General features: G+C 44.4%; 1 protein-coding gene across 1 annotated transcript; it reads right to left on the bottom strand.

Moving 5' to 3' along the window:
* Window positions 1-40,237: 40,237 nt before the first annotated feature.
* Golga5 (golgin A5) lies at window positions 40,238-71,422 on the bottom strand. The gene is made up of 13 exons (XM_059279344.1): window positions 71,193-71,422; window positions 67,978-68,545; window positions 63,803-64,027; window positions 62,157-62,376; window positions 61,292-61,415; window positions 58,738-58,941; window positions 54,030-54,200; window positions 52,243-52,371; window positions 49,370-49,468; window positions 46,397-46,622; window positions 44,661-44,766; window positions 41,824-41,887; window positions 40,238-40,616 (listed from the first exon to the last, which is right to left on the bottom strand). Exons 2-13 carry the CDS (start codon window positions 68,513-68,515, stop codon window positions 40,536-40,538), a joined length of 2,187 nt encoding a protein of 728 aa, XP_059135327.1. The 5' UTR covers window positions 68,516-68,545; window positions 71,193-71,422; the 3' UTR covers window positions 40,238-40,535.
* Window positions 71,423-72,089: the final 667 nt, after the last annotated feature.

Below are 72,089 nucleotides of genomic sequence, written 5' to 3'. Positions count from 1 at the left end.
CACACACACACCTATGCATATACATCACACATGCAGACATATACACACAAACAAATAAATAAAAGATTCATTTTTAGTTGTGTGTGTATATGTGTGTCTGTGTGGGTTTGTGCACCTGAATACATGTGCCCTTGGAGTTCAGAGAAAGATGTCAGGTCCCCTGGAGCACAGTTGCTGGTAACTGTAAACTGTCCAGTGTAGGTGCTGGGAGCAGAACTCAGCTAGTTCCTTAGCAAGGGCAGCAAGTACTAATACTTCTAGTCCATCCAAAACCAAATCTTTTTTAAAAAAGTACATGTATGTGTGTGTGTTTATGTATGTGAATATGACCAAAATACACTGTGTGAAATTCTCCAATAGTTAAAAGTATTGTTTAATGGTCTAGAGAGATCACTCAGCACTTAAGAGTGCTGTCTGCTCTTGCAAAGGACCCAAATTCAATTCCCAGGCACCACATGGTGGCTCACAACTGTCTGTAACTCCGATTCCAGGGGATCTGACACCTCTTCCGGCCCCATGGGCACTGCATGCATGTGGTGCACACACATACATTCAGGCAAAACATTCACACAAAAAATAAGTAAATCTTCTCTTTAAAAAAATGTAAAAAAGCAAACAGTTATCTAACTGTGCTCTTACGGGTACACTTCCCTCCACAGTGTTCTAACTAAACACTGTGCATTTTTAAACATTATAAAATATGAGATTTGTTTTTCTTCTATTCCAAAAAAGACAGTATTTGAAAAAGAAACTGGTATTGCTTCAGCTGAATCCTGCCCTGTGCTGGATCCTTGCACAAAGGCAGAATGTTGTTTTTCTTCACTGTTGTGACTCAGCACCTGACAAGAAGCTTGGGAGGAAGGCTTTCTTCAGGCTCTCAGTTTGAGGGCACTGTCAATCACGGTGGGGAAGCCATGGCAGTAGCAGCAGGAGCCTGCCTGCCATAGATTAGGAAAGAGACGAAACAGGAAGTGGAGTCGGGCTATAAACGTCAACGCACCCAGCAGCACACTTCCTCAGTGAGGCTCCAAATTCCTAAAGGGTTCACAGCCTCCCAGTACTGCACCCCTAGCTGGGGACCACATATTCAAAAACATGAGCATGGGGACGGGGGTGAGGTTCACAATCAAACCCTAGTACAGAGCCTGCAGGGTTGGGCTGGACCGTGCTGGCCTGGAGCAGAGGACAGGGATGCCAGGAAATAGGGTGTAAGCGTGATTAGTAACCCAGGAAAGGTCATGATCAGACACCTGTTTCAACAGATCCGTTGAATCTTGCAGGATGTTGGAGTGAGGCAGGGAGAGGGGGTGAGTTGGATAGCAGGATACCAGCTAGCAAGTTGGTTATGTAATGCAGGGGTGATAGACAGCTTGGAACAGGGTGGAGGCAGTGAACACTGAGGGCCAAGTGGAAGTGATTGAAGGTGAGAAAGGAAGGAAATCAGGATGTGGGGGCAGGGAATGAGTATGGATTTGGGATGAAGGGAGTGTCCTAGTTAGGGTTACTATTGCTGTGATGAAACACCATGACCAAAACCAACTTGAGGAGAGGTTTTATTTGCCTTACACTTCCACATCACTGTTCATCATTGAAGGAAGTCAAGATAGGAACTCAAACAAGGCAGGATCCTGGAGGCAGGAGCTGATGTAGAGACCATGGAACTGATGCAGAGGCCATGGAGGGGAGCTGCTTACTGGCTTGTTCTTCATGGCTTGCTCAGCCTGCTTTCTTATAGAACCCAGCACCACCAGCCCAGGGATAGCATCCCCCACAATGCACTGGGCCCTGCCCCATCAATCACTAATTAAGAAAATGCCATACAGGCTTGTCTACAGCCTTATGGATGTATTTCTCAATTGAGATACCCTCCTCTCTATAGCTTGTGTCAAGCTGACATAAAGACTAGCCAGCACAGGAGATCAAAGTAATGTTCAAGGGTGGGCTTGGGGTAGCTGAGGGCAGTGTTGGTGCTGGTGAGTAGCCGAGGTGGACAGAAATGGCCGCAAGTGTTCAAGAAGCATGCCAGAGGAGGGAGGGTGAATGGGGGGGGGGGGAGGCAGAGGGAATGGAGGGTGTAGAATGCAAGCTTGCGGAATGGGGACTTGAGGTCAGGTGGAGGCCTAGCCCTGCAGCCCAGAGATAAACTTCAGACACTCTCTACAGAGATGTCAGAGGCTCAACCTTTGCTGGCACCAGTCCCTGACTGCCCACCCCTCCCTCTGCCCTTTGTAAACCCGAATTCCACCTTGACTAAGCTGGCGACAGCTGCCTGACCCAGGCACACGGTCTGCGGAACTCATCCCTCTCCCATTTCTTAACTCCTTTGAGCCACGCAAAGTTCCATCTTTCCTACCTGAGGAGATGCCCATAGACACAAGTCCCAAAGCTGGTGTGTGTTGGGTGTCATTCTTGAGTCTTCAAGAAAAGCTCGTTTCTTTTAGAGATTTTTCCAGAGTTTCCACCCAAGCCCTTAACATTGCTCAGGCTCACCGGTTGATGAGCAAGTGGGTCCCGTCTGTGTTCTTGACTGCTGTGTGACTGTCCTCAGGAACAGCACTGATCAGCTCTGCTCAGTTCAGCTTAGGAGAGACAGGAGTCCAGAGTAGCTGAGTAGGGTACTGGCTAGGGGCCTCCTCCTGTGGATCTTCTTGGGGAGCTAACCTGGACTGTGATCATCTGAAGGCTTGATTGGAACTGCAGGGTCCCCTAGCACATAGCTCGTCCTGTGATGGACTCCATGCTGACTGTTGGCAGGAGGCCTCAGCTCCTAATCGCGTGGACAGTTCCTTAGGCTCCTCATGACGGTTGCTGGATTCTTCCAGAAAGAATGAGAGTGAAGCCAGGCAGTGGTGGCACACGCCTTTAGTCCCAGCACTTGGGAAGCAGAGCCAGGCGGATCTCTGTGAGTTCGAGGCTAGCCTGGTCTACAGAGTGAGATCCAAGACAGGCACCAAAACTACACAGAGAAACCCTATCTCAAAAAGACAAACAAACAAACAAACAAACAAACAAAAGAATGAAAGTGATCCAACAGAGTATCCCTTTAATGACCTGGCCTCATAGGTCTGTTAATAGTCATTCCTGCCACACCCTCCTGAGCACACAGGACAGCTATGTCCAGCAAATGCACAGGACAACTGGGCCTGTTAAAAAATCCCATTTAGGACCAGTAAGACAGCTCAGTGGCTAAAGGAAAGAAAGTGTTGCTGAGTCTGACTACCTGAGTCTGAGCCCCGGGATGCACAGTGTGGAAGCGGAGAACCAACGCCTACCATGGCATGCAACATACACACACACACACACACACACACACACACACACACACACACGAATGTAATAACAATTTTAATCTCATTTTAGAAAAAGCAATGTGGGAGTTGGACATGGTGATGAATACTTACAATCCTACTATTTGGAAAGCAGAAACAGGACGATCAGGAGTTCAGGGTCATTCTTGGCTACATGGTGAGTTTGAGGCCAGCCTGGAGCACAGGAGGCTGTGTCTCAAAAACAAAACAAAACAAAACAAAAAACGAAACAAAACAAAAACGGAAAAAAAAAAACCAAAGGAAGTGAAAGTGGACTGGGGGAAAGGGGAAGCTGGGGATGGGGGGAGACTGGGACACAGAAACTAAAAGGAGACTGGAAGGGAGGGGAGGAAGAAGTAGAGGAAGGTCATAGTGCTGGGGACCGGGAAGGAGTGTGGACCAAGGAGTAAAGAGGGTCAGATCTCAGCTTTTACTCTTTGGCAAAGAATATTCTGCTTGTCGGCATCTAAATCTGGGAATGGGGACAGCGATTACGCTGTCAAAAGACAACAAGTTTAGGGGTGCATCTCACTGGCTTTTTTTTAGTGCCAATGAGACAGCCTCCGGTCTACAACGCAGAGTGAGCATTCCTACTTAGTAAAATGGCGGTATAATGGGATCGGCAAGGTGGGGACTAGGAAATATAAGAACAGAATTAGACTACAGTGAGTTACTTTCCTGTTGTGTGTGAAGCAGAGGGGACTTCCTTATTTTGCTGGCTCAGGTGGCCTGGTGCCTCCTGTCTTCAAGCTGGGTGATTCTGGGGTGGATCTGATTCATTAATGCCTTGTGCTACGGTGTTAGCGTGAGTGACTCCATTTTGGCCAGGTGTGCCAAGACCCGGTGTTCAGCTGTGACCAAACGCCTCCTATCATTACAACGGCAGCAAGTGAGTGCTGTGTCAAGATTCCAGCACACATCTGACTCTGAGGTCCATTCCTGTGGTGTTCACTTTCCTGTTCCCATCCTCAAGAGGAAGAGCAGGGAGGAAACGAGTGGCTGAAGCAAGTCTGGGTTTGACTCTGTTGACCTCTTCCTCCCCCTGGGCCTTCAGAAGCCACTGTCCCCTCCCTGGGCACCTTGTGGCTCGTCATGGCATCCTCAACCCACTCTCATGAAGGCCCTAGGGGTTCTTGTCTTTTTTGTTGTTGTTGTTTTTGTTTTTGTTTTTGTTTGTTTGTTTGTTTGTTTGGAGACAGGGTTTCTCTGTGTAGCTTTGCGCCTTTCCTGGAACTCGCTCTGTAGACCAGGCTGGCCTCGAACTCACAGAGATCCACCTGCCTCTGCCTCCCAAGTGCTGGGATTAAAGGCGTGCGCCACCACCGCCCGGCGTGGGGTGGGGGGGGTTCTTGTCCAGATGTGACCAAGTGCTACTGTCCCATGGAGCAATCCTTGAAGAGGAAGAGATGTCAAATTAGGTTGCCCATCTGGGTACAGACTCACACCCAGTGCTGCAGCCCACTTCCCACAGTCCCACACTCTTTGGGGCCTCAGCAGGGGCGGCTGGGCTCCTGGCATCCCTTGGGAAGGATGACTTAAACAGCCGAGTCCTCCAATGAAGTCTCTTTCTGGATTGGTGGTGCAGGACCCAGGGCTGGAGGAGGCCAAAGCTGAGGTGGCCCTGTGAGCTGGAACAGGCAGGGGTGACGGTCTGAGGGATAGATTCGTTCCCTAGAAGCACCATGCCCCACAAGAGATGCTCTGGGTACCTGGGTGCAGGTGGAGGCCAGAGTCCAGTTTCCAGGTTGCTTGGCAACCATTGTTCATTTAATCACCGTGGACTCTGAAAATAAAAATCAATTTCCTTTATGACGTGAGCCAGGGGACCAGATGATCCCCCTAAGTTTAAGCAGGCCATGTTACTGCCCAGGCTTCTGAATGAGGACACAGTCTGGTTACAGTAGGAAAGATTACTGGGGAAGAACTGGAAAACCTGCCCAGAGGGTGTGATTTAATTAAAGCCCTTCCTTACAATAAAACATTCTACAGAGGAATGACAGTGACCTGACAGGGTCACGTTCTCACAACATACATGAAAAATAGCAAGCAGCTTGCAAGCGGTATGTATCACATGCAGCCGTTTTAATTCTGGAACAACAAAATGTGTGTGCCCACCTGTGCCAACGAATGGGAACATTCTGGAAGGACACATGGCAAAACAGGATGTTCACCAGGGATCAAGACTGCAAGCCATTTTAATTTTCTATTTTAGAGTCTGGAGAGATGGCTCAGTGTCTTGTTCTTGCTCACTTGTTCTTGCAGAGGACACAAGTTCGGTTCCTATCTCCCGAAAAGAACCTCATTACCGCATGTGACTCCGGTTCTAGGAGGTCTGACACGCTCTTCTGGCCTATGCAGGCACCAGGCATGCATGTGGTATACAGATACACATGCAGGCAAAACACTCATATGCATAAAATAAAAATAAATACACCTAAAATTGTTTTTAAAATTTTCCTATTTTTTTTATTGAATTAAAAAAAAACCAGTTCTGTGCTCTTTCTTTTTTAACTATGCTGCCATTTCCCCTTTAAAATAGAGAAGTTCAGCATTAAGGACTCAGGTCCAGAGGCTGTGTAGACCACATCTCAGTCTATTCAACTGCTGTGACAAAATGTCACACGTCAGGTGGCTTAGGAACAAGCTGCTCACAGTCCTGGAGTCTGGGATACCCAAGACCAAGGTGCTGGCCGACTTGACGCCTGGCAAGGGCCTCTTTCCTGACTTGTAGATGGTGCTTTGTCTTTTGTTTTTGTTTTTTAATTAGAAACTGTATTCTAGCTGGGCGTTGGTGGTGCACGCCTTTAAACCCAGACTCGGGAGGCAGAGACAGGTGGATCTCTGTGAGTTCGAGGCCAGCCTGGTCTATAGAACGAGTTCCAGGATAGGCTCCCAAGCGACACAGAAAAAAACCCGTTTTGAAAACAAACAAACAAACAAACAAATTGTATTCTATTTATTTATTTTGTTTATATGTGTGTGTGTGTGTGTGCGTGTGTGCACATGTGCACGCATGTATGTGGGTATATGGGCACACACATGCCAAGGCATGTGTGGAGGTCAGAGAACAAGTTTTATAAGTTGGTTCTCTCTTTCTGCCATGTGGGTGCAGGGGATTGAACTCAGGTCCTCAGGCTTGGGGGCATGTGCCTTTACCTGCTAAACCATCTCACTGGCCCTTAGCCGATGCTTTCTCTCCTTGTGTGTTAGAATGGATAAGGCAGCTCTGGAGTCTCTTCTGCCCTGATGACCTAATCACCTCCTAAGGCCTTGAATATAAACACCACTCTGATGATCAGGGCTCAACATAGGGCTTTCAGGAGACCTTAGCAAGCTGAGAGAACCAGTCTGGACTGAACAGGGAGCAGATGGAAGAAGGGAACTAAGACTTCCTCTGGGGCTAACCTGTGCTACTGCACACTGTGATGATGGGTTGGCACCTTCTAGAATCACCTGAGAAGAGAATCCCAACAAAGAATTGCCTGCAGACATGTCTGTGGGTGATTATCTTGATTATGATAATTGAGACGGGGACACTTGCCCACTCTCGGTGGCACCATTCCCTAGGCAGTGGACCTTGAGCTGTGTAATTTGGAAGAAATGAGGTGAACACCAGCATGCATATTAACTCCCTAAGGGTAAGGTTCTGAAATTTTATTCCCTCCAGAAAACTTGCTGGCTTGAATGCAAAGTGCCCAGAATACCAAGGAGTAGACATCAGGGTTACAGTGTCCCAGAGTGAGAGGACTATGCTGACCATCCTCATATTATCATGATTTCCATGGTGTTGGTGTGGTGCCTTCTTTACGTGGAACAGTCAGGAGAGGGACCAGGCAAGTGGTCTGGGTACCAGCTGTCAGTAGGCTGCGTCAGAGATGGAGCAGCTAATTCATTAGTCACACAGGCCAGCTAAACCTCTGTCATTATCTCTCTCATCTCCCCGCCACGCTGCCTGAGATGCCACTCAGAAAGGTGACCTTGCTTGCAGGGGCTCACGTGTAGGAACTTTCTTCCTGAGTCTTCATGTTCATATCCTTTCATCTCTACGCACGGCTCTTGTCACCCGCGATCTGTCCTTGGGCAGCCTGGTCTTTCCACGGCATCCAAATCTCTCTCAGCCATCTCTTCCTCTGGCCACGATGGGGTCACCAAGTTCAGGCCCACATAACTTCATGCTAGAATTGGTGCCCCGCCCCCGACCCCCATGTCCCTAATCTTGATGTCCTCGGCTTTCTGCTGTGTCACGGAGGGACCTTTCTACAGAGCTGATCTAGCCAGATCTCCCCATTTGCTGAAAACCTCCAGCGGCCCCTATCACCTGCTGTTGCTTGGAAGTACTTTCTGGAAGCCTCCAGGGGAGGTGTGTAAGATGATCGGATAGGCACAAGGACTGGAGCACAGCCATTGGCAGTACTGTGGTCTGCCTGCCTGCTGCTCATAGTCCTTCCATGTTTCTTTACCACGTGCATGATAAACTCAAAGCACATTGTGTAGGATCCAAAGCCCTCCACTCTTCACTCTGGGCTGCCTCCCTTCCACACAATGCCCACCCACTATTTGCCGTGCAAAACACACTTTCGTGCCTCAGTGCTAACAAGCCTCTTCTACCCACAGTCCCTTTGCACATGGAAGGCCCTCTGCCTGAATCCCGCTTTTTCACACTCTTCCCAGACTCCAGCGCATCCCATCCCCCAGACTTTATTGATAGGAGTGCTTTCCTGTTCTGCATCCTAAAGACACGATTGCACTTCATGTTGTAAAAAAGAACCTGCACACACATGTTACTAATAGCTTAGCACGCACACACTGTTGATGGTTTGTTTGTTCTAAGTTAACCCCTCCCAACCCTGGCGCCCCGGAGGAGCACAAGGTTGACACAGAAAAACACTAACTAGACTCAGTATTTCAATAAGTCTGCGCCCAGACGGCCACAGAATACAGGAAGAGTACAAGAGAGAGGTACAGACATCACAAGTCTCACCTGACCAGAAACAAAGGATTGAGCTCTAGAATGATTGACAGCCTTTGGGTCTCTCCTTCCCACCAACCCCACCCCCCTTGTATAATCTACTGGCTGGAGATGAGAAGGGAAGGCAGATTTTTTTTTTTAAGTTAATTCATTGTCTCCTCTCCGAATGAAGCCCAGGATATATTTTTAAAATTTTTTTATTTATGTATATGTGTATATGCCCATATATACGTGTGTGTGTGTGTGTGTGTGTGTGTGTGTGTGTGTGTGTGTGTGTGTGTAGATATGTCAGAAGGGGCTGTCAGACTCCCTGGTGAGCTGAAGTTACAGGCAGTTGTGAGCCCCCTTACATGAGTGCTGGGAACTGAACTCCGGTCCTCTGGAAGAGCAGCAAGCCCTCTTAAGCACTGAGCCAGCCCTCCTTCCATCAAGAGATACTTTTACTCAATAAAATTTGTCTTTAATGGCCCTAAAAAATTAAAAATGTAAGGAAATTGTTTAACACAGTAAAGAGCAAGTACCTTGGGTTTTATGTTCCTACTGCTTTTTAGGTGAACAGCAGTGGGATTCTCATCAAATCCAGGTTAAGAGGAAACAGTCCCTATCGTCCAATCAGGCATTAGCTTGTGAATTACCAAATACCCCAGTAGCAACAGGTTACACTAAAAGAAAGGACATTTTCTCTTAGGTAAAGGAATTTCAAAAGTAGAAAAGCCCAGGACAATTCATTGGTACTAGGAAAGACAAGCTTTCTGTGTCCCCCACTGTCCCCCATCCCACCCCCAGGTCTGTGTTAGTAACAAGCTTTCCCTGTGTCTCCCACTGTCCCCCATCCCACCCTCAGGTCTGTGTTAGTGACAAGCTTTCCCTGTGTCCCCCACTATTCCTGTGTCCCACTCTTAGATCTGTGTTAGTGACAAGTTTTCCCACTGTCCCCCATCCCACCCTCTCTTGTATAATATTAGCAGGACCAGCCTTAATATTATATATCCCAGGGGCTCAGGAGAGAGAACTACTAATGGCAAGGACTATTTTCAGGAAATAGAATCTCAGCACACCGAGCTCTGTAGTCCACTTGCTTTAATTCCTCTGGCATAACATCCACATATACACAGCTTCAGTTCTGTTCTTGTGCCTAGCTCCTTTCTTGCCTGATTTCTCTCTGTTTATCTACTGTTCCCTCTAAGTTCTATCTTAATTCTCTCGTCTTAATTCTGCCTCATCTAGGTCCTTTTCACCTTGTTCTTACCCAGCTAGTACTTCCCCATCTGACTCTTCCTCATCTTCCATCTCGTTCCTCTAGTACTCTCTTTTTAGCCCTTCAATCTAGTTCTTTCCCATCTCAGTTTGTTCCTCTCAAGTTCTTACCCATCTAGTTCTTCCATTCTCTTTTCTCTTCTCTGTCCCCCACATGCCCTGGAAGTCCTGGTATATATACACTTACAAGCAGTATTCCCTTAGCAGTGCAAGCCAGGCTTCCAGGGTCAAACGGAGGGGTGATAAGAATCACACTAAGAGGCAATAACTGTTAATTATCATTTGCAACCCCAAAGGGAAGTGACCAATGGGGAAATGAATTAACTAAAGGCTAAATTCAGGTAATACTAAGAAGAGGGATCTTATGTGCTCAACTATAGTCTTAAACGTGATTAGTAGAAAATGTTAAGAATCTATGAGTGGCTAGGTCAATGGGAGAAAATAAAACTGTCTTCTTTTTTCCTGTGGCTCCTATCTGTGCAAACCTATCTGCCGTTTTTTTCTGCAGGGTGGGGGAAAGTGTGCTCGGTTGCTAGGCAACCTGTGTACAGCTAGATGCCTCTGGTGATAGTTAAAGGGAGATCTGGAACCAGAGGCAAGGTTTGGGAAAGGAGGAAGTAAACTTTAATTGGCACATCCGCCAGGCCTTCTCAAACAGGTAGCCTGGATGGATAAGTCTGTTCTTAGAGAATACAGAAGTATCTCTGATAAGGTACTTTCCTCCATCTGGGGATGGACCTGGCCGGATGCTGCCAATGATGATAATTACAGGGAGGCTTGAACTGGGGTTCTGGCTGAGCATAGCTGTCAGCACAGAAAGTTATCTAAATATTCCTAGAAGTGGTTAGGTAAGGAGTTAGCAGTCTATAAAGTTAGTAAGGCTGTAAGAAAGGAGGGTCCGAGCTGAATTGTGTAAAGCTATTACTTAACGTCCACCTGACCTAGGTGGTATCTCCTTGTGGAATTTATCTTAAATCAGGAGACTTTCATGTGGATTGTTATTACTGCTAGTCCTTGAAAGTGGCCAAGGGAGATATCTGATTCCAGAGAAAGCCTTTCCTGAGGCTGTTCTCCAAATACCTGGAATGTGTACGTCCAGAGAGTGATCAGTCCACACTGTTAGCCCTTCTTAGGGAAAAATCAATTGGGAAAACTATGAAGGCACACATGATTTTCATAACAGAAGACAGCTGATATATGACAAGCCAAGTAACACCAAAAGCTCCTTGGAATTTGGCTTCCTCTGGAGGAAATCCTTGAGCCCTCCAGGTAGTGACTTTGCCATAACCAGCTGAGTTCTTATTATATATTCTTGTGGCCTGCAGCAACCCTCAGGTCTGTATTAGTGACAAGCTTTCCCTGTGTCTCCCACTATTCCCGTGTCCCACCCTCAGATCTGTGTTAGTGACAAGCTTTCCCTGTGTCTCTTACTGTCCCCCATCCCACCCTCAGGTCTGTATTAGTGACAAGCTTTCCTTGTGTCTCCCACTGTCCCCCATCCCACCCTCAGGTCTGTGTTAGTGACAAGCTTTCCCTGTGTCTCCTACTATTCCCATGTCCCACCCTGAGGTCTATATTAGTTTACTTTTAGCTGCTCTAAGTACAATAGACTTGATCATTCAAATTCACACAAATTTATCATCTTGCAGTTCTGGAGGTCAGAGTTCAAAATGGATCTCCTTGAGCTAACCCCAGGGTTGCGTTCCTTTGGGAAGTTCTTGGTGAAGACTCATCGCCTTGCCTTCCCCAGCTTCTGGAACTTTCTGAATTCCTCAGCTTATGACTTCATTCTTCCAACCTCCCACACATTTTTTATCCCTCTTCCCTCTGACTCTCCTGAGGCTAACCTGGGCTAACCTAGGCTGACCTGTCCCATCTAGACAAAATTAAACACAAAGCAGTTAGCCTTCCCTCCTGGCCTGTGCTTCTTTTCAGCCTCTCTCTACTATGGGTCAGTGACAGCTCTCTTGGACCTCATTCCTCAACCTTGTATTTGAGATTTGCACTTGCTGAGGACTAGACCTTTAGCACCTCAAACTATCGTGGAAGATTACATTTATGAGATTATAAAATGCTGCTCCGGTGTGTATCGCTGGAAGTCTGGTTTCCTTTGTATATACGTTGTCTTTTCTTTCTGTCCTTTGAAGAGCTCTCCTAATTCCAGCTGAGCAAGTTTCCTTCCAGTGTGCTGAATGTGGTCTTGTCTCTCCTGCTCAAGGCTCTGGATATCGTCACCTTAAAGGTTTACTTTTTTCCCCTACACTAGAAGTTTCTCAGCCTCTTTTTCTCCAGCGTTACCTTTCCGACATTTTGTCGTTTCTTTCTGTTCTGTCTCAAAGGTCCCTGAGGCTTTTCTCCATCGTCTCCATCTCTAACTCATTCCTGTCTTTGACCTTGTCAATGACAGACTCACTTTCCTCTCTGGAGGCCAGCACCCTGTGGTCCCAAGTCATCCAGCCAAGCAGGGTGATGGTCTCCCAGGCCCAGCTACAGAAAAGTCAGTAGCTTTGGGAGATCCTGTGTCCCGCTGACAAACTGTTCAGGGCTCAAGGAAGGATCTCAGAAGCCGGAAACCAGGGCTTCCTTCTCCCTCAGTACTTCAGGAACTGTGGGGATGATACAGGACTTAAATTCCATCCATGATAGAGACAAGAAGGAGGAAATGTCCACAGAGGACCCGACTAGGGCCAGTGTGGAGCAGCCAGATATCCTAAGAAGTTGTCATGGTTACATGATGAACAGAGCATCCAAGCCACCTTGCAGGGGCCAACCAGCAAGGTCTGTGTCACCTGGAGGGAGTGGAGGTTACTTTATTACAGAAATTATAATGTCCCCCTATACAGAAAGCCATTCTCAAGCCATGCCCTGGTCTTAGAAGGGAAACGGTGATCTGTACCCAGCTTATCTCACCAGCGGCAATACTGCTGAGACCATCCAGTGCTTGCCTTCTCCAGGCTCTGTGCCTAGAGCAACGCAGGTACTCCATCTTGGTGCCCTTCTGAGGGAAGCTCAGAGAGATCTAGTAACCCGCCTGTGATCACACAGCTGATCAGGGTCAGGATTGACAGCTACAAGTCCCAGGCCAAACCTCTCCTAACCCAGCAGGGATGAAAGGAGGTCTTGCAGGCTAGGATGGCAGATGTGGGTTTGAACCCAGGTCTCCCGAGCCCCTCCTCTGTGTCTTGTGAGTAATAAGGTCAATGGGTAGTGATAGGCTCTGCTGTATGCAACCCTGCAGTAGGAAACAGGACTTTCTGCAGGTCACAGAGAGAGGGCCACTCTTGCAGAGGCCTTGGCCAAGGCCCTGTGGGTTTTGTTACGAAGTAGCTCCCCCTAGCGCACTGAAAAAAAATTACATAACTGGTTATTAAGAGAGAAACCCCAAAAACTAGAGTAGGGAGTGGAGAAGAAAGAAGAGGAACAGGGTGGGGGTGTAGGGGTGGGGGATAGATTTTAGGCCCTGTGGTGTGTTTGGGGCAGTCTGCCAGGAGGTCTCTGGTGTTACTGAAGACAGAGCTACCATTCATTGGGGGACCCAGGGAGAGATGTTCAATAAATGGGACCAGAAGCCAGGTGGATCTAAATCCCATGAGAAGTCTGTGAATCGGGCCAGCTTCCCAGTGCCATCCCGGGGTCTGACTGAGGCTCTGCAGAGAGCTAGAGCGTCCTTGTACCAGGAGAGCCAGCTGCCCTTGATGGCTGGGCTGACGTACCCCAGGGCTGCTCCCCTGGACCCTCAGAGGCAACTGATGTTGTCAGCAAGTCGGCTTCATGGAGGAGCTTTGAGACTGTCTGTCTGTCAGCTCCACTTCCTTTTACCAAAGCAACTGTGACTTATTCGGATCTGCTCACCCCGTGGGCCAGTGACAGAGCTGGCTCTGCTGACACCCATCCTACTGTTCTCATTCTCCAGTCACTTCTCAGTCTTTGCCAGGCCCATGTGACGGTTAATCTTTTTTAAATTATTATTAATTAATTAATTTTATGTGTATAAGTGTTTTTGCTTGCATGTTATGTCTTGTATCTGCAGAGGCCAGAATAGGGGGTCTGATCCTGTAACTAGATTTACAGGTGGTTTTGTGCCACCATGTGGGTGCTGGGACTCGAACCCAGGACCTCTGCAAAAGCACCCAGTGGTCTTAACTGGTGAGCCATCTCTCCCTCCCCATGGAGGTCAATCTGGATTGCCAACTAGATGTGACTTAGAATCTGCAGAGAAACAAACTTCTGGGTACGCCAGTGAACAAGTTTTTAACTGGGTTTTGGAGATGGAAGATCTACCCTAAATATGGGCGGCATCATTCCGTGGGCTGGAGTCCTAGACTGAATAAGAAGGGGAAAGCCAACTGAGCAAATGTTTTCATCTCTCTCTTCCTGACTGTTGACTGTGGGTGTCATGTGACCAGCTGCCTCAAGCTCCTGCCACCATGACAGCCCCCACCCCCATAATGGACTGTACTCTTTCCAACTCTGAGAACAATGAGCTGAATTAACCAGTCCTTCTTGTTGGGTGTCTGATCACAGCCATGGGAAAGTAGTTAATGTGCTCTCTCAAGCAAAGTTCACATTTACTGAGAGGCACCACAGTACCGGGTGCCTTTGGATTAGATACAGTTCGTGATTTAACTGCTAGTTTCTAGGAAGACCAGGTAACAGAGGAACACTAAATCATGAAAATGCAACTGGCAAAATGCCAAAATCAATCCCCAAACTCCACAGGACAGACAACTTGATTTCTTCCACAAATAAATCACGAAGTTCAAAAGGAGGGAGAAATAACTTAAAGAGATTAGGATATGTATATATAATCTCTGCCTGCCTGTGCTGCTATAACAAAATACCCGAGACGGGAAATTTATAAAACATAGAGATTGATTCCCTTAGAGCTCTGGAGGAAGGGGGGTCTAAGGTCAAGGTGGCAGCAAGTTGAGCATCTCATGAGGGCTCCTCAGCTTTAAGATGGCGTCTTGTTGCTGCATCTTCTGAGGGGAGGAATGCAATGGCTTCACACAGAAAACAGAAGGGCCAAGGGTCAAATGCCAGTCCATTTCAGTCCCTTCACTGACCACATCATGAAGGTTGTCCTACAGCCCCAGTGTGTGTGTGTGTGTGTGTGCTTGCACATGCTTGCACACTTGTATGTGTATACACATATGCACAGTGCCTGCAGAGGTCAGAAGAGGGCATTGGATCCCCGGAGCTGGAGTTATAGGTAGTTGTGGGCCACTCCACATGGGTGCTGGGTTGCTGGGAATCTAACTCAGGTCTTGCAATAGCGATAGGTGTTCTTAACCATGAAGCCATCTCTCCAGCTTAGCTCCGCCTTCTTTTTAAAGGCAGGGTCTCTAGCTGAGCCTGTACTTACTTGACTGATGGTTAGACTAGCTGGCTAAAGGACTCCAGAGATACATCCCGCTCCACCCCACCTTCCTCAGAGCTGGGCTTAGAGACATATGCTCAGAATCCGGCTTGTTATGTGCGTGCTTGGAATCCAAACTCATCCCCATACTGTGTAATAAGTACTTTACCCATGGAGCCATCTCCCCAGACCCCATTTCTAATTTTTAATAACATTGAAGGTTATCTTTCTACTTATGAAATTTGAGGGTCATATTGAGATGATGGCCTATGGCAAACAAATGTAAGGTGTGGGCCTTGCTTAGACGCAGGCTTGGCAAAAACTAAGTATAGAAAAAGGGATTTGATTAGAATTCTCATGTTCGTGAGAAACCTTTCATCTTTAGGGGTGCTATTATACTGCGATGATGTCAAAAACCTTTTGTAGATATGAACTACAGTATAAAGTACATGAGACATAAAATGTATTTCATAATAATATGGGAAGGAGGTAGGATTGGGGTTGTGGATGAGACCAGTATGTGGGATTTTTTTTAAAGTCTATTTCCACTAACTTTATGTATTTAGCTATATTTTAAATTTTTTGAATTAAAATATTTATTTTGTGTTTATGAGTATTCTGCCTGCATGTATGTCTGTGCACCATGTTCGTGCCTGGTGCCCATGGAGGCCAGAAGAGGGTGTCGGAGCCTCTGGAGCTGGAGTTAGAGATGGCTGTGAGCTGCCATGTGGGTGCTAGAAATTGAGCCCCAGTTCTCTAGGAAAGCAGCCAGTGCTCTCAACCACTGGCCACTGAGCGGTCTTTCCAGCGCCTGTGTATTTAACATTTATCTCAACAGAAACAATTAAGACATGAAGGAAAACGTGACACAAAAGAGCCAAGCTAAATAGGGAATTTTATTTTTCTTGTCATTTCCTTTGTATGACTCCTGGAAAGAGTGATAACTAATAATCAATCAATGAAAATCTGCAGACAAAGTAGCAATGGGACAGTGACAGTGTGTTCTGGTGGCCCTGGCAGAGCTCGTACTTGCCAGTGGCTTTGAGTGCACTGATTCAGCATTCTCTATCTTTCTGGAGAGAAGGGCCCCACAATCCTGTTAAAAGGGACTATGCAGGCCAGCCTGTGTGCTAAGCTGCTCCGGGTTGAGGTCACAGCCTGTCCCCAGCAGGCACCATGAAGAACTCTCCCAGGAAGGGACACAGACCAGGCCTTGGACACCAGGACTGGCTGCCACAGACACTGATCGATAGCACCCTCAGGGGCCTCTGGCCACCTCTGGCACTCAGCAGGTGGCCTCTTGGAAACAGAACTGGGGCTGGCGGAGCATCAGATCCTGCAGGAAACACTGAACCCAAACAGGAATCACTAGCCTGTGCACCCTGGGGGCTTGGAAGGACAGGTGGGGTGTCTTGACTTGAAGTGGACAACTGTGCTCTTTCAAAATCCTGGCAAGAGGCTGATCTGAAGGGCCATGGCCAGGGCAGCGGTCGTCCCCCTCTTCAGGCTTTCGGGAATGTTTATACAAGCCAAGTCTGAGAACGAACATGCTGGGGGAAAGCTAGGAGGGAGAAGGAGCAAGGACAGCAGAGGGCCCTGTGCAGGGGACACCAGCAGGGCCCTGTGAAAGAGAGGGGCAGGCTGGGGATTTAGCTAGAGGAGTGCTTGCCAGAGCTGGGCTCAGTCTGCAGTATGGGGGTAGGGACAAACGGGAGAAGACAGGGTTTACACCAGAAGAAATATTCAGCTTTGTCAGAAATGAAACCAAGATGAAATCAAGTTGGAAAATGCATTAAAAATTAATAATGGCCCAGATGAAAAGTGACCCAAGAGACATCCCAACTAAACGCAGTGTGCAGTCCTACAGTCAGACCCTAGTAGAGGATAAAACAAAAGCCAGCATTGGAATCCTTGGTGAATTCTGAGTCCAGATTGTGGGTTATGATCAAGGTTAAATTTCTGGTTGTTTTGTAAGTGTGTGGTGGTTACGTAAGAGGTTGTTAGGAAAATGCACCTTTTTTGGGGGGGGGGGTTTCCCCTTGGTTTTTTTTTGAGACAGGGTCTTTGTGTGTAGCTTTGGAGCCTTTCCTGGAACTCACTCTGTAGCCCAGGCTGGCCTCGAACTCACAGAGATCCGCTTGCCTCTGCCTTCCGAGTGCTGGGATTAAAGGCATGCACCACCACCGCCTGGCAGAAAATGCACTTTGAAATCACAATGGATAAAGGGATTCAGAGGGGAGGGAGACTGGAGGAGGAGTAGACAAGCTGTCAATACTTGGTGTTTTTCACACTGCTCTTATAAATGTTTTGCAAACCTCAAATTATATTTGTAATGCCTGGTGTGGTGGCACACACATTTAATCTCAGAACTCGGGAGGCAGAGGCAAGTGGATCTCTGTGAGTTCAAGGCCAGTCTGGTCTATATAGTGAGTTCCAGAACAGCCAAGGCTTCATAGTGAAAGCCTGTCTCAAAAGAGAAAAATTACATAATTTATTTCTGTAAAATTTAAATTATACTTTAAATTATATGAAATTCAAAATTTTCATCTCTAAAACAGTTTTTATTATTAAAATCTTTCAGTTGAGCTGGATGATGGGTCCATCAATAAAGTGCTTGTTTGGGGCTGGAAAGATGGCTCAGTGGTTAAGAGCATTTGCTTCTCTTGCAGAGGATTGAAGTTCAGTTCCCAGAACCCACACAGCAGCTAACACACATTTGTAATTCCAGTTCCAGGGGATCCAGTATCCTCTCCCGGCCTCAACAGACATCAGACAACAGACATGTATGTGGTGCACAGATAGACACACAAACACTTAAACACACAAAATAAAAAAAATAAATGATTTTTTAAGTGCTTGTTGTATAAGCAGGAAGACCTGAACTTGATCCCCAGTACTTCCAGTGTGGGAGACTCCCCTGGAACCCCAGAACTGCAGGGATAGAGACAGGAGGATCCCCAAGGATTGTTGGACAGCCAGGCTAACTGTATCAGCAAGTCCTAGTGAGAGACTCTGTTTCAAAAAACAAATCGGGAGGGGGGCAGTAGTGGTGCACACCTTTAATCCCAGCACTCAGGAGGCAGAGGCAGGCATTTCTCTGTGAGTTCAAGGCCAGCCTGGTCTACAGAGTGAATTCCAGGACAGTAGGACTACACAGAGAAACCCTGTCTCAAAAACCATAAACAAACAAACAAACAAAACAAAGTGGGCTGTTCCTGAGGGACGACACCAGGGGTTGACCTCTGGCCTCCACGTGCATGGGCATTACATGTGGGTGCACACCTGCAGCCACAGAACACACATGAGCATTCACACCTCCACACACATCCATATATTCCCTGACCCCAGAGCACCGCACTCCTTAGGCCCCCACCCCTGCCCAAACAACCTAAGAATGCTCAGTGCTGGCAAGGTGCAGAGTGTGAACACTCTCATCCTAAAAACAGGAAAGAAAACTGGCCTAAGTGTTTTAGAGGGGACTTGAGAAACTGATAGCAAAAAGTTTCAACTACCAAGGTCACTGCTAGGAATTTAGTTTAAAGAGTTGGCTGTGAGGTGGGCTGTCCTTACAGTGGAATGTCACTTAGCTTTATTAAGGAAGGGGTTGACACATGCCACAGCATAGAGGGACCCTGAGGATGGCAGGCTAAGTACAATCAGCCATCCACAAAAAGACAGGTGCTGTCTGATTCCACATATATCAGTGACTAGAATGGTCACGTTTATATCAATAGGAAGCAGGAGGCTGGTTCCCAGAATCTGGGGGGATGGGGAAGAGGGATCTGGTGTTTAAAAGGCACAGCATTTCAACTTTGTAAGTTCAAAGAGTTCTGGGGCAGAGTCACACAGCAACATGAGCACACTAGCACCCTGTATAGGCAGGGTTCCCCCCCGCCCCACAGGACCTCCGGCTCCCCAGTAAACAACACAGAGACTTATTATTAATTATAAATGCTCAGCTGGTAACTTAGGCTTGTTACTAACTATCTCTTACATCTTAAACTAACCCGTATTCCTCTACCACATGGTAGTACCTTTTTTCAGCACAAGTTCTTCTTGCTTCTCTGCATCCTGGCAACTCTGCCCTTCTTCATCCCTGCACTCTCTTTTTCTCTGTCCGCAAGTCCCATCTGACCTCTTCCTGCCTAGCTATTGGCAGTCAGCTCTTTATTAAATCACTAAGAGCAATACATCTTCACAGTGTACAAAGACTATTCCATAATATCCTTGAGCCATATCCCTAAAATGACTAAAATGCTGTTTCATGTTGTATACATTTTGCTAACAGAAAAAAAAATTAAAAATAAGGAAGTAACCATGGATGTGTACAGAGACCTTGCTGGAAGACTTTGCCTGGAGCACTCTATGTTCAAGAATAGATTAGCTTAATAAATGATGGTCCATTCATAGAGCTGGGCACAGTGTAACCTTGGAGATGGCGTTTTGAAACAATGTTTAATCCCATAGTGAGTGTTCATTGTGCTTTATGTGGAAAAATGTTTCTAAGACATTGTGTTCAGTGCCAGTCAGAGCTCAGTTCTTGCCTGTTCACCCATTCATGGGTGCATATACTTCAAGCTCCCTGAGATCCAGGCTCACTGACCATTGTTTTCCTAGTGCAAGGACAGTACTGACACCCAGTGAATAATAATGTGGGTCTGTTCAATAAACAAAGAAAGAACGTGGGGGAGAAAGGACCAGAAGGTTTACTTCAAAACCTTCAGCTCATTTCTTTGTGGTATCACGGCGGCTGATCTTAAATTTCTTCTTCTTGTCCACCTGCATGATCTAAGGGCTCCGCACAGAACACTGACTAGTTTTTGTAATAAAGTATGTAAAAACAATTCAAGCAGCTATTCAAAGCAATTGTGGGTTATTATTAAAACCACAAATGCATCAAAATACACTGTATGAAGTTCCCAAAGAATTAATAAAAATATTATTTATTTATTTGTTTGGGGTTTTTTTTTTTGGTTTTTCGAAATGGTTTCTCTGTGTAGCCCTGGCTATCTTGGAACTCACTCTGCAGACCAGGCTGGCCTCAAACTCAGAGATCCACCTACCTCTGCTTCCTGAGTGCTGGGATTAAAGGCGGGAGCCATCATCACCCAGCTTTAAAATACTATTTTGAAAAAGCCCACAAATGCAATTACTTTTTTAAAATGTGAACTATTTAAAAATGGTAAGTAAAATAAAATCATGAGGAGTCTCAGCCTTAGTGACTTTGGGGACAAGATCTCTCAGGACAGGGTCCAAAGTGTCCTTAAACCTCTGGGAACTTCAGCCAGTCCTAAAAATGCACGCCCATGCCCAGGCACCCAGGCCAGGCGGGAGGCTGTGGTAGCATTGGACTCCTCTTTGGCCTCTGCTAGCTCCTCTGAATGCAGATGGCATCCTTGGCTCATGAGCTTCCCCTTCCAATTTGCCATGAGCCTGGGAAGGCACGGCAGGGCTGGAGGGGAACTGGAGATCATTGCCGCCATTTGGCAGACAAGTAATTGGCACCAGGATGCTGGAGCCAGTGGAGTTGTGGGGTTATGGAAGCTTTTTGTTGGTTCTGGACTCCCCTCCCTGCCTCCCTGTTTCTTCATGGCTAGATTCCAACCACCTGGGGACAGATGGCTGAGGGAGGCAAGGCCAGCAAACATCAGCTGTCCTGGGAGCACTCTTTGGAGTGCAGTCCCCGCCAGGATGATCAACGGCTCCTCTCAAGGTCTGGCGAGACCTGCAGCTTCTCTGACCGGGGATGAGTCCCAGATGACCCTCTCTTCCAGAATAAGAGCCTTCCCAGGCCCATTGGAAAGAACCTGCGGCTAGCTCATCCCATGACAGTGGTTGACAGGACCCAGCCTCTGCATTTAACAAAAACAAGTCGAGGATGTGGAAAAAAAAAAAAAAGAGCAGACCTTATTTCAGAGAGTGATTTTAGGTTTGCAAAAAAATGGAGCAGAAAAAAAACAGACTGTATAGATAGACAAGGAGGAAATTAAGATCGACTGCCATGACACATGCCCACGGACTCAGTGGTTAAGAGATCAGACTGAGCTAATTCCCTGCCGGGTTCTACCCTCCTGAATGCTTAAGGGAAGTTCCTTGTCTGTGTATTCTGCACAATGGGCATTAACAGCTTAGATGCAAGATTGTAAAACATCAGTAGCGAACTTCTGCCCTCCGGGGTTCTCCCATTGTGCTGTAAGCCTGTATTTAAGACCTCCTCCCTCCTTCAATAAACGGCATTTGGCCTTTTTGGGCACCTGCACTCAAATGTACATGCACACACACAGACACACACACATATACATACTTTTTATAAATCATTAAAATAAGCAGACACCTTAAAAGCAGGAGAGGGCTTCCTAGGGACTCGGAAAGGAGAGGCTGGGCAAAGGATAAAGGGCAAGGGAGGAAGGGTAGGCGGATGGGTGGACACCATCAGTGCACAGTGGAAACTTGCGTGGAGCTATAACGGTGAATTCACCAACCTGTGCAATCTGTGTTAGTTATAATTTTAAAACCTCATTCTTTGGGGCCTGGCATGGCCAGTTCCAAGAATCTTCCCCATGGCTAAGGGCTGGCGATCCCAGCTTTCTCCTGCCTCCCTCGTGGGCATGTCTTTCCCAGCAGCTAGCTGTGGCCATGCTACCAAGCTGAGGACAGAAGGGGGACAGAGCTTTTTGCGCTGCTGCTGCTGCTGCTGCTGCTACTGCTGCGATGCTTCTGCTTAAAGACTGGCTTTTGCTGGACTTGTTTAAGCTTAGGCTGGCTGGGTTGTGACTTGGTCTCTCTGTCTCTCAGTGTCCTGTTCCTTGTCTTATCCAAAGCTGAAGGTTCAATGCACCTGGCCAAAGGACCTGGGCTCCTCACCGTCCAGCCACTATGAATCCTTAGGGGATGTCCTGTGATCTAAAGACTCAATAGCCTTGCCAGGCGGTGGTGGCACACGCCTTTAATCCCAGCACTCGGGAAGCAGAGGCAAGCAGATCTCTGTGAGTTCAAGGCCAGCCTAGGCTACAGAGTGAGTTCCAGGAAAGGTGCCAAAGCTACATAGAGAAACTCTGTCTCGAAAAACAAAAACAAAAACAAACAAACAAAAAAAGACACAACAGCCTGAATATCCATGTGTTGGTTAGTTTTAGTATCAACTTGCTACAAATTAGGATTGCTTCAGTAGGGAGCCTCACCCAAAGCGTCTCCCTGATTACTTCACTTGATGTGGGAAAGACCCACCCCCAAATGTGGACATTACCATCTGGTAACAGCCCAGATCAAAAACATCATGGTGGATGACTCCTTCACTGATATCAAGACCAGTGTTTCCAGGCTTTTCCGTGCTGACTGAGAACCAGTGGCTTTCCAGGAACCTTCCAGGTTTGGGACTGCTGAGGTACTTAGCTTCAAGCACCAGGCAACTCCAGCGTTCTCAGTATCTCAGGTGTGAAGTAACTTGTTACTATTTGAATATAAGTTGAATTTGTACATTCTTTTAATATATTATTCACTCTGTTGGTTCTGTTCCTCTAGAGAACCCTGACTAATACCGTTCATTGCCTGACAGATACTACAGTTTAAGATACGGTTAGCTGTCTACGGAAATCTGTGCAGGTGTTAAAACACAAGGACACCTACTGACTTACTGATTCAATAAAACTCAGAGGGACGTGCAGAGGCTTCCCACCTATCCCCTCTGCTCCTGCTCCTGAGCATCGGTCTTCCCCGCCATTGGCATCACTAGACAGCTGCACTGCTATGACTGACAGTGTAGGGCGGTACATTATATCCCCTCCGCTACCACACAGGCCCATCTTCCTCTGTCTCAGCAGCTATCACTAGTATCGGGGACTATAGGGGTCCAGCCCCTCCATAGTCCCCTCCCAGGGTCCAGGAAGAATCTACAACCAGCTGATAATTAATCTTTGATATAAAGAAATGAATCTATGTACACGAAACTCCTTAGTCCATATACTTTATTATTCTGTGTCAGTTACAAGCTTATATTCTGCTCTCATATTTAGCTCCTTTCTTGCCTGATTTCTCTCTACACTTATCCGTGGTCCTCTCTAGGTTCTGTCTTAACTCCTTCATCTTAGTTCTGCCCCTTCTAGGTTCTCATCCATCTTGTTCTTTCCCATATCATCTCCTCTCCCATCTCCTTCTCTCCCATCTCAGTTTGTTCCTCTCACGTTCTTACCCATCTAGTTCATCCATTCTCTTTTCTCTTCTGTGTCCCCCACGTGCCCTGGAAGTCCTGGTATATAAAGCCAGGCTTCCAGGGTCAAACAGAGGGGTGATGAGAATCACATAGGGAGGCAATAACTGGTAATTATCATTTGCAACCCCAAAGGAAAGTGACCAATGGGGAAATGAATTAACTAAAGGCTAAATTCAGGTAATATCTAAGAAGAGGGATCTTATGTGCTCAACTATAATCTTAAATGTGATTAGTAGAAAATGTTAAGAATCTATAAGTTGCTAGGTCAATGGGAGAAAATAAAACTGTCTTCTTTTTTCTTGTGGCTCCTATCTGTCCAAACTATCTGCCATTTTTCTGCAGGGTGGGGGAAAGTGTGCTCAGTCTCTAGGCAACCTGTGTACAGCTAGATGCTTCTGGTGATAGTTAAAGGGAGATCTGGAACCAGAGGTAAGTTTTGGGAAAGGAGAAAGTAAAGCTTAATTGGCACATCCACCAGGCCTTCTCAAACAGGTAGCCTGGATGCTTAAGTCTGTTCTTAGAGAATACAGAGGTATCTCTGATAAGGTACTTTCCTCCATCTGGGGATGGACCTGGCCAAATGCTGTCAATGATGATAATTACAGGGAGGCTTGAACTGGGGTTCTGACTGAGCATAGCTGTCAGCGCAGAAGGTTATCTAAATATTCCTAGAAGTGGTTAGCTAAGGAGTTAGAGGTCTATAAAGTTAGTAAGGCTGTAAGAAAGGAGGGTCTGAGCTAAATTGTGTAAAGCTATTACTTAACGTCCACCTGACCTAGGCAGTGTCTCCTTGTGGAATTTACCTTAAATCAGGAGACTTTCATGTGGATTGTTATTACTGCTAGTCCTTGAAAGTGGCCAAGGGAGATATCTGATTCCAGAGAAAGCCTTTCCTGAGGCTGTTCTCCAAATACCTGGAATGCGTATGTCCAGAGAGTGATCAGTCCACACTGTTAGCTCTTCTTAGGGAAAAATCAATTGGGAAAACTATGAAGGCACACATGATTTTCATAACAGAAGACAGCTGATATATAACAAGCCACATAACACCAAAAACTGGAATTTGGCTTCCTCTGGAGGAAATCCTTGATCCCTCCAGGTAGTGACTTTGCCATAACCAGCTGAGTTCTTATGATATATTCCTGTGGCCCACAGCACACTAGAGAGCGCTGATTGACAGATGGCCCCAAGGTGCACAGTTGACACCAGTGTGCTAGGTGGATCCTGTGGATTTAGATAGGTGCATAACACAGTTCCACTATCCCAAGAGGAGGCTTTCTTGTAAGAAAAAAGTCTTAATATGTTTGCTAACAGTGTGTGTGTGTGTGTGTGTGTGTGTGTGTGTGTGTGTGTGTGTGTGTGAGAGAGAGAGAGAGAGATGGGGGGACTTGTATTTGAATGTGCGTACACAACAATCATAGGTGGAATGGAGGTTTTCAGTTTGTCTTTTCATGCTTGTTTATTGTTTTGTTTCATATAAGATCTTGCTATGTAGTTCACATTAGCTTCAACCCTGCAATCCTCCTGTCTCAGCCTCCTGTGGGCCAGGACTACAGGCCGGAGTTACAGGTGTATACCATCACTCCCTGCTCCTTTTCCTATTTCAATTTATATTAACTTATTATTATTAGTGTGTGTGTGTGAGATGCATGTGTGTGAATGTGAGTATGCACGTGCCACATTGCTCGTATGGAGGACAGACAGCGGTGTTTGGTGCCTGTTCTTCCTTCCTTGATGAGGTCAGGAATCTTACCTGTCTCCATCTCCCATCTCACTGTAGGGGTGCTGAAATTGCAGACGCACATCTCAACATCTGGCTTTGTATGTGGGTTCCAGAGTTGGCAGGCTTGTTTGACTGAGCCATATCAAGTCCACCCTTTTTATGCATTTTGATGTTAGGACCATGCAAATCCATGGTCTATTCAGAAGGTAAATAAATAAACACGTCAAAGTTTAATTAACTTTTTCCGTTGTGCTGTAACTAAAACAATCCCTGGCCAATCTTTCAAGTGTTAATTCCCTGAACTTAAAAGCTACCAGTTGAGGGCAGAACCACTGGGGTTGAGCCCTTCCTGTGGCCTCCTTGTACAGGGGTCAGCTGGGCCACAGCCTCCTCCCGGGACTCTTGCCCCTGTCTGGCCCACTAAGCCCAGGCTAGGACCAGCTTCCATCTGCCACCTAGACAGGCAAGCTGCTCTCTGAGTTTCTGCCAACCGAGCATCCCAATTACACGAGAGTCACTAATTGCCTGTGGCGGGGCTCTTCCCCAGTCACAAACATTAACTGAGGACACGCCTAACAAGCTCCACCATTCATTATCTGTGCTGGCTGCTCCAGGATTTAATTACACTCTGGCAGGGAAGAACAAACCACATGAGACACCGAAGACACAGAGTCTGCAAAGACCTCTATTCTTACAGAGCCTGGAAAAGCCCGCCCCTTCCAAGCACCTAGGATTTCCCCAGCGAACCAGGGACACCAAGGAAGGGAGCCATTGTTCATTCAGCCAGCACCTGCTAATCCTGGTAATCACCGCAGAAGATGGCTCCTCCTTGGCAGACAAGAAAGCAAATGGGAGACCACGCAAGCTGCAGGCTCACACATCCGCTGCCTGTGGCTGGAGGGGCGGTCCCCATGATAGTTTGTCTCTCTAAAACTAGGTGTCATTTCATCTTAGCATAGCATTTGTTGAGTAAGAGCTGAACTATCTGACGCCTAGAGGAGTTGTGCGCACAGCCACATACATAGGTGGCCTGGTCCCAGCCCCATGGGCAGGAGAGCCGTGGAGCTGGCATTTGAGAAGCTGGCCCCAGAGCCACTCTGCCTGGTTCCTGGTTCCTGGTTTCCTGGCTCTACTAACTCCCAGCTCTATCATATGGCTCAGGTTTGTTTGCTCTCTCCCCAACAGTGCATAACAGGGGAATTAAACGAATCTCAAAACAGCATGTCCATAAAGAAAGGACACATAGCTAGACAGAAGCTCCCTAGAACAGAGCATGGTACCCGGAAGTCATCACTTCCCTGAGATTTTTTTCTTTCTTTCTTTCTTTACAGCCACATTGGCTTGTGGCTTTTCTTTCCAAGTCACTTTGATAGACTAATTGAAAAAAAAAAAAAATGCCCAATGACTTATAAGTCCCCTCCTGCCTTTTCCCATGTCTTTTCAGTTTCATTCTATAAGAAGTAGAGTCTAAGCCGGGCAGTGGTGGCGCATGCCTTTAATCCCAGCACTCGGAGGCAGAGGCAGGCAGATCTTTGTGAGTTCGAGGCCAGCCTGGTCTACAGAGCGAGATCCAGGACAGGCGCAAAGCTACACAGAGAAACCCTGTCTCGAAGAAGAAGAAGAAGAAGAAGAAGAAGAAGAAGAAGAAGAAGAAGAAGAAGAAGAAGAAGAAGAAGAAGGAGAAGAAGAAGAGTCTAGCTGGGTGGTGGGGGAACACACCTTTAATCCCAGCATTCAGGAGGCAGAGGCAGGCAGATCTCTCTGAGTTCAAGGACAGCCTGGTCTACAGAGTGAGTTCCAGGACAGGCAAGGCTGTTACACAGTGAACCCCTGTCTGAAAAAAACAATCAAAAAAAAAAAAAAAAAACCAAAAGAAGAAGAGGAAAAGGAGGAGTCTAGGGACAGTCAGATGGCTCAGCTGAGTTCTATCCCTAGAGCCCACATGGTAGAAGGGTAAGAATCTAAGTTGTCCTGACTTCCACAAGGGGAGCATGGTTCATTCATATGTGTATATGTGTGCAAACACACATACACACACATACACACACACACATACATGGTGAAACAATTAGAAGAAGTGGAATAAGTCTCTCTCTGTCCTGCCAGCCAGCTCCCAAATAATGACATGGAGACTTACGATTAATTATGAAAGCTCAGCCTTAGCTTAGGCTTGTCCCACTAGCTCTTATAACTTAAATTAACCTATATTTTTATTAATCTATGTTCTACCACATGGCTTTTACCTCTCTTTCATCTTGAACTTCCTGTTTTCTCTTTGTGTCTGGCTGGCTTCTTTGCCTCTCTTCTTCCCAGAGTCCTCTCTGTGCCTTCCTATACCTCCTGCCTAGCTATTGGCCATTTATCTCTTTATTAAATCAGAAGGCACCTTGGCAAAGACACATCTTCACAGCATATAAAAAAATTATTCCACAACATTTCCCCCTTTTATATAAATAAAAAGGAAAGGTTTAAAACTCTAACATAGTAAAGCTATATACAATAAGAACAGTTATCAAGTAAGAATTGCATTCACAATGTTTAGTCTATCTTAGTGATTTCAAAGTTTTATACCTAAACCATTTTCTATTATAACTCATATTACCACCCTAAAAATATCTGTTTAGACTTTAAAACATCTTAGATATACAACTTAAGCTTTTATGTTTCTCAACCTTATAAACTTTACATCTCGTATGTAAGTTTCTTTTCTGATTTGCTAACAAGAAAAATTGTAACTACAACTATCTGGTCTTCAACTCCATCAAAGACCTAAGAGGATAAAATATTACCTGAGTAAACAGGAAGTGCAGAGCAAACAACTTCCAAAACTATAGAAATGACAGAGACATCTGGCTGCCTGGACAGTCACCCAAATTTCTTCTGTAATATTGGGTCATTCATCTTCACCCTACATGCCTAGAATATCCAACAGACTTTGCTGTGGGATATCTTTCTGTATGTTGTGAATATGAGTCACTCTGATTGGTTGATAAATAAAACTGCATTGGCCTATGGCAAGGCAGCTTAGAGGCAGGCAGGAAATCTAAGCAGATATATGGAGAAAAGAAAGGAGAGGAGGAAGAGACTCCTAGCTCCTGCCCAAGAAGCAGCAAGATGCCAACAGACCAGTAAGGCCACTGCCATGTGGCAACTTATAGATTAATAGAAATGGGTTAAGTTGTAAGAGCTGGCTATCTAGAAACCTGCCATAGGCCATATAGTTTGTGAATAATACTAAGCCTCTGAATAATTATTTTATAAGTGGCTGTGGGACCGCAGGGCTGGGCAGGACTGGAGAAACCTTCTGGCTACAAGACTTTTCTGTGAAACAGGAATTTTGAAGGACTGTCCTACCTTATGTTGGCAAAGTTTGGGAGTCATTTTCTTTTGTGTCCTGCTCATCCAATTTGTACAGTATATTGCCAGCAATTGAGGCAAGGGCAGTTTCTTGCCCAGCGGCTAACTCTGCCACAACAAAAGCAAACTCCATATGGAGGAAGAGGAGGCAGAGTCTCGAGCTCTTGGAGCTGGGTTGGTCTTACACAGTGTACCTGAAGGGAGATGGGAGTGATATGAGCCTGTGCCAGGTCTGATTTTGTACCTACTGGCCACAGTTTGTCCTGAAGCTCAAGTTATCCCATTGGGTAGATGGTGAGTGACATTCAGTCTAGTCATCCACTCATACCAATGGTAAAGCCACATAGACTAGCCATTGCCCTGCAGACCAGCCAATCTGCAGGCTCAGCCAAGATTACCTGGCTTGGGCCAGATGGCCAGAGCTTTCTCCTGACCTGTGAGCAATAACGTGTCAGGTCACTGAGTTTGAGGAGTGATTTTTGTTAGAAAACAGTAGCTTATTGATGGGGTCATTTGTATAATTTATCCTCAGGTGACAGCCATGTTCAGAACAGTATGTTCCCAATTTCTACTGCTCAGGATTGGGCAAGTTAGGCAGTCCTAAGCATCCTGGAAAGGACCTGATAGGAAGGATATTTACCTTGCAGTGGTTCCCAGGCTGCAGAGCTGGCTACTCAGGGGTGGAACCACTTTTCCTATCCCCTTGGGGTCTGTGAGGCTCTGGCTGATTGTCGTAAGTGGCTTTCAAATGCTTCCCACATGTTTCCACTTCAGTGAAGATGGATCTCACTCCAGCTTGGAGCCAACTGCAAGGAGCAGGACCCCAGGAGAGGCTTCGTTTTAGACAGCTGTTACCTATGAGGCTTTAAGAAGCCTCCCATGCTTTCCCAGACTCAAAAGCTTCCCACATGTGTGGTGGCATGTCCCAGTGAGATGGAGCTGGAGAGGCCCAGGGTTTCTATTTATTTCAGCTAAAAAGCACACTCCCTGGGTCAGACAGATGGCTCAGTGGGTAAAGGCATTTCCTGCCTAGCCTGATGACCCGAGTTCAATCCCCGAGACCCCCACATGGTGGGAGGGAAGATCCAACTCCCCCAGCTTGTCTTTCTGACTTCTACATGTGTGCCATGGCATGATGTGTGTATTCTCACACAAATAGATAAGTGTAATTTTTAGAAGTTTTAAATCCATTTTCCCCAGGATACCAGTAATCCGTGTTAAGGATCCTTGGTGGTTTTCAGACAGGTCCGCATCCCAGGCCCAGAGCAGGAGCCCACACCTACTTGGGCTAGGCCCCAGTGAGACACAGCCAGCCACACATCTTGGGGTGTCACATCATGGAAAAGTGACTAGGCTGAGGCTCCTGCGCTAGAGTCCCAATTCTGAGGTACTGGCTCTCAGTTCTCTAGCCAGCTGCAGAAAACTGAGTGGAAACCCCATTTCCAGGTCTGTTAAAATGAGGGATTTGGGTCAGATGGGTCACTTGGCACCCTTCACATCCTCAAAGTCCACCCTGTTAGGTCCTAAGTGGGGGTTCACTTTGGGGATTGTCCTTGTGGAAATGTCAGTGAGCTGCCCTTCTGGAAGGGGTGAGTCTTACTAAAATGGCTGAGCCTGACTTCTGTGGAAAGCACAGCTGAATCCCAGCTGTGTGGGGTCTGTGGTTTCAACAGCAGGAAAGAGCTGGAGTCCCCCAGCGTGGCAGCCTGCAGCATCCTACTCACGGAAAGCTGGTGTACTCTGGTAACAGCAGGAGGGTTGGCCGATCCTGGGAGAGAGCCACAGGGGAGAGCCCTCTCTGGCCTAATTTAGCCTCCTGCACTGGGATTAAATCTTACCAGAACTTCTGAAATATTCACTTCATTCCTCCAGATTTCTAGCTAAAATGACCAGCTTTTGTAAAGTTTATTCAGGGAGTAGACACAAAAGATTCTACCTTCCCTCACAGCCATAATAGACGTGTGAGACAGCATGCTGTGTGTAGCCTTCTAATCCTTGCTGCCTGTGGGAGCACAGAGAGTGAGTGCCTCACTGCTGGTGGCTGGGTGAATTCATGCAATCTTTCTGGAAGGTAATCACATGACTTGCAACCCAATAGACTTTGATGTGCCCTGACCCCTCACTTTTGCTTCAAAGCCAAGGAAAGATGGGAGCATCCAGTTTTTCATGATAGCGTTACTGTGAATGGTGAATTTCCTTCTCCTAAGCATCCAGTGTTAGAGCAATGGGGTAACTTAGTGCTGCTGTGACCGAGGACATAGAAAAGCAATCTCAGGCAGTGCTTAACAGTTTTAGGACTTGTATAGTGTGTTAGTTTGTTGTTGACACAAGCTAGGGTCATTTCAGAAGAGAGAACCTCATTTGAGAAGCTGCCTCCATGAGACCATGAGATCGGCCTTTAGGCAAGTCTGCGGGCATCTGGGGCATTTTCTTGATTAATGATTGATATAGGAGGGCACAGCTCACTGTGGGCACTATCACCCCTGGGTTGTATAAGAAAGCAGGCTGAACAAGCCGTGAAGAACAAGCCTGTAAGCAGTGTTCTTCCATGGATTCTTCTTCAGTTCTTGCCTCCAGCTCCTGGGGAAGAGACCAGACCAGGGCAAATTGGGGCAATTTCAATATCAGTAAGACCGATGAAGATAATGAATTTCAACGAATTGAATTTCAGAAAGGAATCTGCAAGTGACATAATGACAGGATTTAAAATGGGGACAGAGCAGAAGAAAAGGGCCTTCAACCATACTAGAAGGAACAGTGAGACACCGTGACAATCATTTGTAGCTACAGATGGGATAAGCTGGCCAAGGGCGATCCAAGCTTCTGCACACCTGCTGGAGTTGTGTTGCTAGTGGGAACTTCACATTGTCTCCAGGTGTCACCCTACCCATCAGACATTTTAGCAACAAGGAGGAAACACAGTGTGTGTGTATGTATGGTGTATGTGTATGGGTGTCGAGCACAGGTCTGCACACACCACAGAGGCCAGAGGAGGAGGTCAGGTGTCCTCCACTGTCACTGTCTACCTTATTCTCTTACAACAGAGTCTCTCACTGGACTTGGAGCTAAACTAGCAGCCAGAGAGCTCCAAGGATCCTCCTACCTCTGTACCCTTCAGCACGGGGATTGTAGGTACATGTGTGGCCGTACCCGGCTTTTTACATGGGTGCTGGGGAGTCAAATTCAGGTTTTCATGCTTGTACAGCAGGCACTCCTACCTACTAAGCCATCCCCCCAGAGCCCAGAGATCATTTGTAGTGCATGATCGAACAGCCTCACTGATGTCTGTTCCTCCCGAACTGATGCAGGGACGGAATCTCCTATGGTACATTCTTCCCCAGAGTGTTGATTCCGAGTCATGGGTCCAGAGCTTGTTGCCAGTCAGTGTGGTTAAAATAGTGAGCTCTGGGTTCAGTGACAGACCTTGTCGCCCCAAAAAATAAGTGGTAGAAGGCACCCACATTGACCTCTGGCCTCCATACACGCACACACCAGTAAACACACACACACACACCAGTAAACACACACACACACACACACACACACACACACACACACACAGAGAGAGAGCTGTGAGCTCATCAGGACAGATAGCCACAGTGGATAGCTATTGTTTTTATTGAGCCTTCATTTCGCCTTCTGTTTGTTTTTTAGGCCCTGCTGGGAATGGAACTCAGGATGTCACACATGCCATTCAAATGCTCTGCCACCAAGCTACACCTCTAGACCCATCAAAGAGGGACAGGGAAAATTCACAAAACGCACCATGGCTACCTTCCCTGCTTCCAACACATACTTGCTGAGCTCTGGGTAGCTATCCCGTGTCTTCCTGAGTCAACCAAGTTGTCACTAGGAAATGGGGGAGGGACAGCCCTGAGGAGCACCAGCTGTTGCTTGAAAGTTTACAATGAGGGTATATTTGTGTATTGTGTGTTGTGTGATTAAAAAATACAATTAAAAATGGAAGTTGTGGCTAGGGTGGAGCTTTGTGCTAGAACTTAGCAAAAGAGGAAAAGAGAGAGGGAGAGGGAGAGTGCTGTATGTACAGCATAACTTCACCCAGAGCTTTTCTTCTTGTGCTTCTAGGCCTTTCTATAGACATGCATACACAGCCAAAGAAAAAAAGTCTGGAAGGGAGCAGGCCAAAACACGCTGGCTGACTAACGTGGATGAGTGGGTCTGTGAATTATTGATGGGAGTCTTTAAACTTGTGTCTTCCACAATTAAGGAATGCTACTCTAATAATCAGGGTGGGAAAGCCACTTCAAATGATTTGAAATACTTTTAGATCTAATTTTATGGCTGGAAATACAGCAAATGCTCTTGTTCACCTACTTTGAAAAGGCAATTTCCTGCTGGGGTGGTTGGGGAGGCATCTGTTCCTAGAGTCCAGAGCCATGGATCAGACCTGAGCGGGACACACCTGCTTCCTCTCACCCTGCTGGAGGGCCATCACCCTTCAGCAGAGTGCACCTGGCTCTGCCCCAGGACTACATGTCCTTTGAAAGAAATATGGCAGATTGCTATCAGGGACTAAAAGCTACTGGAAGGTTCTAGCCAAAGATGTGTAGTGGAAGGCCACATGCCAGACAGCTCTTAGGGACTGCTTGTAATGAAGTTGTCCAAAACCATGGCCATGAGAAAACAGGATATGTGTGACCCTGACAGTGAGTAATCAGAGGACCTTGGTGGCTGTCCAAACCTGTCTGCATGTCTGTACGTTTATGGAATTAAACAGGGAGAGTGTCTGTCCAAGCCACCTTTGGTCACATATACTGAGCACAAGTCTCGAAGTCAGGCATGGGCAGCATCACCTTGAGGAAGGCCGGGGCTTCTTGTAGGATGAGGCCCATGTTGAGTGGGCAGGGGGAAAGTTAATAAATAGAGAGTTCTATGTTGTGTCCAGAGCTGAGGGCTCTCTGGTGCCTGAGAACACTATCATCAACTAGAGGGAAGGCTTCACGCTGTTATCTCTGAAGCAACAGTGGTCTCTCAGCAAGGAGCAATGCCCAGTAGGATGTTCAGATTTCTGTGTTCCTGAGATGGCCTTGTCAATGTCTCCTCCAAGGGCTGTGTTTGTTCCACAGGGCTGTGATAACTGGTTGTCAGTGAGGCAGGCCATTTTATACTTTCTGTCTCCTCCCAGTTGAGAACAAAGCACCCAACAAAGCTGACATTTGAGTAGACTTCACCACTTCAAAAACACCCTGTTAGGACAGCGGCGTTCTCCCCATGTCTATGAATGAGAATATTGAGGTTTGGAGAAGCTGTGTCTTACCGGACTTGGCAGCCTGTGCCCACCAGGCACAGACAGTAGTAGTGTTGCCCTTAGCTCTTGGTCTTTTTGTCACTCAATTAGTCCTGGTTTTGAAAATTGATTGTTTTTTTCTACAAACCTACCTTGAGTTCTTTTTAAAAAAAAAAAAAAAAAAAAAAGACAAAAAACAACTTTCATTGCATTTGTTTGTTTGTTTGTTTGTTTGTTTATTAGTGGGGAAGGCATGTGTGTGCCAGAGCTTGTGTGTGGAGGTCAGAGGGCAGCTTTCAGGAGTCAGTTCTTCCTTCCACCATATGGGTCCTGGGGAATTGAACTCAGGGTGTTAGGCTTGGTGGCAAGCTTCTTCGTTGGCTGGGCCATCTCACTGGTCCGTGCCTTGAGTTCTTATTTTTTTTTTTTATTTATTTATTTATTTATTTTTTATTTATTTATTTATTTATTTATTTATTTATTTATTTATTTATTTATTTCTCTGTGTAGCTTTGCGCCTTTCCTGGAACTCACTTGGTAGCCCAGGCTGGCCTCGAACTCATAGAGATCCACCTGCCTCTGCCTCCCGAGTGCTGGGATTAAAGGCGTGCGCCACCACCGCCCGGCTTCGTGCCTTGAGTTCTTAAAAGCACCTTGCACTGCTCTAGATTCTGGGTACAACTGTAACAAGAGAAGGATCTGAAGGCTGGAGTGATGGAGCCTTGGTCCTGTGCTGAGAGGCTCCTGTGCAGTGGGCATGCGTCACCAGGAGGGACACCATTAGTGTTCTTCTGCTGCCCAAGCTGATTGCTGTGAACTTAATGGCTTAAAATAATATAATTTACCCTATAGTTCTGGAGGTGAGAGGTCTGAACCGGGTTTCACTGGGCTAAAGGTCTGGGCAGGACTGTTTGCTTCTTTTGGAGACTCTAGGGGTGAATCCACCCCATGTATCCTCCAGCTTCTGGGGCTGCCTTTGTTCCTTGGCTCACGGCCCCTCCCTCCACATTCAAAGGCAGCCCTATGCTGCTGTCCCCTGCATTCAGCATCACGCATACTCCAGCTCTTCTGCTTCCTGCTTCTGCCTTTAGGGTCCTGAGACTCAAGCGAGCTTGCTAGTTCAGGTTAATGCTATTTTATGATTCCTCAGCCATACCCGAAACATCCCTCTCTACACTGGTTACAGGAATTAAAACATGTGGATGTCTCGGGAGGGGAAGAAAACATTATTCTGTGTGCTGTTGACTCCTAACCTGGGGTTTTGCTTGCTTGCTTTGTTTTTCTTTCTGGTGGAAGGAGTCTTAGCTTTGATTTCACAGAGAAAGTAGCAGCTAAATTGCCAGGCTGGGGTATGCCAAGGAGGAAAATATCTTAGCAGAGGGGATGATTGGGTTAAGAGCAAGCAGGGCACATTGGTGGATTTGTTAGTTATTGAGAGGTGCGTCGCAGTAAAAACCCGGCGCCTTCATTCAGGCTTTACCCACACACCCCACCCCACCCCAACCCCGTGCATCTTCCCCCAGGAAGAGTGGCACATGTGTCTTCACTGATATTTCAACATCAAAGCAGGTCAGGTCTTATGGCCCAGGCTCAGGAGCACAGGAAGCCAAGCTTTGCCACAGGCAAAGGCAGCAAATGGCTGGCACAGTAACAGACTGCTACCGTGGGGGAATGTCACCACGCTGCTATGCACTTGCAGACACGTCTAGGCTTTGTGTGTAAAAGCAGTAAGGTATTTTTGCCTCCCCCCACCTTTCTCTCTCTGTGGGAGGGTGGGGGTCGGTTGAATGAGGCAAGGACATTGAATTCACTGGGGATGGAGTTACCGGCAGTTGTGAGCTGCCCAACATGGGTCTGAGGATTGAACTCGGGTCCTCTACAGGAGCAGTGCATGCTCTTAACCGCTGAGCCAGCTCTGCAGCCCAGCTTGGATGCTTTACATGTTTACGGCTTTCCTTCTTGGGAATGCTCACATACCTGTCTACTTTGTTTCTCTTCTTTGCTGTGGCTTGAGGACCCAGAGCAGTTGTGTGAACATGAGGGGAGAGAGTGGAGAAGCATCAGTTACATGACAAGCAGTGCTCTGTGATCCCACAGAGGCTGACTATAGCTTTCGTGTAATGAGATCAGGCATGTCTAAGTTTTGATGGCGTGACAGCAGGGATGCCTGGCAGTGGCTCACACTAAAGTTAGCGAAAGGGAGATCTTGCCTACAGATGCTGAAGGTTCTACTCCTGGATTTTGTTTTTCTGTTTGTTTTTGACTTGAACAGCGATGAGGGGTTAACCTTGAACATGGAGATCAAGACGTCTGAGGGGACTTTTGCTTTCCTTGATTTGGTGTTATCTGAATGCAAGATTTCCCCCCACAGGGCCATGTAGCTGGGGCTTGGTTACAAACTGCTAAGATTTTGGGAAGTGATTGGGTCCTGGGGGCCTTGACCTAATAAACAGACTGATCCCTTGATGGATATATAATAGAGAGGTGCTGCAAGGACAAGGTGGGGCCTGGTTAGAGGAAGTTGGGAGGGGTATTGTTGGGGGTTACATGATGCCCTGTCCACTGCCCTATCCACTGCATTTCCCTTTGCTTCCTGCCCCACAGTGCTCGGTCCTTCCCCGTGCACTGACCCTTCTCGAACTGTGACCCACAATAAATCCTCCCCTTAAGCTGCTTACGCAGCTTTTCTGTCACACCAATGAAAAGTTCAGTGCATTTAGTCTTTCTGGTTAAACACATTCGGGCAGTGATAAAGGTGTAGCTGTCTTCACCTCGGCCAAACCCACTGCCACCCTCAGAATGCTCACACGGGGCGACTGCAATCTCCAGACCCCAGACAAACACGGCTTGGTACAGGTTCTCTCTGTTTAAAGGTGGTGTTGACAAGGGATCACTATGCAGACACAAAAAGAGGCTTTGAAGCTTAAGTCTTTCCATTGGCTCTGCATGCCCCCTCCTCCAGTTCTGTCCTGGCCACACTGGCTCCTCGTGGTTCTGAGCATACTGTGTGTGCCCATCCAGATGTCTGACACTCACTGAACCTCCAGTGGAGAAAGTCCACCCCATATCCTTCTTGTCCCAATGACCACAAAAGCACCACCTCCCCACTGTCCCACTTCACACCCATGGCCCATTTTACCTCTATTCAGTGACTTAACTCTAAATGACAGTCACAGTTTGCCTTCCCCACTTAACTGTAAATTCCCTGAGGGCACAGAGTATGGTTCACATTCTACATCTGAGAAATGGCTGGGACACAGAACATTTATAAATTCAAATTAGACTCTCACTACCATTTAAAAGAAAATTATTCCAGATCTTTTTCTCTTTTAAAAATACAAACAAACATCGAACAAAAATGTGCAGCCTGATTTGTGTTGGCACACTACTCCTGAGCAAGGGACCTGCCTGGAGTGTGGCTGATATGCCCCATGTCACTCCATTGAAGAAAACTGATTTTTCTCATCCCAACAGCTATCAAGGACATGGGAGGGCTTGAGGGATTGAGGAGAATATAATTAAAATATATTATATGGGAGAGATTGAATTTTTGAACAATGTTAAGGCTGTTAAAGGCCAAGACAACTTTTGAAGTTGGACTAGATGCATTTTGCCTTTTGATATGGCCATGAACCTGTTGGGATTTAGGGCATAGTGTGGCTTGGATGAGAAATGTGCCCCCATAAACTCCTGCATTTGAACACTTGGTCCTTAGTTGCTATTTAGGGAGGGCATGGACATAGAGGAAGTATAACATGGTGGATGAGCTTTGAGTTTATAAGCTCACTCCACTTCCTGTTCTCTTCTACTTCTTGTGTGCAATTAAGATTTGTAACCTTGTCCCTGGTGCATGAGTGGGCTTTTTGGAGCCCAGTGCCTAGGGTGTGACACCTTGCACAGCCTTGGTGCAGCGGGGAGGGGCTTGGACCTCTCTCTCAGTCGAGTGAGCCAGGCTCTGCTTACTCTCCATGGGAGACCTTGACTTGGAAAATGTGGGGAAGTGGGGTGGGTTGGGGGGGAAGGCTGGTGGGTAGGAAGAGGGAAGGGGGGAGGGATCTGTGGTTGGTATGTAAAGTGAATAGAAAATTTCTTAATAATAATAAAAAAGATTAAATAAATAAATACAGCTTGGTATTGGCATTTAAAAAAAAAAAGACTTGTGACCTCTCAGTTTCCTACCCCTGGGTCCACATCTTCACCATATTAATGGACATCTAGATGTCTAGCCCTTTGGAACCAAATTCCCAAATAAGCTCTTCCTTCTGATTATATATACATATATATATTCCCTTTCAGGAAAAGCTGGAAAGGCTATTTTGACTTATGGTTTGAAAGGTACCGTCCAATTGTGGAGGGAAGGCATGGCGGGGTTCACGCAGCCATGAGCTACCTGCTTTATATCCTAGCAGGTTAGGAAGACAGAGAAGTGGGGCTAGACTCTGTAGCCAAGGCCTGCTCCTAGTGGCCTACTTCTGCCAGCCAGGTCTTAGCTCTGAAAGTTTCAAACCTCCTCAAACAGCACCATCAGCCAGGACCAAGAGTCCAAACACAGGAGCCATGGAGTTTACACACAAGCCTTAACAGGTGAAGACTTTCTAGGAGGGAGGGATGGGAAATTTCCTCCAGCAGGCTTTATTCCCCTTTTCTTTGTACAGGTTCTCTGGATGTGCCATGTGTCAGATACAGGGTGGGAGCAAGCAACTGCACAAGCAAGGAGCAGGAGTAGTTATCTACATCAGGCCTAGCTTGTTTGGAATGTTCTGCTCTACGGCTGTGCAGTTAGACTGGCCGTTAGCAGATTGCCTCTTTCTCCTCAGAAAGTTCTATCCCTTAATTCTAAGAGGCTGAAAAGGAGAAAGATCCAATTGTTTCTCCTTCGAGTTTCTTATGGCCAATCAGTCTCAAGAGTCTTGGGCCATTGGTCCTTGCCTCTCAGGCATCACCAACTCCTTCCTTCTTGTACCCACACTGAGGTCCATTCTGCCACTTCTAGCACTTAGGTGGCCCCTGGCAACAGGGGACTGGAGCCCAGTGAGGCCTAAGGAGTGTGCCCTATCCCACAGGTAAGCGGGGCATCTGGCTAGACTCTGGGCCCTTCGCATTCTGCTCTAGGGGTGGATGGCACACACCTTTGATCCCAGCACTCAGGAGGCAGAAGCAAACCAAACCAAACCAAAAGGTCTTTCCTTGGGAAGTTTTGCTCTGTAGCCTCAGAAAAGATGGTTTTCATAAAGGACAATGTCTAGAAAGGGAATTTTAAAAATAATCTTGTTTTTCAACTGACACCTATCAATACAACGCAGTCCAAGAATTCTGTGCATGTCTGAAATCCCTTTGAATACTGTCCTGGTGGAAGCCCCACCTCTCAAAAACTTTTCAAATACATGCACTGGCCCTAGACAGAGTCTACTGACCTGGCCTCCTGCAGGCCCTCTAATTGCCTTGCCCAGTTTGTGAGTGGTCAAGAGTAATGCATCTGAAACTCAATTAAAGAAAATTGACTGCAGAACCATGATCCCGGAAACACTTAGTCAAACATTGCCAAAGCCAAGAATGTGCAGACTGGACAAAAGACTCACAGATGTCCCAACAAAAGCCAGGAGGACACAAAGACGGGAAGTCTGGCAACACACAGCAACGAGCATGTGCTGTTTTCCATTTTAAGGGTGGAACCTGGTTTTAATCATTTTCCAGAAACATTTCCAAATTAGGAGAAAAAAAAAATCTTAAAATCCATTAACAAGATTGAACTCTTCCCTTACTTGTCTGAGATAGACCTGACTCCACAGCTCAGACTGTGATGGCTCATCCCCAAGTAGGGCTCCTGCCAGCGATCTCCTAGATTCAGTGCCGAGCTCTATGCTGAGCCCCCGTTTATAGGATGTGAAACCCCCGATCTTTTTCATTTCTGCCACACTGAAAACAGAAGTCCAAACATACCTAGTATGACCTCAAAACTGCATTTGAGTGTAGGAAACAGGAAACAGGCTGTCCACACTGTGCAAGAGTCTAGTCTTTCTACTTACTCCCTGCATGCCAGTTCAAGTCATGGCAATGGAGTCACCAAGGTTCTCAGCTGGCATCAAGTGACCTCATCAAGACAGGTCCAAGAAGAGGACTGCTTGGGGAGGCGGGGGGTGGGGGGGGTGTGTGTGAAGAAGAGGACTGCTTCCACTCACTGTCCAAGATCCATGTGTATTAAGTACATACTAAGAGACCACCGACATGTGACTCCGGATGAAGAGGAAAGACAATTCAAAGATCATGCTGGGCACACAGAAAATGTCCCCTTCAAAGGTTCACTATAGTACCCAGCTACAGCGCTGGTGAACAGACATCTCCCACATGCTACAAGCAGAGGCTTCAACCCCCATGAACTAACCCTGAGACACAGGCTGGGGAAAAGGAGGACAACATGGGCAGAAAGGAGAGCAGCGGGGAACACCACAGTCACCTAGTGACTGCGGCCATGTCACTAACCACTGGAGAGGTCTTCTCTAGAAAATCATTATCTAAAAAAAGGAAAACGCACAGTGTATTTTATTTACGTAGTTTAAAAAAGAGTTATACCAACCAGGAACCTAATATGCAAAAATTAAATAGTTGCAGTTAAATATATGAAAATAGAAAGCACACTAAGTTATTAAAAAAGAAATCTTTTTATTTTTATCCCTAAATACAATTAGTTTCCCTGATTATAACCCATAATCAGTGTCACCTAAAATATAGAAAGGTCTGTACAGAGCAACAACCCCCAGGGTTCTCATTCTCTCTCTCTCTGTGTGTCTCTCTCTCTCTGTGTCTCTCTCTCTCTGTGTGTCTCTCTCTCTCTCTGTGTCTCTCTCTCTCTGTCTCTCTCTCTCAATATCTAGGGCAACTAACTGTACTCAGAAAAAGCAGAGCCGAATTTGTCCAATTACTGTCTGCATTTAGAGACTCTTATGGAAATCAGGGAGAGTCAGACACCAGAGTAATAACTTAAAGATTAAAAGCTTTCCGTGAGGAAAGCATCTTGTGCACTGTTCCGAGCAGTCTTAGGCGTTGGTCTTTCTGCAGACCCCAGCTCTGGACAATGGCAGGCACTCTTGGGAACCAGCGGCTCAGTTCACTTGCCATACGGTTGGTCATGGTGCATTTCTGGTGAGTAAGTCAGCAGGACAATCATGACCCAGAGGTGAAGCAAAGCCTAGAGGGAGAAAAAATAATTCATGTGTCAGCCAATCAATCAGTCTTTAAGGACTGACTGTGCAGGGAGGACAGGGACCATGCCTTGTCTTTGTACCCTCTAGGACAAGGTCTGAAACATAGCAGGGGCTTGGTACGTTTACTGGCTGAATAAAAAAACAAATGACCAGTGGTGAACAGACAGCTGCATACATACTGCAGATCTAGCTGGAAAGGCCCCAACACCAACACTCCTGACTTGTCGCATCTGCAGGAACAACCAAGCGGATGGCTGTGCAGAGCTGGGAAAGCACTGTTAGGCGGACAGGTGCTGGCTGGCAAGACCCTGTGAGACAGTTAGTGACTGGTGTTCTGAGGACAGCTTAGCCAGCTTTGGTGAAGAGATGGGAAAGCACACTTGACAGGAGCAACATGTCAGTGTCAGAGGTTGAATTAGTGACAAATTCCCGGTTCCCTTGGGGCACTATGAACGGTCCCATCAGTTGGATGTGTAAATTCTGTAGGCAGCACACACAGCATCTAATGCTGACCGGCACCCACAACACTCATGGTGGCAGGCGCTTGGGCAGTTGGCCCTGTGAGATGCACTCTGAAATCTTTCTGATGCCCTTCTTTTTTCTTCCTCCCCACCCATCCTCCTTTCCTAAAGCTTTTTATTTAGAGGAATGACTCCTCCCTCTAGTGGATCACATAGAAATTTCTTTTCAAAGCAGGTTTCTCTTTCTTAAGAAAACAGCCTTTAAGTCAGCCTAATCTCTTAAGAGACACCCCTGCTCAGTACAGTGAGTGGCTTTTAGGCACAGCACACATGAAATAGCACCCCAATTTCTGCAACTGGTTCTGTGCAACTAAAATACCCAGAAGAAAATGAATTGGCCTTGAGATCCTTTTAGAAAAATAAAGTAAAATACATGAAAATAATCAGAGCAACTTTATAGCAGTAAGATAAAAATTAAATCAGCGGTTCTCTACTGTATTTTTGTCATTAGACCTAAAAATGGAGGTGACTGTTAAACTACATTACAGTTAACTTTATCTTCAGGAAAAGCCTCTGAGCAATGTATGTTCTCAACGTAATAAATGGCTAGCTTGTAATGTATTTAGAGAAAAGTTTATCAAAGTTAACTGGTAAAATATGAATAAGATTAGCAGCCGAAACAACAGACAGTAATCAAGTGTGGCACTACTTTTTAAATACATTTACTCACCATATAGATAATCACAAACACTCGTGCTATGGGGTATCTTCGGAGAAAAATTCCCAAGCGAATACTGTGCAAACAGGTGAGAAAAAGGGATTATATTCAAAGCAAATCTTCCTGAGTTAACATCCTTTTTTGTGTGTGTTTGGTTTTTTGGAAATAGAGTTTTTCTTTATAGCCTTGGCTGTCCTGGATCTCGCTCTGTAGACCAGGCTGTCCTCAAACTCACAGATCCACCTGCCTCTGCCTCTGGAGTGCTGGGATTAAAGACATGTGCTACCACCACCTGGCTAATATCCAATGGGTTGTTTTGTTTGTTTGTTTGTTTGTTTGTTTTGCTTTTGTTTTTTGAGACAGCATTCCACTGTGTAGCCCTGGCTGTCCTGGGACTTGCTTTGTAGACCAGGCTGGCCTTGAACTTACAGAGATCCACCTGCTTCTACCTCCCAAGTGCTGGGATTAAAGACATACACCACCACCACCCAGCCTATCCAGTATCTCCCTCCCTCCCCCGGCCCCCTAGATAGGATTTCTCTGTGTAGTTTTGGTGCCTGTCCTGCATCTCACTCTATAGACCAGGCTGGCTCGTACTCACAGTGATCCACCTGGTAATGCCTCCCAAGTGCTGGGATTAATTTTTTAAAGCATCAATCAAACTATTCATGTGACTACCACAGAAGGATGGTTTAATTGTAGACTCACATGATTACTTAAAATGACCACACAAGAGATCAAACAAATACTTCTATTGTTATTTGGAGTTAGCTGTTAAAGCTTCAGTTCAGCTGGAGAGATGGCTCAGCAGTTAAGAGCACTGGCTGTTCTTCCAGAGGTCCTGAGTTCAATTCCCAGCAACCACATGGTGGCTCACAACTATCTGTAATGAGATCTGGTGCCCTCTTCTGGCCTGTCTACAGGCATACATGCAGATGGAACACTAGATACATAATAATAATAATAATAATAATAATAATAATAATAATAATAATAAAAGAATGCTGAAATCATAGGTATAAAAAAAAAAACAAACTTCAGTTCAAGCATTTACTTGGAAGTGGTTAATCTAGAAACTTCTGCATAGACACATTTTTCCAAGAGGACTAAACCATAGGGATTCAGAAAGGGTTAGGTGTGGCAGTACACACCTTTAATCTCAGCACTGGTAAACGGATCTCTGTGAGTTTGAGGCCAGCCTGGACTGCACAGTGAGTTCCAGACCCGAGCTACAGAGTGAGAGACCCTGCCTCAAACAAACAAACCAACTAACCACCTCAGGCAGACATCTGAGTGACCGTGGTAGAGGCAGTGTGGCAGCCAGCCACCCTCACTGCTCACAGCTCTTTGCAGGCTTTTCCTTATCAAGATGTGTGTATGAGGAAACATCCCTTTCCTCTGTCTTACTGCTGGTAGCACTACCACCGCAGCTAAGTTTTCTAGGGTCTATGCTGAATACAAGCACTTTATTCACACAGTGACTACAGTCCTGTGGCTTCAGGAACAATCCCCACCCCCAAGTTTTTTTGAGACAGGGTTTCTCTGTGTAGCCCTGACTGTCCTGGATCTCGCTCTGTAGACCAGGCTGGCCTTGTACTCACAGAGATCCACCTGCCTCTGCCTCCTGAGTGCTGGGATTAAAGGCGTGCACCACCACCTGGCTTTTTTTTTTTTTTTTTAAACACCATAGCTTAGGAGAGATGGCTCAGCAGTTAAGAGCACTGGCTGCTCTTCCAGAGGTCCTGAGTTCAATTCCCAGCAACCACATGGTGGCTCACAACCATCTGTAATAGGATCTGCTGCCCTCTTCTGGCCTGCAGGTGTATATGCAGATACAGCACTTAATACATAAATCTAAAAACAATTACTAAAAAAGTTTCCTCTAAATAAATAAATCTATGCAATTAAAAAGAAAACAAAACACCACAGCTCTATTCTGACTCAGAAAGGCTAAGAAAACATTACTCTTATCACACAATTCATTAAGACCATGTCTAACTATAAACACTAACAGGAAAATTGGCATATTAGAGGTTTTTTTAGATATGAAGTTCATCAAGGCTCTAGGTAAACTATTAAAATATTTTCTTTATAAAGTGGATGCTTGCAAGCATAAAAATTCTGTATGTAAATACATAACATAAATTCTAAATATTACTTATGGACATATTAAAACAAGTTATAAGGAATATTGTTCAGCTCTCTATTGCAGCATCTTTTCTTCAAATCCACGATGAAGTACTAGATAACACATCACATGGACACTATCTCATGAGCAGAGGACTCATTTATTACTCAGTGAGTTGTTCTGAGAAAGTCTCAATATGTGGTCCAAGCTGGTCTTGACCTCAGGAACTCAAATGATCCTGTCTCTGTCTCCTTGGTGCTGGGACTGGTTTCAGTGAGTGATGACAGCTTCAGCCATGCATGGTGGCGCACGCCTTTAATCCCAGCACTGGGAGGCAGAGACAGGCAGATCTCTGAGTTCAAGGCCAGCCTGGTCTGCAGAGTGAGTTCCAGGACAGCCAGGGCTACACAGAGAAACCCTATCTTGAAAAAAAAAAGAAAAGAAAAGAAAAAAGAAGTGGATCTATCTCTTTCAAATTAGGTAATGACAGCTTCTTAGTAGTTTGTTGGGAGAGGCCAGCCAGGACTGATAATGTTCAATAATGCTGAAGCACTGGCAGACTGCTTAAGACAACTTCACAGCTTGGGAGTACCACAAAGGAATAAGGGAACTGTCACTTTAAATGTTAGCTCTGCCCCAATGGACTCAGGGTGGCTGTGCCAACTGGAAGACATTATTAAAATAGTTGTGGCCATCACTCATCCTGAGTGGCACTGCTTACCTAAATTGGTCAATGGAGCTAGCAGCTTTGCGAACCTTTCCATACATTCCTGCCAAATTAGTTTCTGTGTCGTTAAAAAGAACAGGAACATTCCGAAGGCGTGTCCCTGTTGAAATAAGAGAACAGATTAACATATTGATACCAAAATTGACTTTCTAAGAAAACTAGAATTGAAAATGTATCATATCATATGAGGAAGAATTTCTCAAGGCAGACTTTCCAAGCACTGCCCTTAGAGTAGAAAAAAATCGTTAACACAGATCAACTACAGAAAATGCTTCAATTCCACAAAATTTTAGTAGCTACTAAAAAGTTTACAACATCTGGTGCTTGCAAGAGTCAACATTCCTGGGCCTTGGCTTTGAGAGAGGCCAGTGGGCCCCTAGCACTGAGGATGCTGGCTCCTAGATGGGCACTTCCAGCCCCACCCCACTCCAGCCATCCGGCTGCTTATCTCTTTCTTCTGCATCACTAAGGGCATCAAGCTCATGTACCAACTATGATGATTTCAGTCTCTTTTTCTCTCTGGCAAACTCCTTCTCTTGATGTCTTCCCATTCTGGAACATAACAACTCCACCTTTCCATCCACTCAGGCCCAAATCCTTCACTCTTTTCTTGCAAGCTTTTCAGTAAATTCTGCCAGCATGCTTTTCAAATAAGTTCTCACAGCCCTCCATCCCCCACCAATCCCGCTCTGATCAAAACTACCATCTCTTACATAGATTAATGCAAAGGCACCCTGGCCTCTCTGCCTGCCTGTGCTCTTAGCCCTCTGAAGCTTAAGGGTTTTTTGTTTTTTTTGTTTTTTTTTTTGTTGCTGAGGTAAAACCCTTACATGTTAGCAAATGCTGCACCACTGGATCACATCACCATGACAGGTCTGAGTCACCCAGAGACATCGCAAATCAGATCCCTACCTTACTTAGAGTGAAGTCCTTAAATAGGTCTATGCAGCCTTCTCCAAGCTCTCTGAATTCACCTTGCCTCCCTCCTTCCTGTTCCTGAATCATCAGGGCACCTGCTCTTCCAGCTATTTGGAACACTTTTCCTCTGGGCCTCCTTACAGTTCATATTCTTATCACACCCTTTGGAACTTTATCACACCCTTGTGTCACTTTTCAACTGGATTTTCCATTGGCCACCCTACTTAAATTCCAACTGATCCCTATACATGGCATCCTCTTTAAATTTTTTAATTTTTAAAGTAATGTTAAAGCCAAAGAACTGAGAGATTTGCTCCATGACTGCATATAGGTTTTATGAGATTGTAAATTTAAAATTCTGACCTATCGATATTGGTGCTGACATACTCTTTTTGAATATGCATTTTAAAATCTTCATTTCAATAAACCAAAAAAAAAAGATTTTGTTGTCATAATTAAAATGCATGGACAAACATGCAAATTAATACAGACATCAACACTAATTTACTAAGGGATCATGAATACACATTCCCTTTAAGTGTCCTGAAATTTCTAAGCTACCAAATTCCTGCCTTGTCTCGTATCTTCTTATTCCAACATGCTTCCCAATCCCAGGCCCTCTTTCTCCAAGTCTAACAGCTGTGAGGTATTAGTCCAATCTACATCTTTCTAATGATTATACTAACAGCACAGGAACCAAGTCTCACACCAGGAAAAGAGTCACTGAAGAAAATTCCTTTTAGTAAAAATGGTCTTTCTGTAATTTTTCAGAATCATGTTTTGTTGCTGTGCTCTCTCCTCTCTAGGGTTACCTTCACCACTGTCAACTGCAGACATGTTAATGGAGGATCCGCTGCTGGGCCCGGTGGAGGCTGTGTGCACCTGCTGCTCCAGGCGCTCAAGCTGGAAGACCAACGAGTTCTTTTCTGTGCTCAGGCTCTCTAGCATGGTCTGCTTCTGGATGAGTGTCTCCGTCAGCTGATGGAGTCGGCTTTCTAGCTCTGACTGGCTGCTGTTGCTTAAAGTTTTGTTGGTAAGCTGCAGGGGAAAGTGTCCACTTAATCAGTTCACAGGCTCAATGGTGTATGCTATAGAAAGGACATGAACTGGGTCTTCAAATCTCTACAGCAATAAGAGATTTCTCACTGGCTAGAAGTAATCTTTAAACCACATCAGTAGGCCACCCATCAGCAGTTAGAGAATGTAATAGATGGGGTATTTCCTGGAATTCATATAATACACAGTATACATATGTTATTATGTTAACTTCTTTGTTATTATGAGATAGGGTCTCCTTTTATAGCTTTGAACTCACTATATAGCCCAGGTTGGCCTAAAACTCAGGATCATCCTGCCTCAGCCTCCTGAATGCTGAGGTTATAAGCAGGTGCCACCAAGCTGGGCCTCTGTTCTGGTTTTGTATTATGAATGCATGTGACGATGAAGACACACATAAACTATGTTTCTTACTGCAGTTGACATGGTCAAGTTTACAGGCCACAGTTCAAACTTCTTAAACAGAATTGCAAATCTACAGTTCAATAGTGTAGCACCCTAAAAGACTATGCTGTGATCCCCTAGCCATGCAACTTTGGACAGAACAGAACGTTCCCATCACCACGCACAACCCACTTTCAATTCTGGCACCAGAGTTTACTTTTGCCTGTTCCTGGGTTTCCTGTAAGTGGACTGTCCTAGAGGAATAAAGAACAGATTTAGCTAAGTTGTCACATCATTCTATACATTTTTATCATTTTGTTTTATTTTATTTCATGTGTATGGGTGTTGTATCTACATGCATGTCTGCACACCTATTCATGCCTAGTGCTCATGGACGCCAGAAGAGAGTACTGGATTCCCAGGAACTGGAATTACAGATGACTGTGAGCTACCATGTGGATGCTAGGAATCAAGCTCATTCCCAGGTCTTCTGGATGAGCAGCCAGTATTTTTTGTTTGTTTGTTTGTTTGTTTTTCGAGACAGGGTTTCTCTGTGTAGCCTTTCCTGGACCTCGCTCTGTAGACTAGGCTGGCCTTGAACTCAAAAAGATCCGCCTGCCTCTGCCTCCCAAGTGCTGGGATTAAAGGCGTGCGCCACCACCGCCCGGAGCAGCCAGTATTCTTAACTGCTGAGCCATTTCTCCAGCCTCAATATATACTGGCTCACAACTTGTTTAATCATTCACCTGCAGGGAAACCTGGTTTGTTTCCAATTTGGACTGCTTATGAATAAATACGAATGTCAAGTGTTTTTGTGGGATACACCTTCATTTGTAGTAAACGTCTAGAGTCACAGGAAAGACAGATGCTAACCTCACCAGAAACTGGCAACTGCCCGCCAGAAATAGTGGTTCATGACTATAAGCCCAGAACTTGGGAGGCTGAGGCAGAAGGATTAGAGTGCATTCCAAGTCAGCCAGGACTAAATAGCAAGACCTTACCTCTAAATAAATAAATAATAAAAAATAAAGAGGAAGCCAGTTTCCCCAGTGCTGTGCAATAGCCAGCAGCACAGGCTTCTTCTTCTCTCCTGAAAGCTGAGCCATTGTCTTGAGACTGAGTGAGACTCATCCTGATGACCCTGTGACCTACTCACAAGCTCATCTAACCCTTCAGAAAAGGTCTGTTCAAGTCTTTTGCCCACAAAAACAAAATGGTATGTCAGCTTCTTACTGTCAACAGGAATTCTTATGGTAGCTGTTTGCTTCCCAGAGCTGGGCTGTGTGCGACACTGTCTGAGGAAGCATGAGGAAGGCTGAGCAGGTGCTGGAAGCCTCCTCTCCCAGTCTGTGGCTCTCCTCCTTTCTTTTCTGCACTGCCTTTGGTAAGCAGAAACTTAAATTTTGATGAATTCGATTTATCAGTTTTTTTCTATGATTTGTGCCTTTTGTGTCTGCTCTAAGAAACCTTTCTTCTTAGCTGAGCAGTGGTTGCACAGGACTTTAATCCTAGCACTCAGGAGGCAGAGGCAGGTGGATCTCTGAGTTCGAAGCCAACATGGTCTACAGAGTGAGTTCCAGGACAGCCAGGGCTACATAGAAAAACCCTGTCTTGAAAAACAAAACAAAACAACAACAACAAAAAAAAAAAAAAAAAAAAAAAGGAAGGAAGAAAAGAAATCCTTCTTCTAAATTGCATAAGGCCTTGTCTACCCTCATCACAAAAACAATTTTTGAGGCTGGTCATGGTGGTACAAGCCTTTAATCCCAGTACTCAGGAGGCAGAGACAGGCAGATCTCAGTGAGTTCAAGGCCAGCCTGGTCTATAGAATGAATTCCACACCAGCAAGGTGAGATCCTGTCTCAAAAAAAAAAAAAAAAAAATTGTAAACTTGACAAAAGGGACAGTGATTAAGACTTATCTTTTTCTACTTCTATAGAATAGTTTTGAAAGAGTGGAAAGTATATGTAGGTGCCCATTATTTTATTTCACATTTTCAGAATTATAAAAAAGTATCGTGACCTTATAGATGTCCTACCAACTGATACTATGAAGATTAATCAGTGAATTTTTGTTAGGAAAAAGAAACCACAGTTATGAATGTGATAATGAGCACTCCCACACTGAGGTCAGAAGTCATGCAGTTTTGGAGACAAGTCTAACCTCAGATGAAGTAGCTACAAGATACTTCTACAGAGGGAAGCCATAGTGTACTGCAATGAAGATTCAAGTGGTGTGAGATTGAAAAATCTTCAGCAGCTCAAACCTCACATCAAATTCTGAAGGAAATGGAGAGAGAAGGCCTCACTGAAGTGACTCAGGACACCCACTTTCCTCATTCCTACCTGATTCCTTAGTTTCTGAATTTCTTCCTCTCGATCTTTAATTCTGCTCTGCAGTGTGTTCTTTGTTCTATGCAGATCTTCTTCCATGTAATGGAATTCCTAGTGTAAGGCATGAATAAATCAATTTGAGTGTGCTTCATGCCACCTCCAGAGCCCCAAACTCACACTGACTCATACTGAGCACTCAGTTCATGTCACACTCACATAGAATGGACCAGACATGGATTTGGATAGGTTTGATGAAAAGTCAACACGTCAGCATGATGCTGAAACATTAACTCTGAAATACATGCTAATAGGATAAATCATCAGGAAATACAATATATTCTTACCTTAGAGTAATGAGAAAGAATAGGCCATCATTTGTGAATATAAGATTTATTACAGAATATTACTATTGATCGTGATAAAAAAACTAAGGAAGATATTTGCTATCTATGATAAAGACTGATGCTGTCAGTAATATAATGTTCATAAATGATTTTTAAAAATACAAAATAAGGGCCTGTGAGATGGCTCAGTGGGTACAAGGCTGATAACCTGGTAAAGATTTACCAGGAGTGTTACCAGATTTCTTCCATGTTCTAGTCTGTACAAATTCAAGGCTAAAATTACTTAATAAAGTACACATTTAATCCTAAAATTAAATACTTTACATCTGGCTGGGCTCTCTGACGATTAAGTAGCCTACAGCTATAGTCAGCTTATGTTCCTCTACTTCATCGTTTACAAATGGCATTTGAGAGAGGGTTCAGGGAAACATCTGCCATAATAAATGAAAATATCACCTATCAAGCATGAAACTGTTGCCCTTTAATACATAGCAGCTTCTTGAATAACCTAAAATGCAATTCTGAAAGGACAGCTAATCTTATAATTATATTAACTAAGACAACCTGCAACACACTCGCCTTGCAGGTCTCTGCTTGGTTTTTCTCTTAACAGTTACAAAATAATTTTAAGTACTATTTCCATAATAAGTCCTAATGAAAAACACATTTAAAGAATTTAAATACACATAAAAAGGTAAAGAGAATTTAAAATATACAAAATTATGCCGGGGTGGTGGCGCACGCCTTTAATCCCAGCACTTGGGAGGCAGAGCCAGGAGGATCTCTGTGAGTTCGAGGCCAGCCTGGGCTACAGAGTGAGTTCCAGGACAGGCTCCAAAGCTACACAAAGAAACCCTGTCTCGAAAAACCAAAATAAATAAATAAATAAATAAGATAAAATTAGAAATTTTATGAATGGTACACTAAGAATCACAAGAACAATTTTTTATTCTTTTTTTTTTTTTTTTTTGGTTTTTCGAGACAGGGTTTCTCTGTGTAGCTTTGCGCCTTTTCCTGGAACTCACTTGGTAGCCCAGGCTGGCCTCGAACTCACAGAGATCCACCTGGCTCTGCCTCCCAAGTGCTGGGATTAAAGGCGTGCACCACCACCGCCCGGCCCACAAGAACAATTTTTTATACAATGAATGGTAGTTACTTTTTACTGTATAAAATAAAACAGTGAGTGCTAACAACAGTGTCACTACTCAGTAGATACTACTACGAGATGTAGAATATTATTCTGAAAATGTGGCTAAAAGCATGTTTAATATCAACTGCTTTGATACAGAAATCCCTAAATAAATAAATATATTGTAAAATAATTTGTCTTGGGGAACTAACTGAACATACACTTTCATTAGAAAGTGGCTATGCTAGGTGGTGGTGGCGCACACCTTTAATCCCAGCACTCAGAAGGCAGAGGCAGGAGGATCTCTGTAAGTTTGAGGCCAGCCTGGTCTACAGAGTGAGCTCCAGGATAGGCACCAAAACTACACAGAGAAACCCTGTCTCAAAAAAACAAAAGAAAAGTGGCTAATATGGCCCCAAGGGTGTTTCTAGAAGTAGCAGTAGCAGTTTCACAATTCTAGGAAAGTAGATGTTAACACTTGAATACATTGTTTCATGTTTTTACACACACTCTGACAGACAGATGGGATACAGACACAGGAAGTAGAAAGAATTCTGGGTTCTGAGCTGATGATGCTGGGTTTTATGCTCTAGCTCATTTTACAGTATTGGGCGGTTTTATCACCATTCTGTGGCCCATTTTCCATCTGTTAAGACAAAACAACAACAAAAACATGGGCTAAAGCAATGCTCAGCAGTTAAGAGCACTTTATGCAAAATTATGAGGACTAGAGTTCAGTTCCCAGCATCCATGTAACAAGCCAGGAGTCCTGTAGCCCCAGCTCTGAGTAGATGAGGGCAAAGACAGGAGGATCACTAGGGCTTGCTGGTTCCAGCTAAGCTGAGACAACAAGTGCTCAAAGGACTAGGTAGAAAGTGATGGAGAAGGTCACTGACGTCCTCTTTTGGCATGTGCACATGCAGAGTCACATACACCTGCACACATACCTACATAGATACATAAGGCACACAAATAAATAAACAAACCTTTAAAAAACAAACAATATTGCAGTCAGCAAGAAGGCTCAGTTGGAAGGTGTGTGGTGGTGCATGCCTTTAATCCCAGCACTTGGGAGGCAGAGGCAGGAGCCCGCCCCCCAACAAAAACAAAACAAGCTCAAGCCTGACAACCTGAGTTCAATCCCTCGACCCCATGCAAATGTGGAAGGACAGAACCAACCCCACAAGTTGTCCTTTGGCTTCCACAAGCAAGCAATGGCACATAGATGATAGCATGTATGTGCCTATACTGACACATCATTCATATAAACAATAAGAATAAACATAAAAAAAACCCAGACCAAAGCGGGTGAGACAGAAAAGCAAGAGGAACTGGTAAGCTTCTCCTTACCACTAACACTCAGGGTTAGGGTTAGGGTATAAGCTCTCCTGGGAGGAGGTCCCTCTCCTTACCTGTTTCATCCGGTCCAGCTCCGTCTCCAGCTCTTGTTTAGATGCTTTCTGACTAGCTATCTGGTCTTGCAGATCTTGTAACTGTTCTCTCGATGATTCCGCTTCACTAACCTGCTGAGCCTCCATATCCTAAGAAGACCATGCACACAAAAGCAAAAACTAATGGTTCTGTTCAACACATACTGAACAACAATCACATGCTATGGACAGGGCTCAGCAGCTCCAAGAGGGATAAGGGGTCACGGGAATCAAATCAGGTATCTTCACTATGTAATTTGGCTAGAAGTGAGGGAATGACAAGGACGTCACAGCTTCCTGGTCCAGAAACCATCTAGCTTTGAGTGACCAGTAGTTTGCTAGGCCATTCATGCCTCCACTGAAAAGCTAACACTTTCAAAGAGCTGAAGTATAATACCAAAAGAGACTTCACTACATTAGTTTCACTGTAGGCTGTAGGTAATGTGCACACAGAGAAAATAACTACTGACATCACTGAGGTTAGTATGTGAGCTGCTTCCAGCTTTACTACTGTTACTCAATTTCATGTCTCCCATATTTCTTACTCTCACTTTTTAAAACTCAAAAGGAAGGCAGGAGTGGTGGTACACACCTTTAATGCCAGCACTTGGGAGGCTGTCCTCAAACTTGGAGATCGCCTGCCTCTGCTTCCCAATGCTGGAATTAAAGGCATGAGTCACCACACTGGCTTTATACCTAAAAAAATTATTATGTTTATGAACGGTAAGGGGCATGCCTGCCACCGTGTGTATCTATAGGTCAGAGGACAAGGTGGAGTCAGCTCTTTCCTTCTATTTTTCTATAGATTCTGGGGATCAAACTGGTTATCAAGCTTGCACAGCAAGGGTCTTCGTATGCTGAGCCGGCTTGCCAGCTCTTACAGCTTCTTTATTTGGCTAGACCTAACACAGATTTGTAAATTTCTTGAGCAGGGGAAGAAAATGGATCAGTGTTATTTATGATGCTGGAGTGAAATGTTAAAACACATTGTTTTTATATTCTTACCCCAAAAGCATTGAACAGATATGAGTAAATTTAGCATCTACACAATTTCTAACTAGATGCAATTAAATTCTTTGGAATTCATATTTATTTACAAATTTTAAATGATTCTACTAAAAAAGAAAAAAAGACTAGAAAGTTCATTACCCTGCACTTAATCTCCAATCACCAGAGACCTTCTCCTATGTCAAAGATGCTATATTCATGTGGACTAAATGGCCCAATTTACTGTTTTGGGCTAGGGGAATAGGACTGAAGGCTCCCACATGCTAGGTAAGCATGCTATTACTGAGTCATATCCCCAGATTGTTACTTTTAGATTAAACACAGCACTTATACACAAACTACAATTGTAAGACCATGCATAAAAATATAATTAGTTTCTGAGTACATGCTAATATCAGGAAACATTTCAGTTTTATAAAAAAGCCCCCCAAAAATTCGCTTTTCAATAGCAGGATTTAAGATCCATATAGTTAAAGATTCTTGTCTGTTTCCTGGTACAATTTAGGCTCTTATGTACATGGCAGCATGTGGTAAGTACTTCACCTGTGTTTGGTACCCCTTGGAGTTACAATCAGTCAACAGAAAAGACACCTACTGCTGTAGATTGCTGTAGATACATATCTACATGGTAACTAACATTCTAGCAGAATGAAACACATTGTTTCAATATGCCATCTCCCCCTAAAATACAGAATCATAACCCCTCAAACTGATGTAGCTGGGGTAAATGACTATTTGGGATGCTAAGCAGTGACTGTTACCTGTAGCTCAGATCTCAGCTGATGTATCTGGCCCATCAGCTTCTGGATCTCCTCCTTTTGCATCTCCTTCTCATGCCGAAGTTCTTCTAGCTCCACGCTGCTAGCAGTACTGCTATCTAGGCCTTCAAAACTGGAGCCTTCCTTTAAGCTGTTTATCAATTTTTCTTTAGACTGTTGTGAAACAGAGAGTATAATTAAGCAAAGATGACATTAGCTTATTATTCTTTTTATATTTATTTATTTTATATGTGTAAGTGTTTTGCCTGCAAGTATATCTGTGTACCATATAAGGCCTGGTGACCACAGAAGTCAAAAGAGGGCATCAGATCCTTTGGAAGTAGTATAGATTGTTGTAAGCCACCACCTGGGCACTGGGAACTGAATCCTCTCTAAGAGTAACAAGTGCTCTTAACTGGGCCATCTATCGAGCCCCTAGCTTGTACTTTACTTCACTTTATACTGTGATGCCGAAGACTGAGCCCAGGGCCACACACATGCTAAGCACACTTTTCACTAAGCATTATTCCCAGCTAGCTTATACAGTGTCATCTCACCACCAGACATTCATCCATAGAGGAAATCCACAGCTAATTAAAGCCATAGGGATAAAAATGCAAGAGATCCTGGCTGTACTGTCCTTGGATCTTTTTGTTTTGTTTTTTTGAGACAGGTTTCTCTGTGTTACAGCTCTGGCTGTTCTAGACCTTCACTTTGTAGACCAGGCTGGCCTCAAACTCACTGAGATCCATCTGCCTCTGCCTCCTAAGTGCTGGGATTAAAGGCATGCGTCAGCACCGCCTGTTCTGTCCTTGGATCTTAGTCCCCATGAACATGTTATAGTTGCAAATGTTTCATAAGTTTGGCCTATTTTCTTCCTATCTCAATCACACTCCACTCAACTAACGCTTAGGGAGCATCTAAGATGTACTTGGCACTGTACCAAAGACCTCTGTGAGATAAAGACCATGTCCTCTTCTGGAAAGCGCCTGTTGTCTCACAAACTAAACAGGAAATTAAAGGTACCCAGTAGAAGAATGCAATAAACCCAAACAAGGGGAAATGGTCAGATTATTGCAGAGTTCTGAGGAGGAGAGAAGGTTTCACTACGAGTCAGCATTTATACTGACACTGAAATACAGCAAGTTTTAAAACATACCAAGAAACACAAAAGCACCGTGTGAGACAGCTCAGAGTTTGGATCCATTTGTAAGTGCTTCAGATGCCAGGCTAAACTTTCATTTATTTTTGTTTTGTTTGAAATGAAGTCCCACACTGTAGCCCAGGTTGGCCTTGAACTTGTGGCAATCCTTCTGCTTTAGCTTCCTAAGTGCTAGAGTAACAGGCAGATGCCACCATATCTGGAGACCAATTTCTTTTCTTTTCTTTTTTTTTTTTGGTTGAGACTGTATTTATTTAATTTAGTTATGGAAAATTTCTTATATAAATAAACTTCCATGTTCCTGTCACATGGTGCTACAGTGGTCAGCTCATGGTGATTTTTATTTCACACACACATTTATCCTCTCACCTCCGTTTCTCCACCCTAATCCTTTAGACTAATTCAAAGCAAATTCTAGAAAGTAATTCATGAACATTTCAGAATGTATATTTAAATAAGAAGTCAATCTTCTGTGATGGCATGTGCCTGTAACCTCAGCATTGGGGAGGTAGAGACAGGAGGATCATTCAATTTATTTTCATTTGACTTGATAGGCTAAATCAAATTACCAGACAGTGAACAGGAGAGTGCTGTCACCAAGATGCATTTTAGGAGGGTTGATCAGGAAGTATTGTACAGCAGGTGTCCAAATCACATGGGTCAATCTGGTGGCCTGTTTCTGTATAGCTCAAAAGCTAACCATGTATTTCACATTTCAATACGATTATAAGAAATGAAAACAAAGAATACATGATTGTAACCATTTTAGTCCATAGAATATATAATATTTAGTATCTGGTCCTTTACAGAAAGATCTGTGGATCCCTGGCATGAAGGATGAGCAGGAAGAAGAGATCTAAAAGACTTATGAAGATAACATATAAAGTTCTCAGCCAGTAAGGATCGATTCTTTTACCTTGAATACAAAATGTGAAAGTTATTCTCCTTTCAAAAGAATTTTTCCTTTTAAGTGGCAGAACTATAGGCGTTTCCATTTCTTTCTTCAAACTTTACTTTTCAAATTTGCTGCATTGAACATCACCATTCACATACTGCCTCCCACCCCAATCACAGGACTCTAGCCTGGCAACTCTCCCATTTGCATGCAGCCTTTGGCCTTGCATTATGTTGCCAGTGAAGCTATCACTATCCTTACACCCTCACCACCCAAAGCACACTGGACCTCCCCTTTCTGAGAAACCCAGAGATTCCACACGCCAAATCCAAGAACTCTACCTAGCCTTCATCACATCACAGAAGCTGCCTAACTGCCCATCATTGTCCTTGGGCACTCTACTTGGCCCAGCTTCTTCTGGTTTTCCAAACTTTGGCCACTTTCTTCTTAGGAGTTTTCTTTTTCTTTGCCCAATTTGTAAATGCTGATGTTTAGAATAGTCTAATTAGTCCTAGGTCTCCTCTCAAGCTGCATATTACTCACAATTAATTTCCCCTACACCCTAACTGACGCTATCTCCCATGGCTAACACCCATATCTTCTGCTGAGCTTCAGGCCTGAATTTCTAATTACCTTCCTGACACTTTCACATCAATGTCATATCAGTTTTTCAACCTCATTATAACTTGTCATAACCTCCCTCAACCCTAACATGTCATCATTCCTCTTTGTTCCTTTTAGAGGACAAGAAACAACATCCTTACATGCAAACAGAAACCCAGTCATCCCAGATTCCATCTGCCTTCTTTCCCTTCTCTCCAATTAAATTTCCAATTTAAATTTCTCAAATATTCTATCTTCTACCCAGTAGCTATCCCATTAGCCATCTTCACTTCCACAAACCTAGGTCAGGCCACTAACACTTCTTATAATCACCTGTTAGCATCTACTTGCCTCTGATCTCACCATCTCACTTATTCCTTCATTACATTTCTTGAGTACCAGATATTGTTTCAGGATGCAACGATGAACAAGATGATGTCCAACTCTCACCTAAGTTCCTCACTGATGCTACACTTCTTAATATCAAATCTTATAATGCTACTCAGTTTCTTTAGCACCTACAGGATAAAAACCTGCAAGGGCCTTCACAATCTGGTTCCAGCCCATCACTGGGTTTTATCCCCATCACCTAATCTTGGGCACTAGCTTCCCAGGCACACTGTGTTCTCTCAGGACCCCTGCTTCTGGCACAGCTTTTTTTTTTTTTTTTTTTTTTTTTTTTTATCTAAATCTTTACCCTTGTGGGAGCCTTCCTACTCATCCTTCAAAGTTCTCTTTATAGTGTCAGCTCAGTGCAGTGAACCCTGGCACCCCGGGCACATAAAGCATTTTTCTCTCCAAGTCCCACTGTACTGCATCAATGACTTTACTCTGTCAATTATTTATTTTGATTTTTTAAAATCTGCTAAGCTGAATGTGCCCTTAAATCAAAGAGGTTTTTTTTTTTTTTTTTTTTTTTTTAAAAAAAGACTAAAGTTTTGTAAACAACTGTGTGGGTTCATGCTTTAGTGTCCGATGACAGTAATATTACCAGAACAAAACAATGAAGAAGCTGGTTTGGGAGTTGAGACTCTCAACCTAAAGAGCAAGCAGCAAGAACCCAAGGTCAGGAAGTGAGGGTTAGAGACATGCTAGAAGTCTCAGGAGAGGACAGGCAGAAGCAGAGTGAGCATAGAGCAATGCAAAGTAGGAGAGAAGATTTAGGACAGGGCTTAAAGGGGCCTTTACTCTTTGGAGACTGGGAAGAAAACCCCAGAGAGCTGGAAACAAGGACAAGAGAGGACAAAGTAGGAGCCAAGGTGGTATGTGGCACAGAAGGCTGGATCTCCAAGAAGGGAGGGTAACAGAGTGACTGTGTCATCCAAGTCAAAGTGTATGCAAACAGCAAAATATAACCGCAAATACATGTTCAGGTCATCCTAGACCTTTTTGAGAAGAAAATTAAGAAATGTAATGGATAGAAATGATATGATGGAGCAAAGGGAATAAGTTCTTAATAAATGAAGATAGTCTAGTCCTAATCATTCTGATGTATCTGATGTTGAGACAAAACAGGAGCCAGTTCAAAGAAGAAAAAATTTTAAAAAAAAGGGCAAAACAAGAAACCAACTTATTTTTTCTTTGGAAGGGGCCCAAAATCTAGTCCCCATTCTTCTGCTAAGTGACCACATGCTTTTGTGAGCTAGGACACAGTAGCAGTAGTCACACACATGACAACAGTGAGACGTATGAGAAGCAACAAAAATGAAGTAGGCAGATGGAACCCATGCGCAGACAGACAGACTACCCTAAATCAAACAAAAGCACACTTTTTCTCTCTGATGAGAAGTTGAAGGCTACATTGGTGACTGCAGTTTTTATAGGAACCACCAAAGGAGCATAACATAGGTGCTTAGCAACAACAGCGTCATCCGAGATGAAGGGAGCAAGCTGAAAATGTGAAGTAGGCAGTGGTAAGATCAAGAGAGTTTCTACCCTTTTCATAGGAGTTCTAAGTGCAGCAGGGCAATGCAGCCAGTACGTCATCTCGAGTATTTAGAGTGCTGGTGCCTCCCAGCAAGGGGCATGTCAGGGTGTACACTTGTGCTTACCTGGAGGATCCTTGTAGCTTTCTGCTTGTAGTCAAGTAACTCCTGCTTAGAAGACTCCAAGCTTGACCTGTGTAGCTTGACTTGCTGCTGGAGCTCATCAACCTTCTTCTTCTCCTCAGAGTACTTTCTTTCTGCCAGAGTAACCGCTTCTGCCAAATTCTGACGTTCCACTTCCATTTTATTAAGGCGTGCAGCAAACTCACTCTGTGGTAAATTTTACATTATACTTATTCTGTCATTTAGCTTGAAATATATTTACAACCATGCACTCAGAATCTTAAGGGATTTATAGCTCTAACCAACAATGACGTCCAAAAAAGAACAGTAATGCATTAAAGTCAACTAGGAGTTTGCTCAAGGTGCAACAAGGTCTTTTTTGGGCTTAGTGAACTGGAATTTCCAATTTTGGTGCTGAGGATCTGTTTTCTAAGAAACACCCGGGCATGGTGTTGCACACCTAACTCCAGTACTTGGGAAGCAGAGGTAAGAGGATTGCCACAAATATAAAGCAACCCTCAGCAAATCAGTGAAAGCCACCTTTTAGTTTAGTTTATTTTGAGGCAGAGTCTCTCACTGAACCTGGAGCTTACCATGGCTAGACTGGCTGGCCAGAGAGCTCCAGGAGTCTGAGTGTTCCCTCTGCTCACCCAGAACTGAAGTCACTGATTTGTGCCACCATGTCCACCTTTTTACATGAATCCAATCCTAGGTCTTCGTGCTGGCATAGCACAAACTTTACTAAAGCATCACCCCAGCCTCACTTTATTCTTTTCTATGGCCTTAACAGGATTTCCTTATATGGACATACCACAACTTGTTTATCTCAGCATCAAGTAGCATTTTTATTTCCAGTTTTGCCCAGATATGAATTCTGCTCTACACATAGTCAGCAAGTTTTATGTGAACACACATTTTTTAATCTCTTGGGCAGATACCTAAAGTAGAACTGATAAACCATATGAGAACTCTATGTCTCTAGGTTTAGCTTCTTGAGGAACTGCCTGTTCTTAGAAAAACTTCTGAATACTTTTAGAACAACATAGGTATGTGACTCTTGTTCATCTATAAATTTTAAGGAATCGAAATACAGACCAAATATCCCCAAAGATAGTTTCAATATCTGAGTGAATGAATTGCAATGTGCTGTAAGTGTAAATAAAGCACACCATGTTTTAAAAATTCAGAAAACAGAAGAGAACATAAAATATCTCACTAATATATATTTTTCTTTGAAATAAGGTTTCTCTGTGTAGTCTTAGCTGTCCTGGAACTTGCTCTATAGACTAGACTGGCCTCATTCAGAGATCCACCTGATTCTGCCTCTGGAGTGCTGGGATTAAAGGAGTGTACCAACACCGCTCAGCCTCTCACTAATATTTTTTTTAACATGAACTACATGTTGAAACAGGTTATTTACCCCTTATCCAAAGTTCCCCAGGACCAGAAGTATTTCAGATTACAGAATATTTACAGATACAAAGTAAGAGTTTGCAACCTTGACTGTCCATTGGATTCACCCTTGAGTATTACAAAAAAACCCCACTAAACTGTGCACTGTAGCAAATGCCCTGAATCACAGCTTAGGAGGCAGAGGCAGGTGGACCTCTGTGATTTTTGAGGCCAGCCTGGTCTATATAGCAAGGTCCAGGACTTCTAGGGCTATGTAGTAAGACTCTATCTCTCTCTCTTTTTTTTTTTTTTTGGTTTTTCGAGACAAGGTTTCTCTGTGTGGTTCTGGAGCCTGTCCAGGATCTCACTCTGTAGACCAGGCTGGCCTCGAACTCACAGATCCGCCTGGCTCTGCCTCCTGAGTGCTGGGATTAAAGGCGTGCGCCACCACCACCTGACTTTATCTCAAAAATAAAGTAAAAACAAAAACAAAATAACCTTCCCCCACACTGGAAAAAAAAAAAAAAACCTCACTAAAACCTTCAGTAGATTCAGAGGTGACTTTCAAGTGTAAACAGGTCAAAGACTGAACTACACTTAAAAATTCCTTTAAAAGTAGAGCTACAAGCCAGCATGGTGGTGCACACCTTTAGTTCCAACTCTTGGGAGGCAGAGGCAGGCGGATCTCTGAATTTGAGGCCAGCTTAGTCTACAGAGCAAGTTCTGGAACAGCCAGGGCTATACAAGGAAACCAAAACCGAGAGAGAGAGAGAGAGAGAGAGAGAGAGAGAGAGAGAGAGAGAGAGAGAGAGAGAGAGAGAGAGAATTTTCTCTTGAAATAAATGAATCAGGTTAAACTAGAACTAGACAAGATTAAATAAAAACAAACAAGATACCCCAAGATGAAACAAGATACCCCATTTACTGAAATGGCAATGGTTGTTACAACCAAATTCAATGACAGATACATAGCTCTGATGAACATAAACCATTTTAATTTTCTCTCATACATAAAATTAACTTAGCAAGGGTTAAGATAATTTTTTCAAATATCTAGGCTTCTGTTTGACAAGATGCCTGGTAGAATTCGGCTGAAGAATGAATGTGCTATGAAGTACAGAGGCAACCCTCTCTGCCTGAGTACCAAGAGAAGGTCCCTTCTGACCTGCATTTGTTTGTAGCTCTCTTGCTCTCTCTTCAGAGTGGCATCCGCTTCATGCAGCCTCTCCTGAAGAGTTTGCAGAGCTTGATTCTGTAGGCTACTGCCTTCATTGTGATCCTGCATTATTCTAAAGGAAAATGCAGCACATGAAAGAACACATTGCCACAGGGAGCAAGCAACCAGGTACCATAATTCCTAGAGCATCTATGAATTAGTCAAAGAAAAAAGATGGTCTAAGACATTCCCCCCCCCCCCCCCCGCCCCCACCTCGGAGCTGAGGACCGAACCCAAGGCCTTGCCTCTACCACTGAGCTAAATCCCCCAACCCCAACATTCTTTTTTTTTAAATTAATTATTTATTTATTGGTATTTTGCTTGCATGTACGTCTATATGAGAATGTCAGATCCCCTGGAACTGTAGTTACAGACAGTTGTGAGCTGCCATATGGGTGTTGGGAATTGAACCTGGGTCCTCTGGAAGAATAGCCACTGCTCTTAACCTTTGAAGCCATCTCACTAGCCTCAACCTAGGATGTTCTTTTTTTTCCCCCCCCAGAGCTAAATCCCCAACTCCTAAGATGTTCTTAACAGAATATTTTTGTATTTTTAGGCTAAATGTAAGTACATACCATATACTAAATAAAGGATGGCACTATGCTTTTTAAATACTCTTAAATTTACAATTTTCTAACTATGTATCTTAAGGGTCAAAAAAATGAATCCATTTTAATCACTCACATTCCCAACATTATAAAGTTTTCCCTTTTAAATTTCTAAAAAAGCTGATTCTTCATAAGCTGTAAATACTACACTATTACCAAACGTGTACACTCTAGCTTGCCTTTTCTTTATCAGCAGAACTACCTACCGTGACTTTTCACTCTGTAAGGCTTCCAGTGCTTCTGTGCGGGAACTCAGCACCTGGTCAGCCTCCTGCAGTCGCACTTTGAGGACAGCCAGCTGGGAATCCTTGGCAGCCACGGCTTCAGTAAGGTCATCGACTTGGGCTCGGAGCTCCCGAGTTATCCGATCACTCTTGGAATGGTCAACGTTCCATTTTTCAACTCTTGCTCTTGCCTTATTTAATTCTAGAAAAAATTGAAATTTCTCTACTCAAGCAAAACAGAACACATCTTTTCATGATATGCATAGTGAGATATGTAGTCTGCCACCAAAAACAATTTTAAAAGTACTGAAACAAACTTCATGGGGTTTCATGAAACAGTTTCAAAACATTTCATGGCTCCATTAGTCTGAGCAAATCAAAGGTTTTTTTTTTTTTTCCTAGTCTTTTTAATAATCTTATTCTGCCCCTCTGGCCTTCTTTCATGCCTAAATAAAACTTCCCACTGTTCCATCACACTGATCTCACTGGCCCTAGGAACCAGGGTAGACATTTCCTATCTGTTTTCATCTCTCCTCAGCCACAGCCATAGTATTCACACCCTCTCTGTCACCACCACATCACAGATACATTATTTCTTTTCTTTCTTTTTTTCCCCCAAGGCAGGGTTTCTCTGTGTAGGCCTGGCTGTCCTGGAACTCACTCTGTAGACCAGGCTGGTCTTGAACTCAGAGATCCACCTGCCTCTGCCTCCCGACTGCTGGGATTATAGGCATGTGCCACCACCACCTGGCTTACTATTTCTTTTTTTTGAAAAGATTATTTTTATGTGTAGTTTTTGTCTGCATGTATGTATGGGCACCACATGCATGGCCAGTGCACCTGAAAATCGGAAGAGGACACTGGATCCCTAGAACTGGAGTTACAGATGGTTGTGACCTACCCTATTGGTTCTGGGAATAGAACTCATCCTCTGGAAGAGCAGCCAGTGCTCTCCAGTCCCAATTGTTTCTTTTTGAATCATTTCTGAAGTATTAGAGGATTATCTACTTGTCATGTCACTGCACGGTTCTGGAGGGCACTAGTCACACAGAATTCCATGTGTATTTATGGTCCCTGGGGTGGCAACACTGTGACCCTGCCTATGAGTGTCTAGCACTTAACCTCAACTTTGGATTATGAAATAGTTCTCCTTAAAGCTCAGAATAAATAAATCAAATAATCAGATATTATTAATATCTGACTTCTACTGGTTCTTAATTAGTAATTTACATATGTAAACCTAGTATTCGTCGGGCTGAAACAGAAAGACTGCTATATGTTTGACAATAGCCTAGGCTATAGTGTAAGACTCTGTCCTCCCTTTTTTTTTTTTTTAAATTTAGTGGTTTCTTAAGAATCTGAACTAGGGGCTGGAGAGATGGCTCAGTGGTTAAGAATACTTGTCCAGAGGTCCTGAGTTCAATTCCCAGCAACCACATGGTAGCTCACAACTATCTGTAATGAAATCTTGTGTCTTCTTCTGGCCTGCAGGCATACATGCAGGCAGAATACTATATGCATAATAAATAAATCTAAAAAAAAAAAAAAGAATCTGAACTAGCCAAAATTTAGGTTCTAAATTTCTGAGGAAAAAAACCTTTTGCAAGCCCCATCGAATTAAGGCCTACCTTCTTGAGTTTCCTTGGATCTCTGAAGTAATGAGGCCATTTCCTGATTTAGAGACTGGACTTCATTCCTGAGCAGCTGATTCTCCAGTCGGAGGTTAGACAGCTCGTGGGAGTTGCTGCCGTCACCAGGTGGCAGACTGTGCTCCGTGCTGGTGGCACTCAATGCTGTGCTTTCCTTTGAGGATTCCTGGTGGCCTTCAGGCATAGACTCAGAATTATTTCCTTCTGTAAAACAAGAACACACTTGGGTATAATAGCACTGTCACTGTAAGCAGCTGTCACTTGCTTTTGGAATGCCTCTTGGTGAGTTAGTCGCTATAGTTAGGACTGCTGTGGGATGTCTTTCTGTATGCTGTACATTGCAGAGGAACTTTGGATTACTGTCCAGGCAGGCAGCTGTCTCTGTCATTCTAGATTTTTAGAAATTGCTTACAATGCATTTCCTGTTTACTTAGGTAATATTATATCCTCCTGGGGTCTTTGATGCAATTGAAGACTAGATAGTTATAATTATAATTTTTCTTGGTTATGATAAAAGATAAATTAGATATGAAACTTTAGACTCACAAATATAGTATAGATGATAGAATATTTTCTTTAATTTTCCCAAATACAAATAGACTAGATATTGTACCTGTAATTCTTGCTTGATATCGTTTTGTTATATGTAATTTTACTATGTTAAAGTTAAAACTTTCCTTTTTGATTAGACAGAAAAGGGGGAGTGCTATGGGATGTCTTTCTTATACTGTGAATGTGTTGCTCTGATTGGCTGATAAATAAAGCCGTTTGGCCTATGGCAAGGCAGCTTAGAGGCAGGCAGGAAATACAAGCAGATAGACAGAAGAAAGGAGAGGAGAAAGAGACGCCAGCCTTCTGCCCAAGGAACAACATGCCAGCAGATCGGTAAGCCACAGAACATGTGGCAAAACATAGATTAATAGAAATGGGTTAATTTAAGTTATAAGAGCTAGCTAGCAAGAAGCCTGCCATAGGCCATGCAATTGGTAATTAGTATAAGCCTCTGTGTGTTTACTTGGGTCTGAGTGGCTGCAGGACTGGGCAGAACACAGGAAAACTTCCAGCTACATAGGATCCCATAAAAATACCATTAATTTTCAACAGATACTCTCTAATGAAAATCTAGTCTCACAAATGGAGTCTACAGACCTTCAAGGACCCTCAAAGTCTGGACACAATGGAAGAAAAGGGACAAAATATAAAAACAGTTCTGGGAAGAAGAAAGCCAGAGATAATTTAAACACTGGATTTCCTTATTTCTGAAATGGTTTTGAAAAAAGGGGGTGCAGGGTAGTGGTGGCACATGCCTTTAATCCCAGCACTTGGGAGGCAGAGGCAGGTGGATCTCTGTGAGTTCAAGGCCAGCCTGGTCTACAGAGCGAGATCCAGGATAGGCACCAAAACTACATAGAGAAACCCTGTCTCGAAAAACCAAAAAAAGAAAAAAAGAAAGAAAGAAAGAAAAAAGAGGGTACAAGTATCAACACTGAAAACACTGAGAAGGCACAACAGAACAGCTGTGGGTTCAAGGCAATAAGACTAACAACAGGTCACAGTAATATATTATAACCAAACTGAAATCTAAAATGTCTTACCAAAAGATGAGTTCAATTCATCTTGTTTTTAATTAACTTTTAATTTACTTTTGTTTATTTAATTTTTAAATTTGTTTTTTGTTTTGTTTTTCAAGACAAGACTTCTCTGTATAGGCCTGGCTGTCCTGGAATTACTTTGTAAACCAGGCTGGCCTCAAACTCACAAAGATCCGCCTGCCTCTGCCTTCTAAGTGCTGGGATTAAAGGCATGTGCTACCACCACTCAGCTTACTTTTGTATTTTTAATGTGTATAAATATTAGCCTGTATGTATTTGTACACCTTGTAAATGCCCTGTGTCTATGGAGGCCAGAAGAACAGTATTGGATTCCCTGGAATTGGAGTCACAGACAGTGTGAGCCATCATGTGGGTGCTATGAATCAAACCATGTCCTCTAAGAGCAGCCAGTGCTCTACACCACTGAGCCATTTCTCCAACCCCACATTTAACTTATTTTTTAAATAAGACAGAAGGGGACTCTTCACAAGGTTAGATAACAAGTAATAACAAGGTGAAATCCTCAGTCTTTGGCAACTGCACAAATGCAAACTGAAAACACAAGAAGCCAGGTGTGGTGGTACACACTATAATCCCACCTCTTGGGAGGCTGAGGCAGAAGGATTACCATAAGATGAGGCTAACCAGCGGAGCAGTGGTGGTACACGCCATTAATCCCAGCACTCAGGAGGCAGAAGCAGGTGGATCTCTGTGAGTTTGAGGGCAACCTGGTCTACAGAGTGACTTCTAGAACAGACAGGGATACACAGAGAAACCCTGTCTTGAAAAACAAAAACAAAAAATATTGAAGCTGACCTATGAGATCAAGGACAACCTGGGCTAGACTAGTTCTCAAAACTAATATCCCAGTGAGATCCAGGCTCATGGCACATGTAATCCCAGCACTAAGGAGGATGAGGTGGGACGGTTACAGGCTCTAGATCTTGTCTCAAAATACCAATGAATAAAGAAGTAAAGAAAGAAAGACTTTTCCCCAAAAATTTGACTACAGGATCAACAGGAAGAGGCTCTTGCTGCCAAACCTGATAACTTGAGTTAAATCCCCAGAACCTTCATAGGAGAGAACCCATGTAGGAGAAACAAATCCCTCAAACTGTCCTTTATCACTCCATGCTTCCGTGGCACACATGCACCCACACACCTCCAGAAAATAAACATATCTATTATTAAATATTGACAGCTCCTCATTAGGTCCAAAAAATGTGTTAAAGATGTAAAAGTCTAATTTACAAATTTAATGCAAGGATTTAGATATGTGTGTGTGTGTGTGTGTGTATATATATATATATATATATATATATACACACACACACACACACACACATACACAAACATACACACACACAAAACTTAACTGAAACTCACAGGCTGTTTTATCTGATTTCAATGTTATCAAGTTAAAAATCATGAAAGTAGGAAAATTTCACATTTGTAACTAAGGGAAACTTTTAAGTAACTCAAAGTCAAAAGAAAAATCATAATTAAATTTAGAATGTATTTACCACTTACACATAAGTTTTAAAAATCTACATCTGTTAGTCAATAAACTGTAAAACAAAGACTGTAGGGTGGCCTATAGATAAAAATTATATTAAGATCTCAATTCTTCTCTGGAATCTCAAAGACACCTTTTTTTTTTTTTTTTTTCTGAGACAGGGTTTCTCTGTGTAGTCCTGGCTGTCCTGGCATTCATTATAGACTTAGGTTAGCCTTGAATTCAGTAATCCACATGCCTCTGCCCCCCAAGTACTAGTATTAAAGGCATGTGCCACTACACCTGGCTTACAAATCTTTAAAAATATGATACAAACAGGAAATCAGAATACTGACTCAGTATTAAAAGATTACTAATTCTATTTTTCTTTTTTTGTAGTACTAAGATTGAACACCAAGGCTTCCTGCATCCTAAGCAAGCGCTGCACTATTTAGTTTCATATACAGACTTTTATTATTAGTTTTTATTTTTAGACAGCATCTCACTAAATTGTCCAGGCTGGCCTTTAATTCATCCTGTATCCTAGGCAGGCCCTGAACTTCTTATCCTCCCGCCTCAGGCTCCCAGGTACCTAGGATAATAGGTCTACATACCAGGCCTGGCCAGCAACTATAAAATTTTAAGGTGATAAATGTATGTTAATTTTTTAGAGTAACAAAGAGAGATGCTTCATAGGGAAAAAAAAAGATGTAACATCTATCATAAAAAAAGAATGGAAACAGGAAGGTATAAACAGAATACAAGCAAAATTGCTAGGGATGCAACCTGGTGGTAGAATGGCTGTCTAGTGTATGCAAGGCTGAGTTCAGTCATGGGTATGGTAAAGGTCAACAGACAACATTCAAAAGTCCCTATTCTAACATAGTACTGACTAATGTAGACAACGTTGTCACCCTTGTTTACACCACACATTGGCAAAGATCCTTCTCTTACACCTGTGAGGACAGTTCCTGTAATAGTGGGTGGAGAATACTATTCAAACATTTTAACTTAGGATGACACATCCAATCTGCTTAATTCTGAAAGAAACAGGACTGATAAACTACCAGGACTTTGGCTCCCAGGATTTTCTTCAGTGGCCTTGATGGTGGTTACGCTGGTGTTCACAGAACTGACACTTAAGGACTGAGAGCTTGGAAAGACTGGTACTTTGCCCTTCTCTTTCTTGATTTCCACTCTCCCAGTGGGCTCCTTCTGGGAACTGTTAAGAAAATCAAACAGCAGCTCATCATCAGGCTCTGACTTTTTCCTTCGAACAAACTGTGATGAAGGCCTAGGGACAGATGGATGTTCATTGGGATGGGAGGCCTCCCCGGCTGTCCTAGATCCGACTTTCACATTTGCTGCGCCAGCTATGATAGTGGCTTTTTGTCGGATGTTATCAGCAGCTGAGGAAATATAGTTAGTTTTAGGTCCAGTCTGGTATGGTGAATCTGTGTTTTGCTGGTGCAGTTCAGGGTAGTCAGTATTTTTGCTATAAAAGATGTTGCTAGTATTCTCCTTTCTGAGAGCTGTGGCAGCCCCTTGATCAACTCGGTTTAAAAGATCTTCTGCCCTTCCAGCAAGATCAGCAAACCAAGACATGATGGTAGCAGGATAATCCTACTGATGAACCTGTTAAAAAGAATAGGATATGATCAGTGTATCATCCGGAAAGAGTCTTGGGTTGAAATCCTAACCTGCCTCTTACTAGTCAGGCAACCTTGAACAGATTACTAATAGAAGCCAAGAAACCCTATCTTGAAAATGTCGGACAGTAAGTATACTTCCTTACAGAATGTTTCTGTAAATGTTCTGTGATGGGTTTGTGCTGTGCTGCCCAAGGTACCATGTACAAACCATATTCCTATCCGAACTCCCAAGTAGTTGGGGCTACAAGGATTTATCACCATACCTAGCCCAGAATGGTTATAAGATCAAACAATAGGGGGAAACACTTTTTGAGATACATAAAGAAACTTTTTGAGATGGCATAAAGAAACCCCCTCTAGTAACTTCCACTATCATTACAACTACTACTATTTTCCTTATTTCAATGAAGGGCAAATCTTAACAGAGCAAAAACATATGTTAGAGACTAAAATGTGTTCCCCCAAAATCCATATACTGAACTCCAAACCTAAAGACCTCCGAATGTGACTTTATGGAGACAGGGTCTTTAAAAATGTAATTTAAAGTAAACTGATGTCTGTGTTAGAAGAAATGTAGACACAAAGAGTCATAAGGAGAGACAAGGTGAAAACAAGAGAGAAGACAGTCGGATGTAAGCCAGAAGAGAATCCTCAGAAATCAGCCTCAGGCAAGAGTACTGGGCAGGTAAAAGCCCTTTCCCTGAAGCTTGACAATCTAAATTCAATCCACGGAACCCACAGGGGAAGGAGACAGGGGACTCAAGAAACCTGTCGTCTGGCCACACACATGCTCACAACTGCAAGTGCACACACAACTAATAAGTAAATATATACAAATCAATACCTTCATCTCGGACTTAGACCACTGAGAAAAATCAACTTCTACTGTCTAATCCATCCAGCCTATGACACTTTTTCATGGATACCCTAACAAATTCAGACAGGATTCAAATAGCAAAGGACACACTCTGCAAAATTCTACTACAGCCAAATATAAACAGTTCTCTGAAATTTGTTTCAGAGGGCTGAACTTGGGGGGTGGGAGTGGGGGAGACAAAAAAAAAAAAACACCTCCTGATTATCACAAAAGCTGTTACTGTTAAAGTGAAGCACTCCCGTGATTTATGGATGTACATATAGGTCTCAAGTAAATTTTTAATAATTTAAATACTTAGTACCTACCACATGCATGTTAAGCTGAGTCCAAATTATTTTTAAATGACTGTATAAAAGATTTATCCTGCCGGGCGGTGGTGGCGCACGCCTTTAATCCCAGCACTCGGGAGGCAGAGGCAGGCGGATCTCTGTGAGTTTGAGGCCAGCCTGGACTACCGAGTGAGTTCCAGGAAAGGCGCAAAGCTACACAGAGAAACCTTGTCTCGAAAAACCAAAAAAAAAAAAAAAAAAAAAAAAAAGATCTATCCTACCAACACATTTGAACACTTATAGGTGCCATGTAAGTCAAGGCAATGAAGGAATTAACCTTCATGCTATAGAAGAAAGTCAACTGCAAAGTCAACAATGATTGACAAAGGTAGTCAGCATTCCTTGGGCCCGGAACTATTATGTGGCTAACTCTTGGGCTTTCTTCACTAAACTGGCATCAGAATTATCTTTCCTTCCATCTAAGCTAGGTCTTTGATTTCTGTGTGCACACCCTTCTTTTGCCTTACAGTGCTTCAGGTTATTATAACTGTTGTTTTTAAAACATCTGTCTCTCCCTCTTGGGGGAAGGGGAGTGGGTGGATAAACACAATGTCTGTTTTGCTCACTAATGAATTCCCAGAATCTAGCCTACACAGGCACTCCTAGAAACATTACTGAAGCAGTTCATCTTTACACGCCAAGTGTTGTGCAAACAGTATCACGAATAACTTTCTCAGCTACATTATGTGGCAAATTGCAATGTCCTTTAAAAAAACAAACATGGATATGGTTTTAAAAGATCCCAGAGCTTAGATGGCACCTCAGACATTGAAATCTAATGTCAAGTCCACCTTTTAATCCCTTCCTCTCTCTACCTAACCTCGTCAATGAGTTCACTGTTTAGACACATTCTTTAGGAAACCCACTAGGAGTGTATTTCAGTTTATGAGAAATTAAATGAAAACGGAAGGTGACATGCATTCTGACTTATAAAACTCCACACAGCGTAAAGTAAATTTGGTGATGAGTGAGAGAAAATTAACTCTCCTAATAAAAAAGCCTAAAACAACGTATTAATTAATGTTTTGCCTCCCATCTGAAAGTTTATGGGGCTTTAAAACACTACCAGGGACCTTCACATGGATTATAGACATTGAGCTGGGGCCTGGGCTCTTGTCTCAGTGAGAGACTCCAAGAGGGGATTTCGGTGGTGCAAAGCCACCTGAAAGGTCAGATGTCACACGGGGGCGGGGTCAGGGGTCAAAGGCCAGGCCCGGCGGTCTGACGGACCCCGGGGTGCCCGGGAGGCGAGGACACACCCCCATTGCGCCCCCACAGCAAGTTAGAGATGGGGGTGGAGGGCAATCGGCCTCGGTGGCCGGAGCCTACGGGGCGGTGGCCCTGAGCGAAGACGACACTCGGGAAAGGCAGAGACCGGGTCCCACATGCCAAGCCGTCCCGCCCGCGGCCAGGTCGCGCCTCACCTGAGGACGCCGAGCCACCACGCCACGGCCTCGTCGCCCACCCGGGCCGCCTCAGCAGCGGGCTGCTCCCGGACCTGCCGGCTACCTCTTCCGGGAGACGTGGAAGGGCGGCGAGGACCTCAAAACAGAGTGGCCGCCCAGCTGCCTGAGCGGCGGGGAGCCGAGCGCCGCCGGCCGCCTAACAGGCCACTCAGGCGGCGGCGCCGGCGTCCGCGGGGCCCTAGCGCCTGGCCACGCCCCGCTTCCGTAGCTGGCCGAACCCGGCGCCGCGCCAGCGTGCGTATGACGCAACCACCGCCTACACGCGGCCGGCACAACATTGCGGGTCACGCCCACTATTGGGGCCACGTGATGACAGAGGTGGGTCTGGTCTGAAGTGGGCGGGACGTAAGCATATGGTGATCCCTGCACAGGTCTCTAAACTCCTCTTCCCTCTGGAATCCAAAAGTTTTGTAGGATTCCGAAGCAGAGGATGGGAAACACACAGAAAACATGATCCCTGGGCCTGTGGGATGGTTCAGTATATAAATAGCCACGCCTGATGGCCTGAGTTCCATCCACATAGTGGAAAGTGACTTGCACACAACACACACACATATTAATTAAGAATATAATTTTAGCCGGGCAGTGGTGGCGCACGCCTTTAATCCCAGCACTCGGGAGGCAGAGGCAGGCGGATCTCTGTGAGTTCGAGGCCAGCCTGGTCTATAGAGTGAGTTCCAGGACAGCCAAGGCTGTTACATAAGAGAAACCCTGTCTCGAAAAACCAAATATATATCAAATATATATATATATATATAATTTTAAAAAGAAAACCTGATCACTGATTTCATGGCGCTTGCTTTCAAGTGACAGAGGCAGATATTACCTAAACCAATGAATGAACAATAATTTCAG

The sequence above is a fragment of the Peromyscus eremicus genome, chromosome 14 (assembly GCF_949786415.1).
Source record: "Peromyscus eremicus chromosome 14, PerEre_H2_v1, whole genome shotgun sequence".
NCBI lineage: Eukaryota > Metazoa > Chordata > Mammalia > Rodentia > Cricetidae > Peromyscus > Peromyscus eremicus.
Note: the sequence above shows the minus strand (reverse complement) of the source record. Positions and strands in the feature narration are given on the sequence as shown.

Bases quoted from the DNA above. Each gene is read 5' to 3' on its own strand.
- Golga5 (XM_059279344.1), bottom strand. From the start codon at position 68,515: ATGTCTTGGTTTGCTGATCTTGCTGGAAGGGCAGAAGATCTTTTAAAC. The intron at 64,028-67,977 runs GTAGTTTATCAG...CTTGTTTTACAG, and splicing joins TCCTGGGAGCCAAAGTCCTG to AAGGAAATAATTCTGAGTCT. The intron at 41,888-44,660 runs GTAAGCAGTGCC...CTGTTTGCACAG, and splicing joins AGCTCCATTGACCAATTTAG to TATTCGCTTGGGAATTTTTC.